Below are 71,210 nucleotides of genomic sequence, written 5' to 3'. Positions count from 1 at the left end.
TGTTTGGCTTAATTGGCAGAATTGTTTTGCGGTCTCTGCTGAGTAGCTCAAAACTCCAGCCTGCTGTTATGTGATAGCTCTCCATGAGCCAAGGGGCTTCTGAACGCAGGGGTGCCTGTTCCTGTCTGCAGCACCTCCTCTGTCACGAACACTTTCCTTGTGCCCAGCTTCTTGGGTATCCGCTTGTCCCTGTCATGAATGAGGGCAGCAGTATGCAGTGACCCTAACTGTCAGCTCTCTGCTGCAGCTTCGTGGGTTGGAATCTCTTCTCCACCGGTTGTTAGTTGGGTGACCGTGGGTTCCTTAACCTCTTGGTGCTACAGTTTCCTTATCCTTAAAGTACCTGACTCTAGGATTGACATAAAAATCAAGTGAGAAGGGCTTCCCTGGTGGTCCAGTGGTTAAGACGCCACACCTTCAATGCAGGGAGCATGGGTTCGATCCCTAGTCAGGGAATTAAGATCCTACACGCTGCATGGTGCAGCCAAAAAAATTAAATAGTTAATTTTAAAAAATCAAGTGAGCATATATGCGAGCATATATTTGAGTCCTTTAGCAGAAAGCCAGAGACAGATGTTAGATGCTCTCATTAAAAGGCCCTCTCTCCAGCCACTCTGCAAGCCTTCATTATGTATTTTCACCAACTCATCTAACAAGGCACAAAGTTCCAAGGGTCCCCAAGGAAGCACAGATAAAAGTGCTTTACCAGTTTGGAGAAGGGAGAAATTGATCTGGGTGTGAACAACATGAAGGTTTTTCAAGGGAAAGAGGTAGCATTTGTCCTGGGCCCTAATAGTCCGATAAGACTGACAGAGAGGAGATGGAGGCCGTTAGGAAGCAAGCAACGGTGGGCTGTGCACCAAGACGAAGGGCACATGTTTGTATCTGTACCTAAAATATCTCTATTTACATGGAAAATGTTTTCAATTTCACTGCAATTTACAAACAAGTTATACATTACTCACATCCTCCCCGAGTCTCTTACCCGATCCCATCGATCAGCCCTGGGCAGGGATACCAGGGGGCCTGTGTCATTCTTTCCCGTGGCAGCTCCTCTGGTCTAAGACTTTACTGCCTTGACAGTCCCATCATAGACTCTGTCCACTTTGTTGAGAATGTGGCAGCCAAGCTGGAGATACAGTTTCCTTGGCTTAATAGGGAAAGAGGGGTGTTAGATGATGGGGGCAACAGATCACTAGACTCTTCAGAGCCCCCAGCCTGCCTGCCTAGGAGAAGAACCTGGCTTTCTTTCTTAGGGAAGAAGCAATGTTTAGCCAGTTTCCAGAAACAGGAAAGATTGCTTCTGTTGCAATTGGCCCTATGGGTTCTTGGAAAGTATGTGTGAAATAAACTAAAGCATTCACGGCAGCCTCTTTTCACCCAGCATTTCAGTTAGGATGAAGGTGAAGGTGCTGTTGCAGAGTCCTGAGAGAGTGGCTTAAATAAGAGGAAAGTGTGGTTCACTCTCATATAACAGTCTAGTTGGCTCAGGCTGGTGGGACCACTGTGACGGACAGAATGTTCAGACCCAGGTTCCTTCCATCCTGCGGCTCAGCTCTCCCCTGGGCATTGTTCTCATTTGCATGGCAGGAGCTGTGAGACTGGCCCATTTGCTTTCTAACATGTGGGGACTGGAAAAAGAAGCTGAGCTTAAAGGCTCTTCCTTAGAGCAATCGACGCAGAAGTTGCACTCATCACTTCTGCACACTTTCCTTTGAAAATACAAGATCACATCGTCACACCTAACCCTACAAGGGGCTGGGAAATAGCCTCTGACTAGTACTTTGTACCCAGTGGAGCCCTGGGGAAGGGATGGGTTCTGTTAGCATAACGAATCAGTGTCAATGTTTCTGCTCTGACCGTTGAGGAAATAGAGGCAGCTGAGATTTATTTCCCATTGCTCTGGACCATCACCTCCCAATGAAACTGGAACTTAGAGCTCAATTACGCAAAATAACAGTGGACAGCTGTGGTGTGTGCTCAGTCATATCTGACTCTTTGTGCCCTCGTGGACTATAGCCTGCCAGACTCTTCTGACCGTGGAATTTTCCAGGCAAGAATACTGGAGTGGGCTGCCATTTCCGAGGGGATCTTCCCAACCTGCATCTCTTGCACCTCCTGCATTGGCAGGTGGGTTCTTCACCACTGCACCACCTGGAAAACCCAGGCAGCTGTGGAGCTGAGCACGAAAAGGAACACGTGTTGCTGTTTTCTGAGACTGCTGGGCTTTTGCTGCTCTTAAGCAGGACCTCATTTCATGAGAATGTCCACCGTCCAGCTCTTCCTGCTTCCTGCACCAGGGCCATCCCTGCTTACATGGAGGAACAGAGCCAAGGGTCAACAAAACCTCCCTTCTGGTGAACTGCCCCTTCTCTGATCTAACCTGGCACTGGTTCATATTTGCAAAGCAGTTTCTATGGTTTCTGTTCCTTGTGGTTACCCTAGGGTGAAGGCTGGCAGATTTTCTCCATATCATCAAAGAAAAGGCAGGCTCAGTGAAGTTAGATGTATTAATTAGGATAAGCTAGTTATGCTATAATAACAAGCAGCCCCCAATCTCGGTACCCGAACACAACAAAAGTTTACTTCTTACCTACACAAAGTAAAAGGGGCCTGAGAGACTCTTCAGGGCAACTGTCTTCTGTGTGGTCCTCAAAGATCCAGGATGATGACGGCTCCATCTTCTTGCACATTCATCATCTGGAACATGAAGCCAGCTCTTTGGTCCTCAAAGCAGGGCAAGAGAGAGACTAGGTAATCATGTCTGATGATGATACACAGTCTGCTCACATTCCACTGTGACGTAGTCACAGAGCTCACAGACCTGCAAGGGAGCTGAGGAGTGCTGTCTGGAAGTGGGAAAAGATGGGTATAGGTGAATGTTAGACAAGAATTTTTTGCTCAAGATCTCATGGAAAATCATGGCACAAAGCCTTTTGTTTATGGTTTCAAATTGTGGTGCTGGAGAAGACTCTTGAGAATTCCTTGGACTGCAAGGAGTACAAATCAGTGAAGCCTAAAGGAAATCAACCCTGAATATTCATTGGAAGGACTGATGCTGAAGCTGAAACTCCAATACACTGGCCACATGATGAGAAGAGCTGATTCATTGGGGAAAACCCTGATGCTGGGAAAGACTGAAGGCAGCAGGAGAAAGGGGCAGCAGAGGATGAGATGGTTGGATGGCATCACCAGCTCAACGGACATAAGTTTGAGCAAACTCCAGGAGATAATGAAGGACAGGGAAGAGTGCTGCAGTCCATGGGGTTGCAAAGAGTCGGACACAACTTTAAGACTGAACAGCAACAGCAAGCTTTTTAAAGAGTTTTCTCATTTCTGATGTAACCGTAGTCTGATAATAAGGCAAGCTCCACCTATTTTTTCCCCTAGGAATAACAACAAATAATTACCTTTGTAACTGATAAGATAGTCATTTGGGGGAGAAAAAGGCTAATCCTATAACCAGAACCTTCTTGTGAGATGCTAGGCATTCTTGCAGAGTAGGCAGCTTACTTATATTTCAAAGCCCCAAATCCACATAATTACAATCCCTTTTTTTGGATTAGAGCCGTGGGAAAGCCCTCTTAAAATGCACACTTTCTCTTGGCTTGAAGACAGGCATGTACAACCATCATTATTCATTCACACCTCCATATGGCGATGGTATTCTTAGCGGGCAGAGACTGGGAATCAGAACAGGTATGTTTCAATAGGGGAAGAGGGGGAGGAAAAAGAGGAAAGGGAGGAGAGGTGGGATGGGAGAAGGGAGAGTGTGGGATGCCCAGAGGGGAGAGACACTGACCAGTCTAATCCTTCATTGAGTGAAAAACTGAAGGGCTGTGTGGTTGACCTGTTACTGGCTAGAGAAAAGCATGCATGGGGTGAGGGGAACTCTGGAATGCTGTTTTCCCCGGGTGCCAAAATTCCTCTATGAAAGCATAAAATAGGGCTGCCTTTCAGACTTGTTCTCATGGCCTCGACCCAAGGAACAGAGCTGCTCCTTCTTCATTCTTCTCTTTTCTGTTCCTCCTTGGAGGCACCCATGAGCCTTGAGCTCTGGACAACCATTTAATAACGATGTAACCACAGAGAGGCTTTAACTTTCTGTTTTCATTTTCTTCACTTGTAAAATGAAGATGAAAATATTCTCTCTGGAGTTCTTGGAGAATCAAACGTGCAAACAAATGTACCAGGTTTTTTTTTTTTTTTTTTTTGACTATAAAGAGCTGTGCAAACTAAGAGGTTACCATTGTACTATCATCGTCGTCGTCATCATCATCCTCACCATTATTTTACTCCTGTATATGAGAGCGGAAACACGAAGACAGCAGCAATTACTAGTGTCCAGAGTTGTTATCAAGTCTGGCTATTTCTGGCTTAGGAAACAAATTTGTCAGCACACCTGGGTCTGGTTTCCCTCAGCCTCTCTTTCCTCAATCCAGTTCCCCCTCGCATGATTTCATTTCCCTCTGACTCTCTGTGCCTCGTCTTTTTAGTCTGAAAAGAATCCACACTTCTGGATATCTGGGTTAGATTTAATCACTGTACAACAGATACCCAGGGCTTCCCAGGTGGCGCTAGCGGTACAGAACCCGCCTGCCAATGCAGGAGATGAGGGTTCGATCCCTGGGTCGGGAAAATCCTCTGGAGGAGAAAACAGCAACCCATTCCAGCATTCTTGCCTGGAAAATCCCATGGACAGAGGAGCCTGGCAGGCTACACTCTATGAGGCCACAAAGAGTAGGACATGACTGAGTGACTGAGCGTGCGCACACACACACACACACACACACACGCGCGCACACACACACACACAACAAATGCTGTGGCTTAAATAACACAGATGTATTGCCTCACTGTGTCTTGTAGATCCTCTGCTCAGAATCTCACATGGCTGAGATCAAGGAATTCTTACCCAGAGGCTCAGCTAGGGAGATAACCACTCCCAAGCTCTCAGATTGTTGGCAGAATTCAGTTACCTGTGGCTGTAGGACTGAGGCCCCTACTCCCTTGTTGGCTGAATCCCTTAGCTCCTAGAGCCTGCCTGCTGCCCCCTGCCACATGGTCCTTCCACAGCGTTGCAGTTTGCACCTTCAAGGCCAGCAGGAGAAATCTCTCTGATCTTAGAAAGGGCTGAGTCCCTTTTAAGGGCTCACCTGATTAAATCAGGCCCATGCCATATAATCTCCCCTTTGATTAACTCAAAGTCAATTGATTAGGGACCTTCTTCAGTAACATCCACAAAACTCTTCTGTCATATAATGTAACATAATCATGGGACTAATATGCCAGCATATCCACAGGTCCCCATATTCCACTTCCTCACCCCGAGGAGGGAAGGAATCCTACAAGAGCTGGGCCTCTTGGAGGCCATCTGAGCATTCTTCCTACCACAGTATCCAAGAGGTTTCAGTTCAAGCTGAACTCTATTCAGCAAAGATTGGGTCTTCTCTGGTACCCTAAATATGAAAGGTGCAAAGAGGCCTAGAAACAAGTAATTGGTTCCTAGAAATGAGAGCCTGGGGCAGGGATGAAGTGCTGATGCTTACTTAGGAGGTACAGTCCCAGGGCAATGAGAGTGAGGGCAAAGGGGAGAAAGGCAGGGAAGGATGGGAGGCACGCGTGGTGACGGGGTCACTATCATTGTGATGGCTATAGCTTCACAACAGCCCACAAGGAGGCATCAGATAAACCTGCTCAGCCAGGCAAAACTTCTCTGGACAGGTTGTGTGGGAAATCCGTCCTTTGAAGGGAAGAGGCAATAGAGAAATCTGGCTGTCTGGCTTTCTCCTATCTCCTGCTTTCCATTGGCCCCTTTATAGAGCTGTTCTAGAAGCCAGATCCCATGCCCTGGGGTGTGGGCTGTGGTTCTAGGCCACCCTCGTCTGCATGGAAGTGTTCTGCCAGGGTGATGACTGAGATGCAGCTAATGATCCGGGAGGCAGGTGAGGCCAGGAGATCACGGTGTGTTTGGTAGAGTGAGACACACTAATCCCATGGTGATGCAAAGGCAGCCGCTCACAGAGGAGGGAGAGCAAGGGCAACGGAGAGCGCCTGCTGTGGTCCACGTGGAGGAAATGGCTCAAAGGCAGGAGCAATGACAATATGGTGTATGAGGGGAATCAAGATATTTATAACTACTTTTTTTATTATAGAGGTAGTACCTTTAAATTAAGAATGGACACAGTAAAAAAAAAGTATGAATGGTAAAATGAAAGTCTTTTTTATGTCCTAGATTTCCAAGTATAGTTCCCAGAGAAACCACAATTTTTTTGTGACCTTCCAGAAACTGTCTGGCTTGTAAATCAAAGATAGGTACATAGATAGACAGACAAATAGATAAAGTGTGTGTCCTTTTCTGGGTACATATAGGATCTCATGATACTTTAGGTTTTGGCAACTCAGCATTTCAGATATAGATGTGCTATAGGTGAACAGTTAAATCATATAAAGACTGTTGCAAAAATGCTGTAATGAAATCATTGTATCTACTTTGTGCAGATGTACAGGTATCTATGTAAAATTAACTTCTTAGATGTGGACTGGTGGACATCGTTAGAATTTCTGTAGGTATTGCCAAAGTGTCTTCCAGGAAATCTATCCTAATTTGCACCCCCTCTCCCCACCACCCCAACAGTGTTTGGTTGTGCTTATTTGCCTATAGCCTCACAGCACTGGATATTAACGGTCTTTATCACCCTCTCAATGGAAGATGATATTCAGATGTCTTCATTTGCATTTTCTTAATTATGGATAAGGTTGAGAACGTTAGACATTGAGGGAGTTTTAAAGTAATGAAGCTCTGACTTTTTACCTGCCCACTGGATCCGGCAGTCCGTCCTCTTGGTCTGGAGCACGCCAGCTGAACAGGGTCACTCCTAACAGGATGAGATGGAGCAGAGAGTTAGTCAAGCACAAAAGCTCGTGGGAACTAAGGGTTAACTCGAATCAGGGAGAGGCTGGTAGATGTTTGACCCCGATGAATGATGGATGGGGCTTACATGCCTATTGACTTTGAGCTCTGGCATGTCTGTGACAACCTTGACATTAGTTTGCTGTAGAGGATAGTCAGTACGAGTGACTTTCTGACCCTGGACATGAAACTTGCCCCCAGAACATCAGAGACCCTGTAAAGGATCAGTGAGTATAACTTCAAGCCCTCCTGCAAAACACCCAGTCCTGACCACACTTCCCTTGCGGAAATGCCTTTGGGGGAAAAAAGAGAGGGATTCTGAACCTAAAGGAAAGAAGCATCTGGACAGCACAGCCAGGCTCAAAGAGAGTTGTGTGTGTCTGTGTCTGGGTAGGGGAATGAGGGGGGACTTCCACTACTGGGAAGTTACGGTGGGGGAGTGGCTTTGCTAAGGGTGGTGGCTGTGGGTGCGATGGGGCAGTGCTGTTTATAAGGATGCTTCCCTCTTAGATCCCTAGAGCTAGAGGGAGCTGAGACTTCATCCATCCTCCATAGTGGGATATCTCTGAGACTATTGGGGCTGGCTAGTCACATCGCCCTTTCTCCACACCAGCGTTGCCACAGCCTCACTCTCCACCTCCCCTTTTCCCCTCTTCCTTCTCCTTCCAAGCTCCATACACAACCAGCGACTTTCCAGGGTGACAGCAGCTTACAGGACACACATAGGGAAGCACGGCTGATTGTCCGCTGGGTCCACCTGCAGTGGTGAATCACGGTGAAGCAGGGCCATGGGACCGCCCCCACGGGAAGGAAATCACTTACGGCTTCATCGCCTGTACTTGACAACAGGACATTCTGTTTCTGCATTGGTAGCTTAAGCTACAACCAGCCTCCTGCCCTTGGGAGCCAGTGTGTCTGTTTCCAAAGCTCCATGTGTTCATTTACGATCCTCTCCCTCTCTCTTCCTCTCTCTCCTTCCTTCCCCCTCAGCTTGCTTCCTCCCCTTGTTCTCTTTCTCACTCTATCCTTCTAGCTCCCTCCCTCCCTCTCTCCATATCGGTTCTTCTTCCCGTGCTATAGGGAGGTGTGGGGAAGAAGGGAGGTTCCCCAGTAGCTCAGTGGTAAAGAATCTGCCTGCCAATGCAAGAGATGTGCATTCAATCTCTGGGCCAGGAAGATTCCCTGGGGTAGGAAACGGCAGCCCACTCCAGTATTGTTGCCTGGAGAGGCTCAGGGATGGGGGAGCCTGGTGGGCTACAGTTCATGGGGTCGCAAAGAGTCGGGCATGACTGAGTGACTAAAGCAGCAGCAGCAGCCGCCAGGGAGGAAGGATCACTCCATTTGTTCACGGTTGACTGCAGGGAATCTTGCTAATGTCCTCAGTCATTTCTCTCCTGTTGGTGCCTGTGCGGCTCCATTCAGAGCCCCTGTCACCCATCTGTAAGTTCTTCTGGACCTCATGGAACGATCAGGTGTGTCTAATCCCTCAGTTTTCACTTCTGATGTAGAGGATTTGGGGCAGGTTCCCTTTACACACTACAGACCCAAAGACTAAAGAGCACCTCTCCCTACCATACCCAGGAAGCCCTGAGGTGAGAGTTCAGCTGGGCCCAGAGCTCACCAGTGTGGACAGGGCCGTTATAATCCTGACTGGTGTCACCGCTGGCTGCTGTGGCTTTGACAGCTCATGTGGTTCCTTATGGATCATGCTACTGGTCTTGCAGGAGCAGACTGATGGCATGGCGGACTCAGGATTAGGTGGCCTTGGATTTATGATGTTGAACAGCCACAACTCTGGCCTTGAGGCCAGCTGATACCATGGATGGTAAGCGGGCTGACCTAGAAGAGCTCCCAACTGCACTGTCAGGTAAGTGCGTGCATGCTAAGTCAGTTCAGTCATTTCTGACTCTTTGTAAACCTCTGGACTGTAGCCCACCAGGCTCCTCTGTCCATGGGATTCTCCAGGCAAGAATACTGGAGTGGGTTGCCATGCCTTCCTCCAGGGGATCTTCCTGACCCAGGGGTAGAACCTGCATTTCCTGTGTCTCCTGCGTCGGCAGGTGGGTTCTTTACCACTAGCGCCACCTTGGAAACCCGTGCACTGTCGCACTACACAGCAAATCTGGTGTGTCTCAGCCTTTGTTTCCAGAAGACCTTCACGGAGGAGGTAACATTGATCCCTTTAAACGTCCTTCCAGGGTTTTCCGTCAATGCCCCTGGCCTCTTTCCTGGGCCTCTGCTTCTCCTTGTGTAGCAAGGAAGATAATGGTGAACCCGATAGTGACCTGAAATGTCCATAACGTCATTTTCATCGGGAGAGGTACCCTTGGAACTGACAAGATGAAGGAGGAATGGTTCCTGGAAGACTGTCCACAAGCCACCTGTGGAGTTCTTGCTCATACCTAGTCTGGAAGGGAGAAGTGACGTGTTTCCTCATCATCTCTCAGCAGCCAGAGTGGTCCAGGCCCAAGGGCACAGCCCCGCTAGGCCTTCATGTACTTTGGAGTCCCCTACAAGGGCCTTCTTGCCTCCCCTGGTCACACAGAGCAACACGTGAGACTAGGGGATGGATGAGAGCTTGCATGTTTTGAATGAGGCAAGGCTCACAAAAGGATTGTGCTTAGGACTCTGGCTCCTTCTCTTAATTGTCAGGAAACCAGGATCAACGCAGCACCACTGAATTCTGCTAATGAAATGTCTGCTCTCCTGAACACAGGTCTCATGGCCAGTCCAGAGAGATGCTCATTAAGGGAAAGGGCGGATAATTCAATCACTGCAGGGCTGGACCTAAGCAGAGGATGCTGCTTCCTTGGAGAAGAGCTGACCCTGCCTGGACTCCCCCCCACCCTGTCCTTTGCCTCCTGCCCTCCTCCCCGAGCTGTGGCTGGGGCTGGAACTGGTTTAGTCTCTCCAAATCAGATCTCCGGAATAGTCTGTGAAGGAAGGGCTGCATTTAGAAATATCCAACCTGCTCTTCATGGAGTCAGGCATTCATGCATTTAGACAAGTCATAGTTTGAGATCCAGCAAGGTCTTACTTCTTGCCAGCTTCCAGAATAGGGGTTCAGCTTAGGGGGAGATCACCTCTACTTTGCAGAATTTGGTGGAGGCTATGCATATTCCTCCCAGAAAAGTGCTTGACTACGCAAAATTCAGCACACAATTCCAGTAAGCTCATGGACCCCAGAAACCCTTCCTTACCGGGTTACATCATGTGTGTTCAGCTCTATGAGTGTATTTCCATCCAGTCTGGGGGCAACAATGATAGTAAAGCTGATTAGCATTGTGGGTAGACGTGGCTTGTGCTATATTTGAGCTGATTGTCCCCTTAAACCCTCCTCTGTGCACATCTGAAGGTAGATCTTTCAAGCCTCACGGCAAAGCCTTTGAAATACATCCCTGATTTCTCCTTCCCTCTTTGTCTAAGGACCCAAAGAGCATTGCACCCCTGGCCAGGATGACTATTTTCTTCTTTCATTGTATGTTTAGATGCCTTCTGTCCTCTCTAAGGGAGGCCTGTTCCCAGGGGGCAGGGACCGGCCATATTTGTCTCATCATCAGTCGCCCCTCAGCCCCTCTTGTAGAGCCTTTTGCACGTAGCAAGTGCTCAGTAAATGTTCTCTGGATGAAGCGATGGATGAGGAATGCATGTCCTCCCTTGGGGACTGCGCATGTCTAACCAGACTGCCCACGGTGGGGTGAAGGTGGACTTTGACAAACACAGCCCACTCGGCCTTCCTGGGAGACTTCCAACACAGCTGCGTCGCCCACACCCACCCCCTCAGGGACACAGAGAAGGCTGTCCCCCCGTGGAGATGGTCCTCCCTCCCTCCCAGGCAGCACATTCAGGAGCCTTTGACATTTAACTCCAGTGCAATTTGTTTGTTTTCACCCGAGTTGAAAATACCAACAAATGTCACCCGCCTTCGCTTCCCTGTCCTGACATGTGACTCTGATGGGCCAGGAACCAGCAACACTAATGAGCATCTCAGGTCTCCCTGAAGTAGCAGGGGATGCAGAGCTCTGCATAGGTAAGAGCTGGGGGTGGAGGTGGATCCAGCAAGAGAAAGACGAGCAAAGATTTAAGCGTGGGGACAGGGCTGCCTGCCAAGGGCAGTGGCGGAGCAAGGAGGTGAGAGAGGACAGTTCGTTCACCAGCACCATCAAAGGGAAGATGGCGCGATAGTCCTATGCCTCCCACTGTTGAAAGGACTTCTCCACACTGCCCTGAAGGTGGTCTGGTTGTTCCCTGTATCTGGACCAGCTCCTTCTGCCTACCGTGTGCCTTTCTCAGGAGTGGAGTTTGGATGCCCTCTTACACCTTTTGGAAATTATATCAGTTAGAAATTGATTTCATTGTGAGTGATAAAAAAAAAACCAAGTAGCCTAAATAAAAAAGATGTTTATTTCTCTCTCTTATAGAAAGTGCAAGGAATAAGGTCTATATTCAAGTGAATGGCACTGTAATAAGATCAAGTTTCTGCTTTAAAAATGTAATGATACTGTGGATATGTGAGATATTATCATGGGAAGAAGTGAGGTGAAGTGTCTATGGGAACTCTTACTATTTTTGAAACTTCTTATGTCTTTAACAGTTTTTAAAGTTATAATTAAAACAAAAGCCAAACCTTCAGAGATTCCAGGACTGAATAGTGGTGCCATGATCACCAGGTGCCCAGGTTCCTTCTGTTTCATAATTTTGTATCCTCAACACTTGGCTGCCAGTTCATGGAGCAAGATAGATGCTCAAGTTCTGTACATGCATCAGATTCCAGTCTTAGGAAAGAGGGAGGGGCAAAGAAAGGTGTATCCTTTTTTAAAGTACACCACTAGGGTTCACACAGGGCTTCCCTGATAGCTCAGTTGGTAAAGAATCCACCTGCAATGCAGGAGACCGCAGTTTCATTCCTGGGTCAGGAAGATCCACTGGAGAAGGGATAGGCTACCCACTCCAGTATTCTTGGGCTTCCCTTGTGGCTCAGCCGGTAAAGAATCCACCTGCAATGTGGGAGACCTGGGTTCGATCCCTGGGTCAGGAAGATCCCCGGGAGGAGGGAAAAGCTACCCATTCCAGTATCCTGGCCTGGAGAATTCCATGGACTGTACAGTCTGTGGGGTCACAAAGAGTTGGACACGACTTTCGCTTTCAGGATATCACATACTAGTGTTTTACCTATAGATCATTGGATAAAACTTGATCATATGACCACACCTAGGTACAAGGGAGGCTGGGAAATGTCTTTATTCTGCATGGCCTTGTGGCCAAATAACACTTGGAAATTCTTACTAGAGAGGAGCAGAGAATGGATATTAGAGGACAACAAATAATAACTATAGAGCCTGGAGGCTCCATACTGTCACTGCATGGAGGAAGGGCACAATGCTGGGTGTCAAGGAAGAGCTGACTGATCTGATCGCGCTCTCAACTCTCCAACCTGACTTCCCCACTACTCCTCCACTCAACTACAGAAGGAAGTTGCCCTGTTTCCTTCCTTCAGCAAAGTAGGCTGAGTCCTCCTTTACTCATCTAAGCAGCCTCCATCCACTCTCCTTAGCTCTTCACAAGACCTTAAGCCACAGGCCTTTGTCCTTTCTGGTCCTGCTTTCTGTCAAAAGATGGGAGGCACTTATGTGATGTGAATTAGGGCCAATGATTAGACTCTCCCCACCCTTGCAGTCTCACCAAATACCACTCCCACAAGTCAGGGGATAATGCCTAAAATTTCGTTAGGGACTCAGTCCCTTGGTTAAGGCAGTGCAGAATTCTCAGTTAACCTAATCAGCCATTAATAGCTTAACCATTGATTTATTTGCTCTTTTAAAGTGTTGCAGCAGAATAGGATTAGGAAATGTTAGGTCTGGAAGAGGACTCAGAGATCGCCTTGCTCCCAAACTCCCCTCCCATGTACGCTGGAGGCAACTGAGGTTGGTAGGCTAGCTGTGGTTGGCTATGATCACACGGCACCAAGGATGACTCGCCCTTGGCTTCGAGTCCACTCTGATCCCCTTATTTATCAGAATAAGGATTTTTTTTACCTTACCTGAATTGGGATCTTGAAAGAAGCACTGGCTTGCTGAGCACTAAATCCCTGAGGTTTACAGGAGAAACATAAAACTTATTGCCTCAACCGAGCACTGATCTACTTCTCCCATTCATAGCAGGAAGGTATGAATCCTTTCCTTGTGTTGGCAGCCCCGTGAAGCCTGAGGCCAAGCGATGGTGTGATTCAAACTCCCCCATGAAGGCCAGTAAGAACGAGACCACTCCAGAACAACCAGCCCCTTGACCTCTCATGTACTTGTGCTCAAATTCTGGGAGCACTCTGACCTTTGACATGTCAGGGCAGGGAACCTCCACCCTGAAATTCTGAGATGAGCTCCCCATTCTCCTTCAGTTAAGTGATAATAAAGTGATTGTGCTGACTATTGGGCTAGAGCCTCGGTGCATTTGATTGGTTGCCTCTCCAGGAGAATGAGTGAGTCCTAGGGTCCCAAGACTGACAATATTGGCAAACCCAGAGGCACCAGCGGCCACTGACTAAGAAGAGGACTTGGCAAGTCATCTAGACACCTCCCTGAGCCTCACTTGCTTCATCTGTAAAAGAGTAAAGATTACTCTAAAGCGTTCACCATTAGATGATGATGGTGTCATGTACATTTCAAGTGCTGAAGAGTAAGAATTACTGAAGCCACATTCAAGTCTTTGGCCTTCTAAGAAATATACCAATTTAAGGACAAACTTTTTCAAGATTCTCTAAGCACAGGTCCCCAGTTAGTTCAGGTGGGAGAAGGCATCACCAGACAGTGACGGCTGTGCCTGTGGGAATGCTAAAGGGAGCCAAGTTTGGGGAAAGAAGAGACACTGAAGGTGAGGCTCACTTCTGAATCTGTAGTTAACATCATAACATCACAGCAACTTTAAAGCTAACTAATGCCCACATTTACATGGGGGAAACTGATGCACAAGCTGGGAGGATGCTGAGCTTGAGGTTAATGTAAAGGTCAGTGGGGTATTCAGTTCTTTTTCTTTGATTATTTGGCTGTGTCAGGTCTTAGTGGTGGCACTTGGGGTCTCTGATGCGTCTTGTGGAGCCTCTCGCTGTGTCTCACAGACTCGCTAGTCGTGGCATCAGGGCTCAGTAGTTGTGGCTCGTGGACCTGGTTACTTCACAGCAAGTGGGATCTTAGGTCTCCCACCAGGGACAAAACCTGCATTCCCTGCATTGCAAGGCAGACTCTTAACCACTGGACCACCAGGGAAGCCCCAGGTGTTCATTTGTTGCACGAAAGAAGCATAAACAGAGCGTTTATGAAGAATTATTATTATGATAATGAAATACAGGATTTTGGTACAAGGGAGCCCCAGTCTGAGGGGAGATACAGCCCCTGTTTCTCAGTGAGTTGCAGGGTGAGAAGGAGGCAGGGCAGATCTTGCTTCTGTCATTTGTCCACTGCCAGGTCCATCTCTCTCCCTTCTCTCAGGACTGGCTCTTCTTGTCTTGCCTTTAATAGATTGCAGTCTCCCAGAGGACAGGAAGGAACTAAGGAACTGTTTATTGAGAAATCTGTATGGTGCCCAGCACGGCAGGTGCTCAATAAATATTTATAGCTGCTTAATGATTTAGCACAATAAATATGTACACAACACCTAAAGACAGAAGCCTAATGAACAGAGCATGGAGCTGCCATTCTGGTGGGGTCACTGGTGACAAGAAACAGGCTGGGAATGGAATTACTAAGAAGCCTGGAGTGAGAAGAGAGGAGAGGCGGGGACACTTTCTCTATGGCCCCGTAGTGAGTGGCCATAAAATACCCTGAGCAGAGCTTCATTATGACTTTCATAGGTTCTAAGCACTTTTGCCTTTGAAGAGTCTTTCCTTCACTTAAGAAAAAAAAAATTACTCTCTCTTCATTTCTGGCTACATTTTCCCTGGGCTGGAGGCATCCTACATCCAAAGCAACCCTCAAGCCTAATCCTGGAATCCGAGCAGCTAGATTGGAGGAAGATTCAGTTGTTGCTCTTGGACCCCAGTTTTCCTGGTCTTAACGCCTCCCATGGAGCCTAGAATGACAAGATTTTCTAAACTAGTGGCTGAGGTCTCCTGAGGGTGCTGAGTTCTGTTTTTCCTTTTAGCTTTTGATTTTAGTAGCAATCTAAGAAACCATCCAGTTGCGACTTAAAGACCATCCCCAGAAGAAGAATTATAGGGGGTGACACAGGTTTGAGATTTCTCTCTGTGTGGCCCTGCGGAGGTGTTTGACATGGAAGGACCCAGTCAGCATTCACAACCCTGTGAGATTGGGAAGGGAAGCAACTTGCCCAAGGTGACGAGGCTTGTGAGTGGTAACCCTTTGCCCATGAAGGGGGCTGGACTCTGGAATCCACGTGCCTCCAAGTCAGGCTTCTAACCACAGTGCTTCTCAAACTGGGGTCTTCAGAAGCGCTTTCCTTTAAAAGGTTTCTGCGATTACCCAGCTTCTTTAGATCCTCCTCAGTCTACCGAGTACTGTGAATCTTTGTTCTTCTAGGATAGTCTCCATAAGAGAATCAGCCTTAGTTGTTGATATCCTATCACCCATCCTTCAAGACCACAGTTCACGCCCCTTCCTCCAAGGGGGATTCCATCACTCGAGTTAGGAGGGATGTCTTCTGAAGAATTCTGTGAGGACGGTGCCATCTGTGGTAAGGTTGGGCATATCTGGACTGGAATTACAGCTCTGCCTTTTGTCTTTTGTCTTCAGTCATTGTACAAGTTATAGAAGCTTCCCGAGCCTCAGTTTCTCCACCTGTAAAATGGGTAAATAGTATTGCGGCAGCAAATGGTTTAACTGAGATGCCATGTGTAAAGTGCCAGATGCGCTCAATACACTCCCCTCCTCTGGTGGCTCCCAGTATTCAAGTATGTGTGTGTGTAAGCTCCTCTTGAGGAGAGGGGAGATGTCCCAGCTGACTCTGTCCACCTTCATGCCCACGCCCTGCTTGCCACATAGAGCAGCTGCTCCATGGAAGCCTGATGGAACGACTGAGCCCTTGCTGCAGGATCAGGCTCATCCCCAAGTCTGTAGAGGTGGGTGGAAGGCCACAGTGGGGAGGGATTGACTGTACCATTCCAGATCTCGATTCCGATATCTCCAGAGAGGAGGCCGAGGGAGAAAGGAAGGAGAGGATGAAGCATACAGGCAGAGGGAACTTGGGGAGGATTATGAGAGGAAGAGGAGCAGGAAGAAATGGAAGGAGGTAAAGGGGAGGGAGAGATGAGTCTGCAAACAGAAAAAATAAAGGAAAAAGAGAAGCTCTTTGAGATTTTCAGACATTAGGATGGAGAGAGAGGCAGCCAAGGTCTCTCATTTCCCATATGTGAGGAAGGGACCAGGTTAGGAGTGGGCTAGGGTGCTCAGCTGGTCTGAGTCTCCTTTGCTCCCCACCCAGATCTCACCAGGCTGGGGCAGGAAATGGATTTCAGCAGATGACCCCTCACACCCCCTACCCCCCACACCATCCAGCAAAATTGCCCAGATGAGGAAACCGAGGCCTGCAGAGAAGAGGCGGCTTGCGGAAGTCCCGGGCAGAGCCAGGATTGGACCCAGGTCTCCAAACTCCTGCACCAAACTCTTCCTGCCGAATTAGTCTGCCCCTGGGAGCCAGAGTGCTCCTATTCCGACATGAAGAAAGACAACATTAGGAATGCAGAGAGCAAATCCCAGGGTAATGGAGCCTGGTGTTTGCAATAAAAATTTAAATGTGCCGTCCTGGTGGCAATAGTGACTTTTATCTGATCAGCCTGTCAGCGCTTAAGAAGGCTGGGCTGTGTAAATGGCAAAAGCAAATTGAATTCATATTTACTGCCCTTGAGTCTGTGGGGTTTATTGTTTCCAATGGATTCATGTCTCTCTCCTCTCTCCCCTTCCTCCTTTTCCTCCCTGTTCTTACACTTACAAGTGCTTTTATTATCCGACATCTCACTGGGAAAGTTGACAAGAGAGAAGGCTGTTCTATGTGTGCAGATTTTTTTTCCATCTGCTGCTCCAAGTGAACTTTCCTCCTTCATCTGCCCTGCCCTGTGCCCTGGGGAGCTGGCCTATATGAACTGCCTCCTACAGTATCCTTTGTCCTCTGGCTTCCTGCATTTGGTTGCTGGGAGGCGCAGCAGGAGGTGAGAAAGAGGATGAGAGAGAGGGGGCCTGTTTCCTTGGCTGGCTCCCTCCCAGGCCGTAGTAGGTCAGTGGGTTGTATCCATCCCTGTCTCTCTTCCGTGGCTGTAACTCTGCATGGGTTCTGGGAACTGCCCTCTGCCTTCACCCCTTCAGGCTTGTGGTGAAAGGGTTTGAAAAGCCCTCCTCTGTTGCCAGCCCCTGGGGGCCTCGTCACCCCTCTTGGGTTTCCTTAAACCTGCCCATACGTGCATGCTTCAGTCGTGTCCAACTCTTTGCAACCTCATGGACTATAGCCTGCCAGGCTCCTCTGCCCATGGGATTTTCCAGGCAAGAGTGCTGGAGGGGTTTGCCATTCTCTTCTCCAGGGGATCTTCCCAACCCAGGGATCCAACTCGCATCTAACCCTGCCCACACCTCTGTAAACAGTCCCTTCATGACACGTCCCTCAGGTACACCTACGATTCTGTTCCCCCCTGACTGATGTCTCCCTGTCCCTTCTGTTCAGAAATGGGCAGGCACAGAGGACACTGTTCACAAAGTGGGAGGAGCCTCAGGGGCTAGCGCTAGACCTGGACAGTGAGGAGGAGTTTGCGCAGAGGTGGAGAGGACACACAGGCCTGGCATCCCAGACCACCACCCCCCTGAAGGGCTGGACAGCCCTGCCTCACCGCCCCTCCTACCCCTTTAGTGCTGCTCGGCTGGGGCATGTGGCACAGGACACTCTCGCAGGCCTTTTCTCTAGTGAGACTTTTTCTCAAGACTTATGTCTGCTGAGGGAATTTGTGGGGTTAGGGTTAGCAAAGGTAGCCCCGACTGTAAAGTCCTGAAAAGTCCTCTTGCTTTTGTGTGTCACCTTGTGAGTCTAGGTTGGCCAACAGGTAATGAGGATTCTGTCCCAAGGCCAATTAAAGACCTGACATTGGAGGTGGCAACGTGGGAATCCTTGCCTGTAACTGTGTCCCCCATCGCAGCAGCCCCCTCCCTACTACCCACAAATAGCCAAATAAACTCCCATCAAGCCAATTTGATTGCCTAAATTCTTTTTATTTTAATAATCAGAGGTGTTATTAGGAGTCCAAGATTAAACATGCTATGCTCGATGTTGTACCAAAGGCACAATAACAAGGAAGGGTAATAACCACGGGCCTGAGCAATGAGACAGCGTCCTTCTCAGAGCAGCCTGTGAGCTCTCATGATATAATGCCAGCGAGCAGCCCCTGATGAGGCCCAGCTGTGGACTTGCGGGAAGAGCTGCTTCAGGGAGGTCGGGCCCTCACCTCGGCTTCCCAGGGTGGGGAGAGGAGAGGGGGCTGTGAGGAGCAGGAGGACACTGCTAATAATCCTCATCCTGAAAGAGGAACTGTAGGCAGATGCTAGACACAGCCCCGCCTCAGGGAGCCCCAGTCTGAGGGGAGACACAGCCCCGCCTCAGGGAGCCCCAGTCTGAGGGGAGACACAGCCCCGCCTCAGGGAGCCCCAGTCTGAGGGGAGACACAGCCCCGCCTCAGGGAGCCCCAGTCTGAGGGGAGACACAGCCCCGCCTCAGGGAGCCCCAGTCTGAGGGGAGACACAGCCCCGCCTCAGGGAGCCCCAGTCTGAGGGGAGACACAGCCCCGCCTCAGGGCACCCCAGTCTGAGGGGAGACACAGCCCCGCCTCAGGGAGCCCCAGTCTGCTTAGTGAAATCCAGCCCCTACTTCTATTGACCTTCAAGGCTGATATGCTGGTCAGGTGTTAGCCTGTGATTCAGTTCCCTAGCTGGACTAAACTTCAGTACTGTTCCACCATTGCCTACACTATAGCCTGGGTGGCTTGAAGAAGAAAAGCCAATTTTAATTTTAGCCAGAGCCAAACATAATGAGGAGAGTAAATCATAGAGTGAACATTCCCCAGCCAAATGGAAATGAGTTTTGGATTATCTGCCGCTTTGAATTATCCACCCCACTGCTCCCTTCATCACCAAGGTCCTAGAGGGGACCACACACTCAGTTTGCTCCCCTGAGTGTGGGGACTAGGGAGAGGCTAGGGGCACTTGAGGGTGGTGCTGGTGAGTCAGTGAACCTGGGGATGCTCTGTGATTTAGAGCAGAGAAGAATGAAAGGGCTAAAATGACAGACTGGGTCACTGGATGTGAATCTGCTGAAGTCCTTGGGAGAGAGAGCTGGGACTGAAAGGCTGGATTGACTAGAAGTGCAGCCCTGTGTATCCACATTCTCCACGCTCCACCTCTGAGCTAAGAAGGAAGCAGGCCACCCAGGTTCCGAGAGCTGAAGCCTTGCTTGAGGCTTCAGGTGACAGAATCGAAAAGATGCTTGAAATGGGGCCGGGGGTATCGCAGAGAGAGAAAGAGAGTCTTGAAAGTCATGACTGAATAAAAGCACAAAACCAGAGCCCCCACACCCTCACACCTGAGGGCCGGAGTGGACGCTGACAGGAGGATACGGGGAGGAAGGCCGGTGCCTAAACTGCTGCTGCGAGCTGCCAGCCCTGTGGGCTGTCTGCGTCCCCTAAGCAGGCCCAGATCACAGGCAACCATGGAGATTAATGCATTCGTAGTTGACAACACGCCCACAAAACAGTATTTGTCCCTATCAAAGCCGAACGAATAAGCTTGCCTCCCGTCCCTCACACACCCTCTACTCGCAGACAGCCTCATTCACATCCCGGCCTTCATTCGTAAAACCAGGCCCTCTTTCACCCACACAGCCCTCCATTCACCAAGCACACAAGTTCTCTCAGTCATCACCTCCATTCATGCGACGCCCCCTCTCTCACACACAAAGGCACATTCAGTCAGACACGCCCGCTTCTTCACACACACACACACACCTCTCCACTCATACTCCACACCCCTCCGTTCACAGGTCTTCTTCATTCACACATAAACACTCACCGCGCACAAACACTCATCTGCATATTGGCTCACAGAGGTCTCAAGACAAAAGAGGACTCGTGTTCCACAACCCCGGTTGTGACTGCATTGGGTAGAAGACATTTTTCCATTCAACTCTCAATACCAACCATTTGCATGGCAACTAAAAGTCCCTTTCCTTCAGTGAGTGGCCTGTTTGTGTTAGTCTTTGAAAGAATGTACATAGCTTTTCGATCAATTTTTTTTTTTTTTATTCCCAATGGTCCAGGCTCAATGGGTAGCTTAAATCCTGAGAGTTATAATTAAGAAGTGTCCCCTGGGCTGGATTCCCCAGAAATGGACTTGAAACAAGGATTCGAGCTTAAGTGGTTTATTCAGCCCATGATGGCAGGGCACTCAGAAAAAAGGAAGAAGATGAGATGAGGAGGGGGACACAGCCAGGACAGGCTGTGCAGGAAGCAGGTCACTGCGAAGGGCCGCCAGGGATCACTCTCACTGGGGACCTGAAGGAGACTGCGCAGAACGTGCTTTGGAGTCATCCCACCCAACCAGTGAGGAAGTTGAGGAGTTTATCCTTCATCCCCCCTGCTGGCCTTGGTTGGGGGTCTGCTCTCCAGGGCATGAATTTGCCCCAGCCTGCCTGGCCTGCCCCAGATGGGAGTGAGCACACTCCTGCAGTAAGAGGGCATGAACAGAGTGTCAAAGGTGCCAAGGTGTACGCTGGAGCACTCATCCACCCATTCATTTGGTCATTCCCTCATCCCTTCTCTCTTCAAACGTCCCTGGTACTTGCTCTGTGCTAGGTACTGGCCTTGCTACTGGGGATTCAGAACTAAACAAAATACAGTCCCTGCCAAGAAGAGGTTCCCACGTGAATGAGGTAGAAGGCAGGGAAACACATAATTACACGGCAATACAATAAAAGCTACCGGGGAAGCTTGAACACGGAGGCAGAGCGCTGTCACCCAGAACAGAGAGGAAGCAGTTCTGAGCTTAATAACTTACTTACCGTAACAACTGCTTACCTTGGACAATGGAAGTTTCCACAGACTCTAAATGGGCTCAATCCGCCCTCGGATGTTTTAGATTCCGTTTCCCCTTCGCTTTCCTGTTACCTCTGCTATCTAAGACCACTCTTTGCAGCTAGGTTATGAAGCAGTCCCGGGATTCAGGATGTGGTTTCTGTCTCTGTGGCTTTGCCTGGGGACAGCACAGGGAATGTTTTTGCCCATCCTGTGTGAGCGTCTTTCTGCAGCCATGGAACTTGGACCTTCCAAGGGCAGAGGAATCCCTTGGGGATTTGGCTTTTTCTGCCTCTCTCTCTCTGTGTCTCTCTTTCTCCTCTCTCTTCAAACTAGAAGCTGTAACTCCAATATCAAAATTGAAGCTGCCTGATGTCAAAGACTGGGCTTCCCAGGTGGCGCCAGTGGTAAAGAACCTGCTTGCCATTGCAAGAGACATAAGAGACGCAGCTTCAATCCCTGGGTCAGGAAGATCCCCTGGAGGAGGGCATGGGAACCCACTCCAGTATTCTTGCCTGGAGAATCCCAAGGACAGAGGAGCTCGTTAGGCTATAGTCCATGGGGTTGCAGAGTCAGACATAACTGAAGCAACTTAGCATGAGGTCAAAGACTATGCCTCCTCCATCAGACTGAGAGATCTCTGAAGTTAGGAGCTATCTCCCTCTCCAACACATTCATTGAACTTGCACCCTCCTTTCTTTCTCAAGGTTCTAGAAGGATTTCTGTACAAGGCAGCATCAGAGAGGGGAATGGGGAATACCAGTTCTCTGATACTAACTCATTTTTCTTACCCTTAGAAGAAGCCCCAAACTGTTACTTCTGGAGGGCCTGGAAGGTAGTGGGCCTGGAAGATGGGGCAAGGGCAGGGCTGGAAGTGTCCAAGTGGAACCACACCCCAGGCTGGGGGCAGGGTCACCACCTGGCAACTCCTAGACCAGAGAAGCAGCGTCTTCTGGAAGCCCATGTCTAGAAATCAAGTTTCCTCTTCTCGTCCCCTGGCTCCAGAGTCGATCCCTTCAGAGCTTGTCTTGAGTGGTGTGATTTATGGGGAGCAACCAGCTCTCTGTGAGGGCAAAACGCAGGCGGCTGCCTCTCCTAGCAGATTCAGACCCCTCCCACTCTTATTAATTCACACTTTCCTATCAGCCTGGAGCACCCTGGAGGGGCCATTTCTTTTTACCTGAAGCAGAGACAGGCATCTTACTTGATTTACAGGCTCCAGGGGCGGGTGGCTCCTCGGCTAGTTGCTAAGGTATCTTTTAAATGGAAATCAGGGTGGAGAGATATCACATATATCGTGCCAGCCATCTGCTAAATGTTGCCTCTTCTGTCTGGAACAGCTTGAGGTGGTTCTGACAGGGAAGCAAGGCCCAGGGGCTGGGGGAAGTGGGGGAGGGAAGTCTGTGGTCTCCACATCAAGTGAAGGAAGGGGAACTTTCATTTTACGCCACCTTGCCTGCCATGTCCCTTAGCGTTCCCCTTTCTGTCCTCATCTTTCTTTTTTCCCTTTTGTTTTAAATGTAAAATCCCATCTGGAGATTCTGTGCAAACCACCAGCCTTGTTCCACAACTCTAAATTCATTGCCAGTACATTTAATTGTGTGCATGCGCTGTGTATGTGTGTGCGTGAGTGACTCACTACCGTTGGGCCTGACAGGTGGGTCCTCCTGAGCCAATGAAGCCTCAGCTTCTGAGAACACCAGCATTCCTTCTAGGCCCCTCCCCAAGCAGGAAACACAAGTGCCCAAATTTAGCTGAACAGCTGGGCCGTCCCAGGTTACTAAGCAATCTCGTAGTAGAGGCAGCCAGTTTCTATGTACACCAGGCACGTGGAAGCCTCTGGAGTGTCTCTTCTCTATCAGGTTCTTCTCTCTCCTCTTCTACTATTAGGGCGGCCCAGAGCTAGACTCTCCTGAGTTCAAATCGTGGTTCTTCTCGGGGGAGCTGGGAGAGTTTGGGCAGGTCCAAACCTCTTTGAACCTTCCTGGTGGTTAAAATAGGGGTAGCGATACTCAGGTCGTCAGGTATGGTAGGGCAGGTTACTCACTGGACAAACCTGTTCGTCTAAGGAACTCTCCACATGCCCAGTGGGGGCTGCTGCTGCTGCTGCTAAGTCACTTCCGTCGTGTCTGACTCTGGGCGACCCTACAGACGGCAGCCCACCAGGCTGCCCCGTCCCTGGGATTCTCCAGGCAAGAACACTGGAGTGGGTTGCCATTTCCTTCTCCAATGTGTGAAAGTGAGAAGTGAAAGTGACGTCGCTCAGTCGTATCTGACTTTTAGCGACCTCATGGACTGCAGCCCACCAGGCTCCTCCACCCATGGGATTTTCCAGGCAAGAGTACTAGAGTGGGTCACCATTGCCTTCTCCACCAGTGGGGACACCTCTTTCTAATTACACAAGAGCACCGTTGGACCAGCCTTAGCACTCACCTTGCAGAGTTGTGAAAACCAAGTGCAAACTTAGGGAAGGAGAGAGGAGACGCCGTTCCTACCCTGGGTAAACTCCTAGAGACGTGCTGATTTTCTCAGGCACTGCAGGTCCAGAGGAGACTGTTTCTCTTCCTCTTCAGCTCATCGCCTCTGTTTCTCTGGCAACTTTCCCGACTCACCGCTCCCCTCCCCCAGTCTTGGCTCATAGGCATTCCGAGCAGACAAGGTCTGGCTCCCTTGCAGATGGATTCTTCCCATGAAGGCTGATTCTGACATTTGATACCAGCATCCATTTCACAGCCTCCTTCAGATCTCCACGCACCTCTCTTGGTTTTGCCCACAAATAATCCTATGGCCCCTCCTGCCTGCTTTCATCGGCTTCTTTGTTCCTGATACCAGCCTTCTACTCCTAATCTCCACCCCTCCGTGGTCCCCTCCACCACCTACATTATTCCGAGACGCTAAGAGGGACCTGGGTTGCTCCTTCTAGCATTTGCTAAAATCCCTTCTCAAAAGAGAGAGCCCTCTGCCCCCTAGGGTGTGCACTAATTGCCTGTTATTCACCCTGTTCCTCTCACCTCCCTCCCAACTTGGGGTTTAAGCTGCTTTTTGTTGGCTATGAGAGTCATATATTAAGTGACAGTTCTCAGAATACAATTTTAATTAAGATTCAATAGTCACTTCTCTGTCAGTAATCTTCCATGCTGATTACTTAAAATATATTTACCCAGCTCTATTATGTCACTGATTTGAATTCATTAGACATTTGTTAATCCTCAACAAACTTTTTCTTAAAAACTGTGGTTTGTTTAGCATAATTTGCAAGGACAAAACTGTTTGAAACCATGGGCTCCATGCATCCCAAAGCGTCCATATCTTTCCTGCTTGCTGATGCTTTGTCACGCTCCCCCAGAGGGCAGCCAATGGAGGCAGGACTGAAAGGCACAGGATGCCGTGGGACAGGGCAGTCAGTCCATGTGACACTGATGTTGCCATACTGGTCAGCCTTCCAGGACACAGGGCAGGGTTGGAGAGGGTGGAGAGAGGATCTGGAGGGGCAGTGGAAGATACCCCCCACAGGCCACCAGCAGCCTCGGCCCTGAACTCACATGTATCTGACAGTGATTATTACCATTTGCTGTGTGTGTTATGAGGGGGAGACACTGGGAAGTGCTGCTGAGCCTCCAAAAATGCAGGGTTGATGGTTGCCAGAGGGGAAGGGTGGGAGGAAGGGATAGTTAGGGAGTTTGGGATGGACATGTACACACTGCTGTATTGCAAATGGGTAACCAACAGGGTCCTACTGTATAGCACAGGGAATTCTGCTCAATGTTATGTGGTAGCCTGGATGGGAGGGGAGTTTGGGGGAGAACGGATACACATATATGTATGACTGAGTCCCTTCGCCATCCACCTGAAACTATCACAACACTGTTAATCAGCTACACTCCCAATACTAAATAAACAATTTAAAAGAAAAAGAAAATGCAGTGTGACAAGAGCTCATGAGGAGGATGCCTTTCTCAAAGTCTGCCCCCTTCCTCCATAAACATACACAGGCACATACATACATCCACGCAGGCACGCAGCCCCCTCCAGTTTAACTAGCACGGGACATCCTGGGTGTGGCTGTCGCTGTCCCTGTGCCCCCCGTGAGTATAGGGGACACCTCTCACCTCTCCTTGAGCACATGCAGTGGCCAGAGGCATATTCCATGACTGCAGTGAGCCAACCTGGAGAGCATAGCAGATGACTGGCAGAAAATGCTTCTGAAGCTTCTGTGTGACCAGGCCACCCCACAAAGATGGTCTTCTCAGCTGATTAGCCAAGTGAGTGTTGGCTCTGGCCAGTGTTGATACAGAACTCAGAACTCAGTGACAATGCCAGAAATTCACTGGGCTCAGCACCATGGTTCATTCACTCATTCATTCATTCCTGGGTGTGGCTGTCATTGTCCCTGTGTCCCCCATGAGTATAGGGGATACCTCTCGCCTCTCCTTGAGAAGATGCAGTGGCCAGGGGCATATTCCATGACTGCAGTGAGCAGTCATGATTGGGCAACTTACTATGAGGTGGGTGTGGTATTGGTGCTAAGACACAGTGACAGGTGGACATGATAGATACACTCCCTGCTTCGTGGAGTTTCCGGTCTAGGAAGGCAGACATGTAAGTGATGAAGGAACTATGTAAGGGTGGTGAGTGATACATAGGACAAGTAGAGGGTTACTGTTGTTCAGTTGCTCAGCCATGTCCGACTCTTTGTGACTGCAGCATGCCAGGCTTCCCTGTCCTTTACCATCTCCCAGAGCTTGCTCAAACTCAAGTCCATCGAGTTGGTGATGCCCTCCAACCATCTCATCCTCTGTCGTCCCCTTCTCCTCCTGCCTTCATTCTTTCCAGCATCAGGGTCTGTTCTAATGAGTCGGATCTTCGCATCAGGTGGCCATAGTGTTGGAGCTTCAGCTTCAGTATCAGTCCTTCCAATGAATACTCAGGATTGATCTCCTTTAGGATGGACGGGTGGATCTCCTTGCAATCCAAGGGACTCTCAAGAATCTTCTCCAACACCACAGTTCAAAAGCATCAATTCTTGGCACTCAGCCTTCCTTATGGTCCAACTCTCACATCCATACATGACCACTGGAAAAACCATAGCTTTAACTAGACGGACCTTTGTTGGCAAAGTAATGTCTGCTTTAAATATGCTGTCTAGGTTTTTTGAGTATAGGGTACTAAGGGGCAAATAGCAGAAGGGTCCGTTTTGGTCTAGGTTTTGGAGAGGCTTCCTGGAGCAGGAGATGTTTAAGCTGAGCCTAGAGGTGGACTAGGAGTTTGGTTAGCCAGGAGTGGAGGTGGGAGAGAAGCCAGGGAGAGACCAGAGCAAGGAGGAAGTCCCAGAGGAAGAGCAGCCTTGCATTTATAAGTGAAAGAGGTTGAATGTAGTTGGAGCAAGAAGAACAAAGGCAGAGTTGGGAGAAGTAAAGTGAAAAAATGGGCAGAACCAGCTCTTGCAAAGACTTGTTCTTATGCCAAAAAGATAAGAAGAAGGTCAATGTAGATGGAGAAGATTCCTGTTTGTGTTATTAGGACAAAGTTAAGTGTGAATCTAGATGGTCAGACATATTTGCATGTTGAGAAAGTGGCAAGCAGACACCTCTGGGGTGGATGTGCCTGGTGGTACCAGGGTCAGGGCAGGCTGGTACCTTTCCTGGAAGAGGTCAGTGAAAGCAGGGACTGGCAAGGTGGGCAGTTGCTCACGGGACTTCAGAGCAGAGTTGCATGCCATTAGGCATGTTGACAAAGACTTTCAATGAGGGTGACCATAATGAAGATGAAAAGGAGAGATATCCTGTGGAACAGAGGTAAGCAAACTTTTTCTGTAAATGGCAAGACAATAAATATTTTAGGCTTTGCTGGCCCCATTCTACCTGTTGCAACTACTTACTCCCACCATTGTAGCATGAAAAAAAGAGCCATAGACAATATGCAGATGTGTGCAAGGCCGTGTTCTAATAAAACTTTATTTACAACTACAGGTGGCAGGCTATATTTGGCCCTTGGAATACAGTTAGCTAACCCCTGCTCTAATGATGCTGTCCGGTGTGGAAGCCCATAGCCACATAAGGCTACTGAGCACTTGAAATGTTCTCTAAGTATTAAATACTCTTAGATTTTGAAGACTTAGTACAAATAAAAAAGATTTCTACACACCTCATTCATAATTGTTTGTATTGATTACACATTGAAATAATATTTTAGATACAGTAGGCTAAATTAAATACCTGATTAAAATTGATTTCACTTGTTTCTTTTCACTTTTTTAATATGGCTGTATAATTTAAATGTAATTTAATATGTATGTAATTTAAAATTACATTTATGGCTCATGGTACATTTCTATTAGACAGTGTTATTCAGGACTAATCCTACAGATGAAATGTAGAGTAAGTTTCTAGCCCTAAAGGATCTCAGGTGGTAGATTTACCTTTAAAGAGATACAATGATGGAATTCAAATCTTCACAGTAAAGTAATATTCAATTGGAATAGGTTTTTTTATTTACAAAGCATTTTTTTAGAAAAGCATAAATATTTACTGAGATGTAAAAAAAAGTCTTGCTATATAAAGAGATGTCTCATATTTCATAGAAGATAGACTCTGACAAATATGTTAATTATTCTAAATTAATTTAGAATGGGTTTTAAAATTTACTATATATCTTGGTTTTTTTTTTTTTTTTTGGTATCAGCTAGTTGTCTGCATCTGTGCTCCTCAAACAGAGCAATGGAGCTCTGCTTTCTCAAGATATTAATAGTTGTTATGCAAAAAAGGAGTATATTTAACTAAAAAAAGAAGCCACATGGAATTAAACATTAATCCAAATTTCTTTACTGCCACAGAATTTCTCAACCCTTCTGAACTTGCTAGTGCGTAGGGAGCTTTCACAAGAGTAAGAGAGGGCTGTGCTTCCCAATTCACTGGCCTTAGGAGTCTTCCTGTAGAACCCAATTCACACTCCTAGAAGGCAAATTGAGAGGTGCTGGTCTGCGTGATGCAACAAAACCAGTGTGGATAATTTTCCAAAAGTCCAGCTCTGTGGAAGTTTTTAGCACCACGTAAATAGAGCCACACTGCGTGCAACATGGAATAGTGAGAAAACTATAAGATTTGAAGGTTCAAAGACCTGAACCAAAGCCCCATCCCTTCCTTCCCTGGATAGCCATTCTTGCAAAAGCACGTTCTATGTGCCAGGCGGTGCTTTAAGCCTTTTATTCAGTGGTGAATTAAAAACAAGTCCCAACTGTTTGGAGCTTTGTTGTCATTTAAGAAGACAAACAATAACAAGACACATAGATGAAATGTACAGTAAGGTAGATAGCGATCAATTCCAAGGTGAAAGTAGAGCAAGGAAGAGGGATGTGCACAGAGGGTAAGGCCTCGGAGAGAAAGTGACTTTTTCATAAGGACCTGAAGGAGGTTCTTAGGCTGCGGACAAGTCCTCATCTATATACACTGATAAGTCCTTCCCTGTGAAGGGTGCTCCCAAAGCCCAGATGAGGTGATGTATACGAAGATCTGGGCAAGGGACCAGTACATACTGAGTGCTCAGAAGTCTGTGCCTTGGTTTCCCATCCCACCCCCTTCTTCACTCCCCTAAGCTCCCAGAGACTTACCCACTCTGTGGATTCTCCATGATAAAGAATTTATCCAAAGGCAGCTCCCCACTTACCCTGACTCCCAGGGACAGCTCTCTCCTTGTCCACCTTCTCGTTCTTAGGGAATGCTGGTCTGATCTGATTTCACAGTGAGCCTAATCCAGTTAAGAAGGCAAAACCGCTTCAAAAGGCTGCTATAATGTATGTTTCAAATCCAAAGATTACTAGACAAACCACTGGTATGGAATTATCCATCCATCCATGCATCCAACAAGTATTGAGCACCTACTGTGTTCCAAGCACTGTGCTAGACGCACTGTTGTTGTTCAGTCACCAAGTCATGTCTGACTCTTTGTGACCCCCAAGGACTGCAGCCCGCCAGGCTCCCTTGTCCATGGGATTTCCCTGGGCAAGAATATTGGAGCGGGCTGTCATTTCCATCTCAAGGGGATCTTCCCAACCCAGGGATTGAACTTGTGTCTCCTGCATTGGCAGGCAGATTCTTTACCGCTGAGCCACCTGGGAAGTGATTGGAGCAATGAACAGAACAGACAAAAGCACCTGCCCTCCTGGAACTGACATTCCAGTTGGGGAGATAGAAAATATTCCATAAACATAATTAATAAGTAAATCAAGTAGGCTGTTCCAAGGCAATAAGAGCTAAGGAGAAAGGAAACATTAGAACCGTTATCAGCAGGATTGCTAGAAGAGATCACTCCTGCATGAGCTGATGCCATTCTCCACTGCTCCCTAGGGCAGCTGGTAGGTGTGGGAGAGGGTGCTGCGGGAGAGGGCGTTAGGAAGTCGCCTCCCGACCCTGACCTCGTGTCCCTCTCTTCCAGGCACCACGGCCTGAGTGACCAGACCATGGAGACCCTGCTTGGCGGCCTGCTGGCATTTGGCATGGCGTTTGCTGTGGTCGACGCCTGTCCCAAGTACTGCGTCTGTCAGAACCTGTCTGAGTCACTGGGGACCCTGTGCCCCTCCAAGGGGCTACTCTTCGTGCCGCCAGACATCGATCGGCGGACAGTGGAGCTGCGTCTGGGCGGCAATTTCATCATCCACATCGGCCGCCAGGACTTCGCCAACATGACGGGGCTGGTGGACCTGACCCTGTCCAGGAACACCATCAGTCACATCCAGCCCTTCTCCTTCCTGGACCTGGAGAGCCTGCGCTCCCTGCACCTTGACAGCAACCGGCTGCCCAGCCTGGGGGAGGACACGCTGCGGGGCCTGGTCAACCTGCAGCATCTCATCGTGAACAACAACCAGCTGGGCGGCATCGCAGACGAGGCCTTCGAGGACTTCCTGCTGACGTTGGAGGACTTGGACCTCTCCTACAACAACCTCCACGGGCTGCCCTGGGGCTCTGTGCGGCGCATGATCAACCTGCACCAGCTGAGCCTCGACCACAACCTGCTGGACCACATCGCCGAGGGCACCTTTGCCGACCTGCAGAAGCTGGCCCGCCTGGACCTCACCTCCAACCGGCTGCAGAAGCTGCCCCCGGACCCCATCTTCGCCCGCTCCCAGGCCTCGGCTCTGACCGCCACGCCCTTCGCCCCACCCCTGTCCTTTAGTTTCGGGGGCAACCCGCTGCACTGTAACTGCGAGCTTCTCTGGCTTCGCAGGCTGGAGCGGGACGACGACCTGGAGACTTGCGGCTCACCGGGGAGCCTCAAGGGCCGCTACTTCTGGCACGTGCGCGAGGAGGAGTTTGTGTGCGAACCGCCGCTCATCACCCAGCACACGCACAAGCTGCTTGTCCTGGAGGGCCAGGCAGCCACGCTCAAGTGCAAGGCCATCGGGGACCCCAGCCCCCTCATCCACTGGGTGGCCCCCGATGACCGCCTGGTGGGGAACTCCTCCAGGACCGCCGTGTATGACAATGGCACCCTGGACATCCTCATCACCACGTCTCAGGACAGCGGCGCCTTCACCTGCATCGCCGCCAACGCCGCCGGGGAGGCCACGGCCACGGTGGAGGTCTCCATCGTCCAGCTGCCGCACCTCAGCAACAGCACCAGCCGGGCGGCGCCCCCCAAGTCCCGCCTCTCCGACATCACCGGCTCCAGCAAGACCAGCCGCGGAGGTGGAGGAAGTGGGGGCGGGGAGCCTCCCAAAAGCCCCCCGGAACGGGCTGTGCTGGTGTCCGACGTGACCACCACCTCGGCCCTGGTCAAGTGGTCGGTCAGCAAGTCTGCCCCGCGGGTGAAAATGTACCAGCTGCAGTACAACTGCTCCGACGATGAGGTACTGATTTACAGGTGAGCCGGGGCTGCCGCAATGCAGGGAAGTGTCCAGATGGGCCTGGAGGAAGTGATGGGGAGGGTTTAGAGCTGTTCCTACCTATGCCGCCCTCCACCCCCACCCCCTAGAGGTGTTTGTGCGATTCCAGGGACAAACTGTGCCATTTGTGCAGGTGAGAGGAAATAGAACGAACATTATGTACAAGTTTAAGGAGAGGGTGCCCTACAGGTGCAGCCTGAAGAGATGTGTATGTGGGAGGACGGTGCCTCCCAGAGGTCTGGCGGTGCTAGGTGGTCTCAACGACTATGAGCTCCGAGTTTTCTTCTTCTTCTTTTTCAAAATTAATTATTTTACAATATTGTGATGGTTTTGTCATACATCAACCAACATGAATCAGCCACATTTGAGCCTTAAATGGAGGACACACAATAACTATAAGCAGATCTCTTGGCCAGAGGATCTGACTCCTCCAACGAAGGATGAATCTGGCCTTCACCTAGATTCATAGGCAGTCATGGTTAAGGTCAGGAAGTGTAGAATTCAGATCATCACTCTGCCATTTGCTAATCATTTAATTCTCTTGCCCTGCCTCAGTTTTCCTCATCTGTAAAATGGGGATAATCCACACCTGAGTTAGTCTGCTGGTGAAAGTGAAACTGTTAGTTGCTCAGTTGTGTCCAGGTCTTTGCAACCCCATGGACTGTAGCCACCAGACTCGTCTGTCCTTGGAATTCTCCAAGAATACTGGAGTGGATAGCCATTCCCTTCACCAGGGGATCTTTCCAACCAAGGGATCAAACCTGAGTCTTCTGCACTGCAGGCAGGTTGTTTACTGTGTGACCCACGAGGGAAGCCCACACTGGCTGAAGAAGAAAAAGGAAGAGGTAACATGTTGGTTCCCATAACTGAAACTCAGCATCCTGCCTCAGACCCAGCTGGATCAAAGGGCCCACAAGCAACCTGCACTCAGTTTCTTTGCTTCCCTAAGTTTTGTTTTCTTCTGGGTTTGCCTTCACCGTCACACACCTCTTTCCTCTGGGCAGCCCTAGAAGAAGAGCCTCCCTGTCCCAGTTGTTCCGCCAAAGTCCTGGATGAGCTCTGATTAACCAGAGCAGGTCATGTGAGCCAGTGGATATTAGGTCATCCTGCCCAGCTGTCCTGACCTCTCCAGGTGTCAGTCTTTTCATCTGTAAAATGGAGACAATAGTGTTGACTTTGTTGATCTGCTGTGAGGATCAAAAGGTCATTTCTTAGGCTGGTAGAAGGGAGGTGAAGACTCAAAAGCTGCAACAGAACTGCTTAAGTTGTTCAGAAGGAAGGCTCCATCAGATGATGAATCCAGGCTAAAGGGTCAGGGTCTGACCACAGGTGTGTTTCCTTTGCAGCCAGATTCTGGCTTATGTTAAACATGACAGATGTGCCTTAGAGTCTTACAGCTCAAGGAATGTATGGTTTCTTTTGAAATCCTGTGTGTTTTATCATATCCATTCAAAATGATTATTCTGAAAAGGGATCCCATAGACTTTACCAGACAGCTGAAAGGTCCATGGTGCAAGAGAGCTCAAGAACCTTGATCCATTGATGAGGTTTCTTCCAGCTCTGACTTTCTCACCTGATGAATAGGTCTCTGGATGGGAAGGTGTGGATGAAGAAAGGCATTTATTCACCAAATGAAGTTCATGAGATGGAGGGTGGGAACACCGTGGACCCTGGTGGAGCCAAGGAACTTCCCTTACCTTGCGTCACATATGTGGCTTGTCTGGGGGGCAGTTTCCTTCTCAGGATATAATGAAAACAGCAGTAGAACTTAGCTGAAGTATATGCATTCATATATATATATATATATGAAATTAAATAATACATATTGTTATATATGTGACATACATGTGAAATTAAACAATATACATATGTATTTTTCTGCTTACAAAAGTAAGTCTTTGTAGAAAATTTGGAACATTGACAAAATGATAAAGAGATAGAGAAAAATTGCCTGTAATCCCACCACTCACAGTTAGCCAGAGCATTTGGTCTCTAAGTTTTATTTCAGTTTAAAACAATATTCATGATCAATCTAATATGTCCTTTTGTTTCTTAATTCTTTCACTCAACATTGTGCCTTGCTTAGATCTCATGATATTAAAATATTTTTCATTTGGCTATAACATAATTTATTTAATCAATCTTTTAATTTTGGACATTTAGGCTGTTTCTATTTTTCAGTATTAAAAGCAAAAAAAGCAGTAAAGCAGCAATGGATGTATCTTTTTACATAAATATGTTATCCAAAACTTCAGTGATTCCTTAGCCTATTTTCCTAGGGGTTGAGTCACTGGTTTCATAGGTAAATAATGATCTTTATACATTGCATATAAACACTTAGTTATCCTCTCACCAGTGAGAGGTACCCATTTTGACCACACCCTTGCCAATTATAGATATATAATTACTTTCATTTTTGCCAATCTCATGGGTGAAAAATGGAACTTGTTTTAATTTGCATTTCTTTGATAGCGTGTGAGGTTGACCTTTTGAAAATAAGTATATTGCTTCACTTGTGAATTTATTATATGGTTTTGACTTTGATATAAAGTGTAAAGGTGAAAAGCTACCAGCTCTGAGGCCTACACAGGCATAGAATGAAAGAAAATGCAGTTTGCAAGGGAAGAGATGCTGGCATCAAGGTGGCAAAAAGCCAAGACTGCCAGGATGGAGCCCCTCCCTGAGGCATCTCAGAAATCCTGGGAGGACCCCAAGAGGGGTCAGAGTTATGCTTCTGAAGTCACTCAAAGCTGAATTCAAACCACTTTTATTTGGTGATTGAGATCTTGGAGACACTAGCTTTATAAATAGAAATATAGGCAGACTTTGGAGATAATTTTGGATTGGGTTCCAGACCATGCCAATAAAGCAAATATTGCAATAAAGCCAGCCACATCAATTGTTTGGTTTCCCAGTGCATATGAAAGTTATGCTGCCACTATACTGTAGTCTATTAAATGTGCAATAACATTATGTCTCAAAAAGCAATGTACATACTTTAATTAAAAAAATACCTTAATGCTAAAAAATACCAACCATCATCTGAGCCTTCAGAGAATCATAGTAGTAACACCAAAGATCACTGGTCACGGACACCATAACAAATATAATAATAACGAAAAAATTTTGAAATTGTGAGAGAATTACCAAAGTGTGACACAGAGACATGAAGTGAGAAAATGCTGTTAGAAAAACATCAGCTATAGACTTCTTCAAGGCAACATGGCCTCAAATCTTCAATTTGTAAAAAATACAGCATTCGCCAAGTGTAATAAGCAAAGTGCAATAAAGAAAAGTAAATGGAAGCATCAGGAAGCTTAGGGAAAAAAATGCAGATAACAGTGCTGACTTCCCCTTATTGAGGTCTTGAAGATTAGAAGAGAAACATCATGGAAAGCTCTCTGAATCGTGCAGGCGTGTAATAAGTGTTCAGGCAATACAAGTGATTATTGTTGTTGTTATTAGCAATAGGGGTAGGAGTAACAGTAATGGTGAGAGTGAGACCATTATCTTGTCTGCCATCCTGGGGGGCAAAGGGAAGAGGAAGGTTAGATACACAGCTCAATCTTTAAGAGGCCAGATTTCCAAAATTTAAAGGAAAAGGCCAGTGTGCGTCTGTAGCCAGTTAATAGTAATGGCAATCACTAGACAGCATTTTTGCCAACTTACTGTGGGTTTTACATGTAGCTTTCCAAGAAGTAAGTATCTCATTTCATTCTCCTGGACATACCAGGAAATATAAAAGACCAAGAGAATTTAAACTCTCCCAAGGTCGCACCCCTGACTTCAGTTCCGAAATTCAGCCACCGTGGCCATTCTGCCTTCGTCCTTACAGTACAACTGGCTGTTAGGACAAATAGGAGACTCCAAGGAAGAGCAGTAGGTTTTTAGAAAGCAAACTGTCCCCACAGGAAAGAAGAGACACCAACCGGGCTGCACGGTGGCTCTGTGAAATGCTCAGCATTCAACAGCGACGTGTTCACAAGAGGGGCAGAAAGGTTTCTACCCGAAGATGAATATGACAGCACTCAAAAAACTATGATCATGGCATCCAGTCCCATCACTTCATGGCAAATAGATGGGGAAAAAGTGGAAACAGTGACAGATTTTATTTTCTTAGACTCCAGAATCACTGTGGATGGTGACTGCAGCCATGAATTTAAAAGACACTTGCTCCTTGGAAGAAAAGCTATGACAAACCTAGACAGCATGTTAAAAAGCAGAGACATCACTTTGCTGACAAAGGTCCGTGTAGTCAAAGCTATGGTTTTTCCAGTAATCATGTATGGATGTGAGAGTTGGACCATAAAGAAGGCTGAGCACCAAAGAATTTCAGCTTTCAAACTGTGGTGCTAAAGAAGACTCCTGAGAGTCTCTTGGACAACAAGGAGCTCAAACTAGTAATCCTAAAGGAAATCATCCCTGAATGTTCATTGGAAGGACTGATGGTAAAGCTGAAATTCCAATACTCTGGCTGCCTAATGGGAAGAGCCGAATCATTGGAAAAAACCCTGATGCTGGGTGAGGTTGAAAGCAGGAGGAGAAGGGGACGACAGAGGAGGAGATGGTTCGATGGAATCACTGACTCAATGGGCATGAGTTTGAGCAAACTTTGGGAGATGGTGAAGGACGGGAAAACCTGGCGTTCTGCAGTCCATGGGGTCGCAAAGAGTCGGACAGGACTGAGTGACTAGACAACAACAATATCCGATACAGAGATGCTCACGGCAGGGCTTTTAATCCATGTTTGTCGCAGGAAGGACAAACCTGCTGGCTGAGAAGGAGGCTGCAGGAAGACTGGACAAGAGCAGCAGGCAAAGCCACAGTTTCCAAACCGCCTCCCTTTCCCCGCAAGAACAGCCACAGCAGTAATGGTGCAAAGTTGCATCAAGAGCTTGTTTGAACCAGGCACTATTCTGAGGACTTTATACATATGAACTCAACAGTTTTTCCAAAACCCCGGGGGGTTGAGAACTACCGTTCTTTCACTTCCCATATAAGAAACTGTCTCAATGTTTCAGAGTCAGAACTTGAATCCAGGCCATGTGGAAAGGGCAAGACCAATACTCAGGGAGGGACCCAAGGTCAACAGAGACACGTCATACCGCCCTGCGTTTGTTCTGGTCCCCAGGCCCCAAGGGTCACATCCCAGGACTAGAGAGTACAAGCCAAGGTTCCAAGCCCGTGGGAGTGAGCTTGAGACAGCAGGGACAGAAAGAGGAGTGCCCAATATGGGAAAAGCGCAGATATTCTGCTTTTGAAGACTAGACTCATATAAAGCATAGGATGCTAGGCTGGGCGTGGACATTCCAAATTCCAGAAGGGATTGCTCAACAGATGGCTGTAAGCCCTTGGCAAAGAATGCCAATTGCCAGAACCCCATAAGGACTCCCAAGGGGCCAAATCATGCCTAGGTATTGAGTTGTCTTCAGGGGACACTGTGACCCAGTTCTTTTTCTTTTTCATGTTTTAATTGAAGTATAGTTGATGTACATAGTTTACAGATGTACAACATAGTGATTCACAGTTTTTAAAGGTTATATTCCATTTATAGCTCCTGCAAAATACTGGCTATATTCCCTGTGTTGTACAATGCATCGTTGTAGCCTATTTATTTTAAATGTAATAGTTTAAATTATTCTTCATCTTTAAATCTTTAATCTTCTTAATCCCCTATCCCAATCTTGCCCCTCCGCCCGACTGGTATAGCCGCTAGTTTGTTCTCTATACCTGTGAGTCTTTCTTACGTTATATTCACTATTTTCTGACCCAGTAGTTCTTTTCATCTGCCCCCCTCATCATTCACAAGGACAGCCCTTCCCAGTGACATCCCTCCTGACACGAGATTCTCTCCACGAGACGCATTCATCCCCATGCGTCTCCATGGGGGAAGGTGGGCCAGAACCTCTGGGGTGATAGATGCTGTTGGAAAGCATCCTAGCGGGTTTCCAGTGGCTGAGACTCACTGCCGTAAACAGAGTGCATCACAACTGTAAAGGACAGGTGACAAAAACCCCACCCTGAGTTTGGGCGAAAACGGAGATGCATAAACTGTGAAATGAACTTGTCAACCAGATTATTTTTTAGTTCCTTTTTTTCCAAAAATTTAGTTTTAATTGGAGAAGAATGGCTTTACAACGTTGCGTCAGTTTCTGCCATGCGACAGGGTGAGTCGCCTGTAAGTATACATATGTTCCCTCCCCCGTGAGCCTCCCTCCCACCCCACCCTCACTGACACAATATACACTAACGTGTAGACAGACAGCTAGTGGGAAGCTGCTGCGCAGCGCAGAGAGCTCAGCCCAGTGCTCTGGGACCAGATTGCTTACCAAATTGCTGTGCACATGCGAGAAAGCCTCTGGCTTGTACCTCCACACCTGCCCCATTCTGCGCTGCTCAGAATATTTTCTTATTGACATGGATAATGACACAGAAAATATGTATTCTTTTTGGTTCAAATACTCAGCTGCCATAGTTCAAGATGAAGAAAATCTGGCTTGATGGGAGTTTTGTATGGCATCAGCTCAGAGTTTTAGCTGATCTCAAGGATGTTGTGGCTGAAAAGTGATGGAGCTGCCAAAAGACTCCTGTAATTGGGGGCTGTGTTAGCAGAAGTCAAGTGCTGAGATCATGGGAGGTTGCAGTTTTAACCACTGAGTCATTTTGAGCTGGTCAAAGCAGAGCTGTACCACGTTTACTACAGGAAGACACAGTCTTCAGAGATTCTCTTCACCAGTGCCAATATATCCAGAGATCCACTGATGAGAATGGGATTCTAGAATCTTGTGAGATGGGCAGAGATTGGTGATGACAGGATTTGGGAAAGAAGTCATATATCCTTTAATTTATTCACAGAACGTAGGAGTAGAAGAGAACACACACACACACACACACACACACACACACACACACACTCTAAAGCAGGTATCGGCCCATTGCAACAAAAAAATTCCAAGAGCAGCACCTGTGCCTTCCTCTCTCGTTGCTCTCCATCTGGCTGCAGAAGACTTGGCTTGTGTCTTTCTTCCTCTCTAACGTGTGCCGCGCATGCATCCTCATCTCCGTATCCCCCGCTCCTAGTGAGACCTGGCCCGTGACAGCTAGTGGGTCAATATCTGGTGAACTGAACAGAATGGATGCGAACATCAGGGCTGCCCGACAGCACACAAAGCAAGAGCTGCCGCAAGGTAGCGAGCTGCCCATACCAGGACGATTCAAGCTGATTCCATACCAGGGATGCCCAGTGGGCAGCCTGACTGTAACATTTGGCTTAAACGGTCCCACCCTGATGGTCTGTGACTCTGTTTAAGGCTTATTATCCCATGATCAAGACAATATGGTTACCACAGTTGCTAAATCCACCTGCTTTTGCCAATTGGGGCCACATGGCATCTTGCCTCCCAGGGTTAGGGTGCCCTGTCTCATAGGGGTTGGAGCCCAGGGCCTGAGGTTGCAGATAGGGACCTTGGTGGAGGCTAAATTGTCCAGCCAGATTGGACATGTCATTGACAGGTGACCACTGACTGACACCATGGGCCTGCAGAAACCCTGGGAGCTGGGAGCTGTGTGTGAACCATCAGGTTCTAGTCTGTATACCTAGGCTTCCCTGGTGGCTCAGCAGTAAAGAATCTGCTTGCAGTTCAGGGCTCAGCAGTAAAGAATCTGCTTGCAGTTCAGGGCTCAGCAGTAAAGAATCTGCTTGCAGTTCAGGAGGTCCGGGTTTGATCCCTGGGTCAGGAAGATCTCCTGGGAAAGGAAATGGCAACCTACTCTAGTTGATTTGCCTGGGAAATCCAATGGACAATCCTGGTGGGCTGTCATCCATGGGGTTGAAAAAGAGATACGATTAGTGACTGAACTACGACAAACAACAACAATCTACACACCAGGAAGGGGAAGCAGAGGCCTGGCTAATCCCAAACCATGGATAACTCAGGATTTGAATTTGGCTGTGAAATAGTGTCTTGCTTTTTTTTAATTATCAGATGATTAGCTCTCTAATTATCTAAGGGTTTTTGCTGACCTCCCAAGGCATTTGCCTTCCCCGAGTACCCACAATGGAGCCCTGCAGGCAGCTCTGGGTCATACTAGACACAGACAGTCCACAAGTGGGACCATGTGATCGAGGAAGACTGACTCCTGCATCTGTCAGCCCCAGGGCCTGCCCTTTCAGGAAGTGACTGGTATTCATGGGGACAGTGTCAGAGGTGGGGGAGTCAATGAGGGGAAGAAGGCTGGGAGAGGGGAGTCAGAAAGAAGGGGGCCTCCCTTCCCCAAGGAGAGAGCAACAGTCCATCCCAGCTGTGCCCCATCCCTGGTATGACCTGGTAGGTTAAGTGTCCCGCATGTTATTATCAGCCCGAGTGACATTTGCAAACACTTGTCTCTAAGAGTCATCAAGAACATCTGTCACCAGGCGTGATGTTGGAACAGTCCCCAGGGGAACAGCCAGCGTACTTCTAAAGCACAGCATGGAATTAGCCAGAATGCAGCCTTGTCTTCGTGAGGCTTATTCTGCTGTCATCATCTCCACATAGCAAAAGTGAGGGCTTATGAGGCAAGAGACCCTGAAGGTGGTGGAAGATAGTAGCCATTCTATGACCTGCTGCAACCTTATCTTTAACCGATGGATGTGAGAGTTGGACTGTGAAGAAGGCTGAGCACCAAAGAATTGGTGCTTTTGAACTGTGGTGTTGGAGAAGACTCTTGGGAGTCCCTTGGACTGCAAGGAGATCTAACCAGTCCATTCTGAAGGAGATCAACCTTGGGATTTCTTTGGAAGGGATGATGCTAAAGCTGAAACTCCAGTACTTTGGCCACCTCATGCGAAGAGTTGACTCATTGGAAAAGATTCTGATGCTGGGAGGGATTGGGGAGGCGAAGGGGACGACCGAGGATGAGATGGCTGGATGGCATCACTGACTCGATGGACATGAATCTGAGTGAACTCCGGGAGTTGGTGATGGACAGGGAGGCCTGGCATGCTGCGATTCATGGGGTCGCAAAGAGTCGGACACGACTGAGTGACTGAACTGAACTGAACTTCCCATACCATATTCCTCCATGACATAATCCCCACCTTGAACTCACCTTATTGAGTTTTGCAGGGCTAGAGTGGGGCATTTTATTATTACTATTATTATTACTGTTGGTCTGTCTCCCATCTAGGGAAAAAATAAGGCAGATTCAATCTGCCTATTCCATCATTTTGAATCAATACCCCAGTGGAGATTGCCCCTGCTCCCTACCCCATGAAAATGCAGCAAATTGGAACTCCACAAAAGGGTAGAGGGAAATTTCCTAATGAACCTACGATCCTGTGGATATGGGGAGAAACTTCTGGGGAGGATGCTCCCTATAGTATAAGTCACTCAGTCGTGTCCAGCTTTTTGTGACCCCATGGTCTATAGCCCACCGGGTGTCTCTGTCCGTGGAATTCTCTAGGTAAGAATACTGGAGTGCATAGTCATTCCCTTCTCCAGGGGATCTTCCCAACCCAGGGACTGAACCCGGTCTCCTGCATTGCAGGCAGATTCTTTACCATCTGAGCCACCAAGGAAGCCAGGGAGGGCCATACCAGATATAAGAGCTCCCATCTATGCAGGGGGAGGGTTCTTTGATTCAGCTGCCTCCACAGACATCTCAGCTTCTACTGAAAGGTTGGATTGGACCCCACTGTCAGGGAAAAAATGTATAAAGGAGAAAGTTGGGGTGACTGGGGCAGAAAGATTCCCGGAAACTCCCTGGTTAGAGCCAAAATCAGCCTGCCTTGGATTTGATATTTTTTTACACTGTTTGACTATTGAAATCTGACATCAACAAGCAGGGATGGCCAAGACAAATATTATACCCATTTTATAGCTCAGGAAACTGAGTCTTTAATGAATTGAGGAAATTTCCCAGTGTTCCACAAAGCAAAGACTAGAAATATCATGCCCACATCCAATGCCAGGTACATACTGTGTGAAACTTCTCACTAATATCCCAAGGAGTTTTTTTAAGGCTGGAGACTTGGGCTGAGGGACAGCAACTGTGACTTCTTTTTCTCAGAAGGATGGGGTAATTCACTGGGAGGCTGCTGAGATTTTCTCTTCCAGTTTTAGTTGCTTTCCTCACATTTCTAAGGCCTAGCCGTAGCAATTAGGATGAACAGAAAACTCAACCAAAAGAGATTTAAATTCATAAGGGTTTATGTCTCTTGTGTAAAAGAAGTCAGTGGAAGGGAGTTTAGTCTGGGTTTCTGGGCAGCCTGGCCACCAAGAACCCAGCTCCCACCTTTCTGCTCAGCCATCCTCAGCACACAGGTTCTGTCTTTAAGGTTTCCTCATGGTGAGAAATAGCTGCTGGCGTGCCAGCTATCACATCTCCTTTCTATACAGTGGGAAAGATGAAAAGCAGAAGGATAAGAGGGCAACGGAGGGGAGGTTCTCCCTCCAGTAACTTCTGCTTCTATCTCTTTTGGCCATATCTGTCTGCAAGGAAGGCTGGGAAATGTAGTTTTTTAAAGCTAGGCCAAATGCACTGCCAGTAATATAGCACTTCTAGAACCTGAGTTTGCACCCCAACTTTACCATTTACTAGTGCTGGGATCATGGGCAAATCACTAAGCCACTCTCATATTTATACCACTAGTGGCATGAACTGAATGAGATCACATATTTGGAAGTGCATTTACATGGTCAACTATGAAGTATCAGAAACATGTCAGTACTTACTGTTATTAGGAGCCTGACAACTTTCCCTACTTAGCCCCCTCTTCCTGTCCTTGTTCTCCAGGCTTCTTCTTGTGGCTCCATTCTTCAAAACTTACTCCAAGAGAGCTGTAAACTGGGAAAACAACCTGATAATGTTTTAAGAGATCAAGATGTAAGACATAGTCCCTTTCAGAAATCTTTGTAGTTTAACTGGAAGCTCTGAAAGACCCAAAACAGTGAATCTCTAAGGGTGTAATTTCAAAGCCCAGAGCAGGTTTCAGCATAGGAGAGATATCTTTCAGGGGTGCCTTCCAGGAGCATCTCAAATCAGATCACTACTTTCTCATCCTGCCCCTCTTGCTCCACACAAGATGAACACCACTCAGATGCAAAACCTTCAGGGCATCAGTTCAGAGGTGACTAAATACTCTACATGTCATTCCCTCTATTCTCAAAAAGTTCTGTCTGAAGACATATCTGAAGAGAGAAAATTAACAGGAGTAAAATTATTACAGTGTGTATTCAGCCTGCTTTTCTTCTGGAATGTGGCTTTTCCCCCTTGTAGTGAAGGGAGAACCAGAGAGTCAGCTCCTTTTAGCCTCCTAACAGCTCCAGGAGAGCCGGGAGTCAGGCAGGTGTGAAACCTAGGCATTCTGACACCGAACCTGAGGTTTCCCATCATCCTGGTGTTCCCCAAGCCTGGTTTGTGCTGGAATCCATGGGGAGCTACATCCTGTCTCCAGGAGATCCCAAGCCAGCTTCAGGTGGGACCCAAGCATCCGTGTTTTCAAAACTCCTCCAGCGACTCTGATGTGTGTTCCACATGGGGCCCTTGTGCCTGGGGAGTGGACATTGCTGGGAGGTGAGCTGCTATAAATCCCACAGCTGGGGCTTTGGTATCTGAACTTCTGGTGGTAGAAGTCAAAAGACCAGGGTTCCCATCCCGACTCTCCCATGCCTTTATCATCTCACCTCTCTTAGACTTTGTTTCATCTATAACACTGAAATATAAACTCTTTCAAACAGGGTCATCTCCAAAGAGATGAAGTATGTGAAACATTTAGGAAACAAAAGCACTTTGTGCATTTTAGGTGCTGGAGTCATTTTTCTTGCCCTTTGGCTGAGGCTGAGTGATAAATACCAGGAGGCTAGAATCAGGGACTCCAGATGTGGGCTCTCATCTCCCCTCCCTTTCCTTCTCTGAGCCTCAGGCTTCTCGTCTGCAGAATGGGGATGCTAGTGACTCCCAAAGGTGTTGTGAAATGGGAAGAGATGTAAGGCGTGAAGAAAAGCAGTTTCAGATAGTGCGAAGTGCTTCTTATCGCAAAGATCTGACTATAGCAGTTTGACCAAACTGGGGATTTGTTTCTGTCATGTAATGGAATTCCAGAGGGTTGGTGCTCAGGGCTGGCATGGGAGTTCCATGGACCTCAGGAACTGAGGCTCCTTCTCAAGTTGCACAACCTTTAACATGTGGCTCTCTGCCTCTGTGCTCACTGACCCTTCCCCCCAGAACTTCCTCCTGCATGCCCAGCCCACAGAGAGGACTGCTGAAGTGGAGGAGAGCTGATGTCCCCAGAAGCAGCCCCAGTCTATGCCAGGAAGGGTTAACACCCCAGCTTCCTCCCCTAGGTGGGGAAGAAAGATAGCTGAAGCGTAATCTATGCACTCCCCCAGAGGGTCCCGATACGACTGAACCCAGATTGCTCATGATGGTAACTTGCTTAGCGACATACCTACCCTGTATGGACCTTCTTCCCCAAAAGAAGAGAGTCCTGGTCCCAGATAAACTATTGGCACTCAAATCTTTGTCTTAGAGTCTGCTCCCTGGAAAGCCAGATGAAGGAAGACAGGCACCAACCTTTCAGATGAGTCAGCCCCTTTATTTATTTAGTTTTTGAAAGTCTTTTTTGAATTTGTTATAATACTGCTTCTGTTTTATGTTAGTTTTTTTTTGGCTGGGAAGCATGTGGGATCTTAGCTCTGCAACCAGGGATTGAACCCACAAGCCCTGCATTGAAAGGTGAAGTCTTAACCATCGGACTGCCAGAGAAGTCCCTGAGTCAGCCCACTGAAAGAGTCCCCCAGGAATCCCACCCCACGACTCCCACTTCTGTCCATTGTATTTCCTCACTCTGCATCAGAGGCTGAGACAGTTGGCTGTTTGTTCAGGCATGTTGCTTTCCCAAATAAAGTCAGGGATCTGCTGGGGAGTCAGGGGAGGAGGACGGATGCCCGGCCGGTGTGCAGCCCCAGAGAGCTCTATGGCTGGAAACATCAGTGTCATACACATCTCTTGGCATCTACCTGCCCACACCATCCCAGGAGCCAGCAGCCTGCACATGTAGCTGAATCCAGCCTGGGGAAGGGAGATGATCTGGGCTGCTTTTCTCCTCTGTGTGAGCAAGCGCTCTTTTCTCATCTCTAGAGACGCTGAGACAGAGAAAGAAGCCGAGGGGGATGTCTGAGTCTTTGCCAATTAGACCTATGATCTGGCAAGTGTGTGTGTGAGGAGAGTGGGCACCCTGTGGGTGACAGAAGGGCTCCAGACATGAAGTCAAATTAACGCCCATCATCTTCAGAGCCTCAGAGGTGGTGGAGGGTGGTGAGTGAGCAGGATCACACAGAACCACAGACTGTGATGTGCCAGCCCAGGGTGAGAGCGGGGCCACGGAGACGTGCAACGCGGATGAATAAGCTCATTAACTATTTACAAAGGAGAGCTATTTCTAGCTGGGGTGGGCTCCAGAGAGGGCCTCCCACTAGAGCTGTGGCTGCAGTGCTGATGCTGTGAGGGGGTGGGTATGGGTCCAGATGTGGGAACTCAACTTCTACTGCCTTATCAAGAAGGTACCTGTTCAGAAATTAAATGTCACTCGGAACTATTAAACACTCAACCTTCTAACCAGGTAATTCATTAGTGATGATACTAAGTTAGGGGGCTGTTCAGTTTAGTAATTGACCACCTAAAAGATGAAAATGTAAATGAATTGCTTGGTGAAGTTGATCTACTTGAGCTTTTTCATGAGCTAATGGAAGTGCATTCACAAGCCTGGGTGGGGAGGGGTGTATTCTGTGGCTGGGTGGGCAGAGCTTCTGGAAGTAGGTGGAGTGGGCTATAGGCTATGTCCTGGGGAGTAGGTGGGATTTGGAAGGAAGAACGGAGGGGTTAGCTGTTTTAGGTGGAACCAATAAGAAAGAGGCCAAGGCAGGAATGATCAGGCCTGGTCAAGACCCCTGAAAACCCTGGTGTATTAGTCAGTGCTGCAACAATAATAATGCTGCATGACAAACAAGTCCAAAACTCTCAGTAGCTTACAGCCTATTGAATCTTCTTCCTTGTGGGTGTATAGGTTGGTTGGAATTCGCTGGGTCTCAGGCTGGGCTGGGCTCCAGGCTCCAAGTCTGGTTTAAATCTTCTCCATGTGTTTTGTTCTGAAGCTCAGGTATGGGGGCAGTGGTCATCCAGAGTATATTTTTCTCATGGTGATAGCATAAATGAAGAGGGGAGGTGAAGAAGCAAACATCAAGCCTCTGCCGGCAAAACAAGTTACAAGGCCAAGCCCAAAGTCAAGGGGCAGGGCGTGCCCATCACCCACGGTCAGGCCATGGCAAGACTGTGGAGATTTCATTTTATTGGTATTTAGTTGCTCAGTCATATCTGACTCTTGTGACCCCATGGACCGTAACCCACCAGGCTCCTCTGTCCATGGGATTCTCCAGGCAAGAAGACTGGAGTGGGTTGCCATTTCCTTTACCCAGGGGATCTTCCTGACCCAGGGATCAGACCTGCATCTCCTGCATTGCAAGTGGATTCTTTACCACTGAACAACTGAGAAAGCCCAGTTAAAGAGAAGTGAAGGAATAGGTTCAACAGCTCAGTCCACCACACCTGGCTTATTTGGTGGAAACGCTCTCTCTAGTGCTGCTGCTGCTGCTGCTAAGGTGCTTCAGTCGTGTCCGACTCTGTGCGACCCTATAGACGGCAGCCCACTAGGCTCCTCTGTCCCTGGGATTCTCCAGGCAAGAACACTGGAATGGGTTGCCATTTCCTTCTCCAGTCCATGAAAGTGAAAAGTAAAAGTGAAGTTGCTCAGTCGTACCTGACTCTTAGCGACCCCATGGACTGGAGCCTACCAGGCTCCTCTGTCCATGGGATTTTCCAGGCAAGAGTACTGGAGTGGGGTGCCATTGCCTTCTCCAATCTCTAGTGCAGTGGGTCTCAAACTTGAGCACACATCAGAATCACCCACCAAACTTAGCACTGTTAGCACAGCGATGCAGGGCCCTACCCCCCTGGGTTTCTGACCCATTCGGTCTGGAGTGGGGTCTGAGAATCTACAATTCTAACATATTCTCCCAGTGGTGCTGATGCTGTCCATCCGGGGCCACTTTTTGATACCCTCTGGTCTATGGAAACAATAGGAGGTTTGTTCAGAGAGAATGGAAGAGAGTAGACTGTGGGTGGCCTGGAGTGTCACACACAGTAGCTGTATTTACTGAGCCCTAACTACATTCCGTGCAGTGATAAATGGGGTCGCAAAGAGACACGACTGAGCAACTGAACTGAGCTGAACTACATTCCAGGTATTGTTTTAAAGATGGGCTGTGTCTTTCATTCTCTTACGTGGTACTTTAAGCCTGTGGCATTGCCATTTGACGGGTGAAGACTCTGAAGGATAGGAAACATCGTGACTTACGAGAGTTCCCAGCTTGGAGGTGGTGAAGCTAGATTTTGTAGCTGTCCTGACTTCAGGCTTTCTCCTTTTGGCCGTGGGGAGCCAGTGTCAAGCTCTGAGGGGAGAAACGACCTGTGATGGAAAAACTGATTTGGAACCGGATGGTCTAGGCACAAACTGCACTTTGACTCTCGGTATCTAGGTTTTTTATTTATTCAACCAGTAAATACTTGTTGAGTGCCGGCTTTGGGGTAGAATCCACTCAAGACCATAGGGTTAGAACAAAATAGGCAAAGCCTTGGTCTACAAGGAGCTTACGTTCTTATGGAGGAGAGGGATGAAAAATTTTAAATGTGCACTAGGAAAAGAAATAAGTAGTGTTAGGATGCACAGGGGAGCGCTGTTTTATATGGGTGGCCAGAGATGGCCTTTCTAAAGAGTGATATTGGGAGCGGAGACCGGAATGCGGTGAGAGAAAGAGCAACGACAAAGGCCCTGGGGTAGGATGTCCTTGTCCTGTTGGGAGACGCAGCCAGACTCCCCTGCGTCTGGAGGGAGAGTGACAGTGAGTGAGGTCAGAGGATTGGATGCGGCTGGATCGGGTAGGGCCTCACAGGCCATGGTGAGGCCTTGGGCTTTATGTGGGATGAGACGAGAGTCATTGAGGGGATGAGCACAGGAGAGTGGCATGATGCAATTAAGAAAGACAATTCTGGCTGACTACAGAACCTGGAGACCACAGCGGGCAGGGGCGGAAGCAGGGAGACCAGGTACACCGTGGTTGTCGGGCCCTCCTGCTCCTTAATGCCTATATCCATAAAATGGGAGAAGGACCCCTTCCACCGAAATTTCCCCTCCTGGGCTTGTTATGATAGTGGGAGGGAGGTCAGGGTGTGGGGATGTGAGTGAGCAGGAAATACTCAGGAAGGGAACAAAACGGCATCTTGCGATGATTTTTCTGGCAGAATCCTTGGAGCTGCGTCTGCCTGGCCCGGGAACCTCCCCGAGGCCCAGCCCACAGGCACGGCGGAGAGAGGAGTTTCCCATCTCCCCCTCCAGAGCATCACAGCTCACCCATCTCTCCCGCAACTCCTCCAGCCAGCATCCCGCCCTCTCCCCCCAAGTCCTCTCGCTCTGATAGGGGAGTAATTATTTATGTTCCTGTTTAATTAGCTCATTAGGCATGTGCTGCAGTATTTCTGAGACTAAATCTCCCTCTCTAGTGGCTTTTAAGAGCGTTTTTGCTGGTGCCTGGCCGCAGCGATTGGGGCGGCCCTTGTGGGTTTGAGGGTGGCCGGTGGTCAGAGGCTGGGTGACCTGTGTTCTGGCTCCTGGGGTGTGTGTGTGGACAGGTGGGGAGGCTGCTGAGGCCCTGGGCATGGAGGCAGGATCTTGGAAACTGCGACGGTGGCAACAGCCGGCACTGAACACCAGAGAGATATTTTTACCACCCGTCAGAATGCCACTGCGTGTGAGCCATTGCCAAGGGCTGCTTCCAAAGGCTGCTTTTCCCTCAAGCTTTGATTGTCGATCAAAGAAAGGTCTGTGTGGAACAGGGAGGCTTTGAAAATTCCCAGATTGGCTAGGCCGGTGCTCCGCAGTCCTTTCCCTCTGGCAGAGAGGCTGGAAAGAAGCTTCGGTCCTGCGGCAAAAGTGATGGGTGGAGCCTGCCCTCCTGAGGTCAGGAAAGGAGTCCCCCCATTGTCCTTCATCTTTCCTAGAGGGGGCCTAGGAATAGAATCCCACCCAGAAATACTGCCTTCATGTAAGATCAGGAGGTCTGACAGTGCACCGTTAGAGGTGTGTTTCTTTCCATCTGTCATGGGAGACACTCTCACTCAGGCGGTTTCCTCTGGGACTGACAGAGAGGATACAGACATAACAGGCCAGGTGGAGGGTCTAACAGGAGGCAGCAGGGAGAGTCAGGAAGGGGTCGTTAGGAAACCTCGAGGCCCAGTTGCCTTGTGTGGACATATTGCTAAGGGCTTGAGAGAGTTCAGGGAGAGGGAAGGAAGTCAAGGTCTTGGGACTAATTTGGTTATTCATTCTTTAAAACTCTTTTGTGACTCTGTTCTTCTGTCTTTAAAATGGGCATAGTTCTTGCTACTCCCATAGACTGACAAAAGTCCAGAGTGAAAAGGGGACAGTTCAAGGTCATCCAGGCCTGCCTTCTCATTTCTTCACCAATCCTTACAATGCCCACCACCCTTCCTACCCATCACCCCCACCCCTACCACCTTCTTGGAATGCTGACTGGCCCCACATGGGGGATAACTTCCAGACACAAGAACCCGCCCTCCTTTTTATTCAAGAGCCCAGACCACCGCTGGGTGCCTTTAAGTTGAGAGTTTTTTTTTTTTTTTTTCTCCCTTACAGGCCCCAAACTTCACCTTTCTCTGCCACCTAGCCTTAGACTCTGTCTTCATCCTCATCAGGCATAAAACTCATTCTTCTTCCACAATATTTAATTTTTGCATATAATTCTCCTGGTTCACCTAGTACTATTTGTTTTTTCAAATTCAAGATCCTCCCTCCCTGCTGCCTTCCACTTTTAGTCATTCTAGAGGTTTTCATCTGCTGCTTATGATGCCAGGTCTGAGCCACTCGTGGGGAAGACAGCTGGGCACAGGACACCTTCACCCTTCTGCAGCCCATATTTCCCAGGGAGGGAGGCATTAAAGGACAGTGTACTTGTGTAGTCACTGATTCAGACACCATAGCTGTGATAAGCTGTGTGAGGCTTGGCAAGAGCAGATCCTGGGGAGGTCAGAGAAGGCTTCCTGGAGGAGGTGACCCAGAAGGTCAAGCAGGAGCTCAATCAGTGAAGAAATGTGGGCGGGACTGCAGGTAAAGGATGCCGTGTTTGTCCCTGGAGCAAGGACGGACATGGGGTGGGTCCCCTGCTTCAGATGCATGTCAGGTCGTGCCCTCCTGCATGTGTGGGATCCAGCAACTGGATGCAGCCTGACCAGAGCAGAGTGGACTGGGGGAGTTCCTCATGGGCCAGGGCCCCCCGCATCTGAAGGCAGCCTCAGGCCCCCTGGTCTCCTCTGATCCAACTCCCACACAGACAAGGTGGCCTACAAAGCCACTCCTGTCACATGTTCTGAAGCCCCCACACCCCCTCCTCCCTGGGTTCTTCCCAGGATGAAGTGGCCCCAGGGATGTGTGGCCACCTGGTTGGTATGTGGGCATTATAAGTGAGGTCAGTGTTTGGACATCACGACAAACATCCTGGGGTCCTCGAGTTCAAGCCTTCTTAATGACTTTTGATCACCATAAAACTTTCAAAATTTACTCCTCTTGTTTTACATACGTTTTTCTGTTGCAAGTCCTTGTATGGGCTTGGTTGAGGGTCATATGTGTGTGTGTGCTTGGTCACTCAGACATGTCCAACTCTGCAACCCCATGGACTGTAGCCCGCCAGGCTCCTCTGTCCATGGGATTCTCCAGGCAAGAATACTGGAGTGGGGAGCCATGTCCTTCTGCAGGGGATCTTCCTGACCCGGGATGGAACCCGTGTCTCCTGTATTGCAGGCGGATTTTTTACCATCTGAGCCACCAGGATAGCCCTGGTTGCTCTGGTCAGTGGTGAGTGGAATTACAAGTCACAAAGTCAGTTGGTGGGGGTTAGGTCAAAAGTACCGAGTGGTTGTGGACGGTCTCTTCTCCAGCCATGACAGTGAGAGTGAGAACCTACCTTTCTGAGAATCGGTTACGTGCCAGGTACTCATCTAAGTTCATTCATTAACTCATTTAATTCTTGCAACGTCCCAATGAAGAAGGTGCTGTCATGATCCTGATGAGAAAACTGAGGCCCGAAGAGGTCAAGGTGTCCCACCTGGAATTTGACTCCGGAGCCTACACCTCGAGGCCTTGATAATATGTACTTAGCATCTGAGTGCTTGCTGTGTGCTTCTCAGGACACCGAGCATGCGCACCACCCCTGGGAGGCAGCTGTTACACCTAAGACGGCTTAACAGGGTAGGAATCTCTGGGATCAGAGAGGGTAAGTAAGCCGCCTAAGGTCTCCCAGCTTGAAAGTGGCAGAGCCAGAATTCAAGTCTAGGTTGGCTGTGCTCCAGAGAGCTCCTGATCCTTCCTTCCCTTCCCAGGACATGAGTTAGGATGGAGAAGAGCAAGGCAAGTGTCTCGGGGTCACAGGCGGTGTGTTCAGAATAGTGGTTGGTGACCACATTTCCTTTCCAGACAGTCTAGCTTCTCCTTCCCAGCCACCTGGTCTATTAGCAAACCCAGGTCACTCAGAAGCACCAGGAGGAAACAGGGGGAGTCTGAACCAGACCAGACCACCCCCCAACCCCCAGGCACACATAAGGAGAAACCTAGAGGAGAGGCAGGAGCGGGGGCTGCTTCAGGGAGGCGTCTCAGTTAAGACACGGGGAAGAACTTCCAGGCAGTCCTGGTGGTGTCTGGCGAGCAAAGCCAGGCTTCTTTGAGAGCAAGAGGCCTCGGCTGCCTGAAGGGCCTGGAGGGTTCCATCTGAGGCAGGCAGGCTTTTTACTCCTTTATGCTAAAAAAAAAAACTGATGACCATACCCTGGGCGTTCTAATGTGTGACTTGCCCTTTGAACCACGGCTGCCTCCTCCCAGGGCTGAAATGAAACCCAAGTCGTGAGTCCAGCCCTGCTGACTGGGGTGCTCCAGGGAGAGAAGGGAGACTTATGGCTCGGTCTCTGCCCTGTGTGAGCTGTCATCCCCCGGAGCCAACGTGGCTGCTGCCTCCTCGGCCAAGAAAGGCCCAGGCCTAGCGCCGAGGGCCGGGGGTTGCGGGGCGGGGCGGGGGCGCCGTGAGTCTCTGACAGCCCTGGGGCTCCCTGGCTCACAGAAGGCAGTGGAGGGAGCAGCCAATAGATCACAGCTGGGCTGTTGACCTTGAGTCTTAAGCAAAGTGAAGAATAAAAGGTCATATTTATTCCGGCAGAGCCACGGGAGCTGTGAAATATCAGAGTGTGAATAAAGACGGTGCTAAATCACTCACCGCAGCCGGGGACCTGGCTGATCTGTCTTCTGGCCCCATCATCACCCACTGGATGAGCTGGGGCTCAGTATACTCAGAGAAGGACGGGAAAGAAGAGATGGGGACTCCAGGGGACCCTAACGGAATAGAGTGGTGCCAAGACCCCTGCGATTCATAGGCTTGTGGAGTGTAAGATGTCCCTTGCCTGAAGTGCCACCTCTAAATACCCCTGACCAGCCCACGTGGAGCTGAGTCTACCCTCCCTACCAGCCCCCAGCCCTTTCACCTTCTTTTAACCTGCTATGCTTTTTCTTTTTCCCATAGCGCACTCCACTTTGTAACATATTATGTGATTTACCAGTTGGGTTCATCACTTCCTGTCTGCCTTCTCCCTGCCCGGAGGTCAGCTCCATGGGGTGGGGACTTGTGTCTCATGCCTATGGCTGGACCCCCGGCAGCGGCACTGGCACCACTGGCACACAACAGATAGATGCCCCATGAAAGTCAGATGAACAGATGAGTCTGGGAAGACTTCACCAAAAGTCTAATCGCAACGTCTCACCAGGGAATAGCGGTGACTCAGATCCGGGATGGGGCTTGCCCCAGGCCATGCAGCCTAGTGGGGGCTGCAGAGCTGGGAGGTGAACCTGGGCACCTGCCTCCGGGGGGCTCAGGTGCTGTGCGGTCCAGGCTGCTCTCACGCCCATCAGAGGACGCGCTTGCTGGTCACATGCTATTAAATACTGGTAGGACCCCAGAGCCGTGCAGCCTGGGGTGGGGTGGGCTGGGGTCTGGCTCGCTTCCTCCCTTGATTAAAACAAAAAAACAAACAAACAATGACAACCAAAAAAAACCCAAACAGATAGTAAATTTACTGATAATTAGGTTCCTAACCCCTAAGGGGTCCAAAACTATGGGTTCCATGACTGGAGGATGTCAGGGAATTTTCCTTCCTGGGAGTTTTCCAGGGGTGGAGGGGGAGTGAGGCGATAAGTGTGCATCAAGCACCCTCACCCTCGTGCGGATCATTCACTCGATTCCATCTCCCAGGCTGTGACGGAGTGTAGTGGTCACAGCCAGCCTGAGCTCTGTGCCAAGCACTGTTATCGGTGCTTTTAGGCAGTTCATTCATTTCCCTTGCCCAACAGCTCTTCAGAGTGCATAGCTTCTGTTACGGTCCTCCTGTTACAGATGAGGAACGGAGGCAAATACGCCATGAAATAAATGTTACTGTTCTGGGTGCTCTGGATGCAGTCAGCGAACAGAACACCCGGAGATCCTCAGCCTCATGGGGAAACCGGCAACAAGCAGGATGAATGGGCAGATTATAGACGTGCGGGGAGCAGTCAGTGCTCTGCCCAGAAGAATGCATCCACAGAGCAGGGTAAGGGGCACGGGGCTGGGGAGGGGTGTGGGCAGATGGCGATATTAAATAGGGGGGCTGGGCTGGCCTCCCTGAGAAGGTGACATGTGTCAACGACTTGAAGGAGGTGAGTCAAGCAGGGGTCTGCAGGAAGGGCATTTCAGGCAGAGGGAACAGCCAGCGTGAGGCCTCAAGGGTGGAGCAGGTCTGGGGAGCCAGGGTGGCTGCCACAGAGGGAGCTAGGGAGGGGCAGGGTCGGGGAGGCGGGGCAGGGAGGTCATGGGGCCAGACCAGGTGGAGCCTTGCAGGCGCTTGGAGCATGTTTTCCCCATGCTGTGGCTTGTTCAAATGCTCGTCTCATTGAAATGTTCACGTTCCCTGACAGCCTAAAGCCAGCACTCTCATCTCCTCATGCACTAATGAGGCTTCAACCCTAGTCAGTAGACATGCACACCCAACACACCCATGCACCTGTGCACCAGTCAGTGGACACACAGGCAGCTGCCCCGCCAGGCTTCACCCTCCATCCCGCCTGTGTGGCTGGGAGAGTAGCAGGCGGCTCACCAGCCTTGCCCCCGCTGCAGCTGCAGCAGGGCCCCTCCCCGGCCCGACCAGGAGAGGGAGAAAGTGAGCCTGGGGCCTCGGACCTGTGCACCGCCAATAAACAGCGCTGGAGAGACTCCCAGGAAGCTCCAGACCTGTCTGTGCTGTGCTCATAGGATTACTTCCCTGTTGAGATCAGAGACCCAGGCTGGGGAAGGGGGTGAGGGAGGGAAGATACGAATACCGCTTTTAGTTGTTCCCAGTTAAAACCATGAGAATGCATGGCTAGGCCCAGGCCAGCCTCACCTGAAAACTCCCAGCTCGTGTGGAAGTCCCACAACGAAGTTGATCTTCCCACTCAGTGCAGGGGCACCAACCCCCAGACACCCCCCCAGTGACCCCAGGCAGTTCACCTTCACCACTGCAAGAGGTCCTACTGGGAGGTGGGTGGGTTGGATGGTGTTCGTGCTCTCTATAGAAACTATGATGATAGTTAGTTGGGTGATAGGTAGAAGACAAATAGATAGATATGATAGATAAACAGATGATGAATGGATAGATGATAAAGTAAGCATTCACTAGAGACGTACATGATCTATTGAGTATATATCACATGTCAGCGCCTTCCTTACTTTATTTCTAATTCTCATACAACTCTGCAGATTAGCTTTGCAGACTGCTTTTACAATCAAGACGACTAAGCTCTGGGAAGTTAAACACTGGGTAAAGATTATGCAGCCAGTAAGATGTGAGTCAGGACTGAAGCCCAGAGCCCGGACCTCTCTGATGTCAAATCCCATTCAGAACTGGGGACCCGGTGCCCGAACTCCCACAGCCCTTTGATGGCTGTGCCCGGCCTTCCCTCCTCCTGCCTCTCCCTCACTCCCATCACCCCTCTCCCAGTGATATTCTTGTGGAGTTCTAGATGTCAGAATTGGACACTGGGACACAGAGAAGGAAGGTGACTTGCCCAAGGTCACACAGCAAGTCCATGAGAGAGCCAGGGTTAGAGCCTGTCCCTCCAGCTGGACTGGAGAATATTTGGTGGGTGTGGACGGTTCTGCTTCTCCATCCACTGGACAGAGTGGCCTCCCCATTGCCCACAGAGGTTTTCTGCCTACCCTGAGTCATGCCTTCCCGGTCAGCCTGCTTGTTAGAGGCAGAGATGTCCAGGGCAGGATCAGCAGAAGTGCAGGCTGGAGAAGTGCTGAGCAGGCTCCACGAGACCACCAGCTGAAAGGACCTCTCTCTGTGGGGTAAGGCGGCGAGCGTGATGGCCCTGCAGCTCAGTGAGCCAGAAGTCGAGCAGTCCCCTTGGTTGTGGGGTCCAGCCTCAGGCCTATAACTTGGAGAACCTGTCAGTTTCTCAGTTCCTCATCCATGCAGAGCTGTTGAGGGTCCTCATTTAAAAAAAAAAATGACACCTCACCTTTGCAAGCACTTTACCACATGCAGATAGGAGCTTGGTAGGTTTTCCCAACAATCTCTTAGTCTCACTCAGCTAGTAGCTGTCAGGGCCAGGGTTTGAACTCGATCTTCAGGCACCAAATCCAAGTATCATCATGACTGCTTTTTCTTCCCCAGTAAACTCTGAGACCTCTAAGAAACAGCACAGAGAAACATTTATTGCTAAGTTACTAAAGGTAATACTGATTACTGCTTTTTAAAAAAAATTGTTGAAGCATTAATTTAAAATGTGTGAATTCCTACTGATGGCTGCTTTTTATTGCACAAACATATCTTGAGCACTGCACTCAGTACTTAACAAATACTATTGTGTTTAAGTTTCAAAAAGATACTGTAGGATCCATGCTATTAACCCATTTTGTAGGCAAGAAAACTGAGGGAGACTTAGAGATGTGAAGTGACTTACCTACATTGCATGGTCAATAAGCTTTTTTCACCCTAGCACAGACTTAACCTGGGGAGTGATACAGTTCCCTTTTTCAAGAAGCTTCTGATCTGATAGAGGGAGGGGATTACAATGGCAATGGCACCCTACTCCAGCACTCTTGCCTGGAAAATCCCATGGACAGAGGAGCCTGGTGGGCTGCAGTCCATGGGGTCACTAAGAGTCGGACACGACTTAACTTTTCACTTTTCACTTTTCACTTTCATGCATTGGAGAAGGAAGTGGCAACCCACTCCAGTATTCTTGCCCGGAGAATCCCAGGGACGGGGGAGCCTAGTGGGCTGCCATCTATGGGGTCACACAGAGTCGGACAGGACTGAAGCAACTTAGCAAGTAAGCAAGCAAAAGGCAGCAAGCATCTTTTTGGCCACTTTGTTACTGTGCTAAAATATACATAACATAAAAATGTACCATTGTAACCATTTTTAAGTCTGTAGTGCAAGAACCTTAAGTATATTTGCATTGTTGTAGAAGCATCACTATCATCCGTCTTCACTTTTCCATCGTCCTAAACTGAAACTCTGTACCCATCTGATGCTAACTCCCCATTCCCTCCTCCCCCAGCCCCTAGCAAACATTCTTCTACTGTCAGTCTATGAATTTGACCATTCTAGGTACCTCCTGTAAGGGGAGACACGCAATATTTGTCTTCTGTGTCTGGCTTATTTCACTCAGCATTATGTCCTCAAGATTCGCCCAAGCTGTAACACGTGTCAACATTTCATAGAAATACGGAATGTGTCATGAATTTGCGTGTCATCCTTGTGCAAGGATCATCCTAATCTCTTCTGCATCGTTCCAATTCAAGTATATGTGTAGCTGAAGCAAGCACCGTCATGACATTTTTAAGGAGTTGGTGCCACAGGAGACTTTGCCTCTGCGCAGTGCCCCTGGGAAATCACAGATCTGCTGGCTGGGCAGGGTTGTCTGATCAGGTGCATCCCTGGGTGGCACTGACTTGGCATCTGCTGGCTGTTCTAGTGCGTTTGGAGGCGGCTGGTGGGGAATCTTCATTTTGTTCACTCCTGTGTTTACAACGAGGTATAATTGGTCTGACACCTTCTGTGTTTCTTCTGTAAGTGATGAATTGTTACCGAGCAAGTTTTTCTCAGCTCCTTGAGGAGATAAATGGCAATGATCATCGCTGTCGTCATCGTCATTGGGGTACCAAGTGGCCCTGGGAAGGAGAGGAGGGGCAGTAGTGTTTTCCCCAGCACACATCATGTCTCACACTCACTGCGGGAGGTTGGTACTGCTGTCCCCATTTCTCATTGAGCAAACTGAGGTTCAGAAAGAGGGAAAAAGTGACTCTGAGTTACACTGTCGGTCGGGGGCAGAACTAGCCTTCAAGGAGAGATTTATGCCAGGTTCCAAAGCCCACAGTTTTTTTTTCCCTGCGATGTGCTGACCTGGTGACTCAGACGATAAGGAATCTACCTGCGAGCAGGTGACCTGGGTTCAATTCCTGGGTCGGGAAGATCCCCTGGAGAAAGGAATGGCTACCCGCTCCAGTATTCTTGCCTGGAGAATCCCATGGACAGAGGAGCCTGGTGGGCTGCAGTCCATGAGGTCGCAAAGGGTCAGACACGACAGAGTGACTAGCGCTTTGCATTTTGTATTGTGCTGACCCAATCCTTGGGGGCTGGAAGCTAAGGACAGTTAAATGCAGAGAAAAGTCCCACATCCACAGAAACTCGGATGAGGAGAGACAGAGAGAGAGAAGGATAGAGAGAGAGAGGCCTGGTGTGGGCAGGGGGCCTTGCCTGGGTGGGCTCAGCCAACAGTGGTAGAGACGTGACTTCAGGGAGCAGGATGGGAGCAGTATGGCTTAAATGTGGGGAATCTCAGGGCATTTCCATTAGCCGCCTGCTCCGGGTGAGCTGTGGGTGCGATGCCGCTTTCTGAACAGAGTGTTGTCTTGGGGTCGGGAGGGCCTCAGGAAAAGTAGGGTCTACCTAGGGGAAAGTGACACTTTTCTCAGAGTTCAAACCCACCCCCAACACTCATACATGCAGAGAGAAGGGCCAAAGATAGATGGGTGTGTGATCAGAGGGGCACAGCTGGGGTGCAAGCTGGAGAGCGAGTCCCGAGGAGATGGTGGGGAGGGATGGAAATGTTCATTCCGGAGAAGTGGAAACACAAGGCGGGGTGAGAGAGAGGCTGCACAACTTGGGAAGTGCCAACATATGTTCAAGAAAGAAACGCCTTGTCCCGTGGGTGTCCCCATGGGGTTGAGCTGGGGCCGGTGGGACCAAGCAGCAACTGTCAGACCTCAGCAGCGAGAGCAGGAATTCTGAGCTGCTCAGAGTTGTGTGAAGCTGGAGGCGGGGCTGTCTGGTGTGTCCGTGGAAGTGTGTGAGTGGAGGGCCAACAGCCAGCGGGGTTGACGGCCCCCTCGGCCCACCCTTCCTGTGATCTCTGAGTGGAGGTGGCAGAGGGAGGACCAGAAGGAGCTGCAGCATCGTGGCGGGTCAACCGGAGATGGGCTGGGCTGGAGGGCTGGGCCGGAGGGCTGGCTGGGCCAGTGCAGAGTCCGGCCGTCAGAGCTCGGCCAGCGGGCCTAGAGTGGGACTGTGTGCCTGCTCCCCAGCTAGTATTTAATCTAACCTCAGGCTGTGGATTCATCCCTGGCCTCGTTGGGACCGGATGACCCCCCTCAGTCAGAACTGTTAGCATCCTCTAAGCTCGTGATGGACCAGGGACACAGTTTCAATTGTAGACACTGGCTCATTTCATCCTGATAGCAATCCAGTGAGGGAGGCTCTATTCTCTTTCCCACTTTACAAAGAGGTTAAGTGGCTTGCCCAAGGTCACAGAGCAGGTGAGTGGTGGCACTGGGCTTGGAACTCTGGGGGTCCAGCCCCAGGCTCACACACTGACCTCTCGGCTTTACCCTCTTGATGAAGGGATGCCATGGAATGGGGAGGAATTCCTGCCCTGACACTGTGGTCTCAGCCGAACGCGGAGGCTGGTGGTTTCCCAAACCCTTGGCAGGTAGCTGGGTCTGTCACAAGTGCCGGGTCAGGAAGCAAAGGCAGGGCCTCCCCAGGTCAGATCCTCACCTGCCATCAGGTAAGTCCTGACTCTGGGGAGGTGGGTGAAGAGGCAGTGTGCTGGGACTTGGCTCCCTTTGGTTTACTTTCCAGTAATCTCTGCAATCACTCGGCCAGGGCTGAGCGAACGCTGTCACCACGTGTCATCTGAAAAAGACTTTTGGAGTCACATGCGGCCAGAGCAGGGGGAACGGGGTCGGGGGAGACATGCTGCTGAAGCCACAACGCCTCCTGTCGGCCCAGCCAGGATCCAGGCACCTCCCACATCTCCCATGAGATGCTTGCAAGAGATTTGCCAGCCACGAATCCTTGAGGCCTGGATTTCCATGTCAGAGATAAACGCTACTTTTAGCTCAGCATCACCCAGTCTTTTATATAACAAACCCTCCAGTGGCTCTTACTGTGTGCCAGACACTGATCCAGGTTCCTCATGAATCATGACTCACTTAAACTTTATAACATCCCCATAGAGCGGAGGTTATAAATGCCTCATTTTACAGAAATAGGATATTTCTAGGAAAATAGGCCCAGAAAGGTAAAGAACCAGTAGGTGATTTCAGCTACGAAGGGGCAGAAGCAGTGTGTGCGCCCAGCACCTGTCTATCTCCAGGGTCACCATGGCCCTCGACCACCTCTTTTCTAAAGGTGTCTACTCCTGAGAAGGGTGACAGTCATAATAGTGACTGGATTCATCAGGGACTTTTCTTAACAGAGACACAGCAGAAGTCTAAGGATAGCTAGTAGATGAAAAGTGGGAATGCAGGCACGCGCTATAGCAATGGGGACCAGAGGGCCCAAAGCCTCTCTGGTTTGGCCTGGGGCTGGCCCAGCCTGTGGACTGTGGGTAAAGGGAGGCTGCTTGGAAAGGGGCTGGACCACAGGCTGAGTGACAGGCAAAGAGTCAGAGCACTGTGGGGGAGGGGCGACAAGCTTGAGTCAGGCCTGGGGGAGCCCCAGGGAGACCCCAGGGAACCTAGAAGTCCCAGGATCCAAGGGAAGCTGGAAGAGCTGAAAAGAAGGGCTGAAACTCTCCAGAGTCACGGAGAGAAGGCCTCAGTTCAGTTCAGTTCAGTCGCTGAGTGGTGTCCGACTCTTTGCGACCCCATGAATCGCAGCACGCCAGGCCTCCCTGCTCATCACCATCTCCCAGAGTTCACTCAGACTCATGTGAGACTCTGACTAGGTGAGACAGGCCTCACTGGGGGCATTGGGCAGAGGAAGGACTTGATCTGACCTGGGCTTTAACAGAATGCACTGGCTGTTTGTAGAGGAGAGGTGGGGGTGGGGAGCCAGGGAGGTCATCTGAGGCCGCTGCGATCGGGAGTTTTGATCCCCAGCCCCACCTGCTGTCCTCAGGGGTGTGGGAATGGATATTGGGGTTCTCTGCCTCAGAATCTCACTCCTGTTGAATGCGGCTCCTTTACTTCCTGATGGGCAAAATCATCGCCAATAAGACAGAGTGCCTCAGGCACCCAGGTGAGCCCCCATGTTCTCAGGAGGGGCAGGGGCTGTGGGGCAGTGACTGAGCCTGGCCCCTGGCCCTTCTCAGAAGCTAACAAGAGGCTCTTGATTCTCGGAGCCCTCACTGAGTCGAGCCGCCTCTACGGGAATCCTGTTCTGAGGAGGAGCCACAGGCCTGCCCCTGTTATCACTCAGAGAAGGCGAGCACCAGAAGAGGGGGCTCTGTGATACATACTGGTAATTACAGTCCTTCTCTCTAATTGCTCTCTGATCCCGAGACCAGAAACGACAAATACAAAAGACAGGTCCTTCCAGACCCACAGCAGTCTGTCCTGCTGAGTTTGAACACAGCCTCAGGATTCTTCTCAACACCAGCGCTTGTCTGATCGTTGGAGCTGGCACACGAGACAAGGCCTCCAGAACCCAGCTCCTGGCTGCTGATTTGGTGACTTCATTTCCCACCACTCTCCCTTTCCTTCACTCTGTTTTGGCCAAATCAGTCTTCTCACTGTCCCTGCCTCGGGGCCTTTGCACTGGCGGCAGCTCCCTCTATGGGAAAACTGCCCACAGAGAACCAGGCAGCCCCCTCATTTCCTTCAGGCCTCCCAGAAGCTTTCAGAAGCAGTAGGACAACACTTACCACTCAAGGAATGCTCGTCTCTAATTAGCTCTGTGGCTTCAGGTCGATTCAGTTAATTCTCATCTCTAAAATGGGGAGCATTATTATGAAAGGTACTTCAGGGTTCTCAAGAACATTGATTGAGAGTGCTGGGTTCAAATCTCGGCCAGGCACAAATATTTTCTCGGTTGAGTGGATCATTTAACTCCTCTGAGCCTTGATTTCTTCTTCTGTAAAATGAGGGTAATAATAGTACCTCCCTCATAGAGTTGCTGTGGGGATTAAATCAGTTAATATAGGTAGAGTGCTCAGAACACTGGTTGGCATATAGTAAGTGTTCGATAAATGTCAGCCACCATTGTAGTAATATACGTTTGTGTTTTTGTGTTTTACTTGCTGTCAAACAGTTAGCTAGACACTGAGATTTGCTTCTGCTATGAGCTGATTCTGCCCAGTTCAATTCAAGGTAATAATGCGGTACTGGGAAGATCATGCTGGGTGGCCTTGGCAGCCCTGGCTTACAAAGCTGGCTCAGCAGCCTTCCGGCTATGTGAACTTGAGCAGGTGACTGATCTGCCTGAGCCTCAGTTTCTTCATCTGTAGTGTGGGGATAATTATTCCTACTCACAGAGTCAGTGTGCAGAAACAGAGAGACCTTGCCTATCACGTGCTGGGTGCATAGTATGTACTCAATAAATCATATGCCAGATAGACCCAGCTGCAGGGGTTCTGCTCCCTTGCAGCTGTGCAGGGAAGCCAAGCAGCTCCTTTGGGAATGGCAGCTAGAGGGAGAGGCTGGGGAGCCAGGCTGCTTGCCTTGGTTTAATGAGGCCCTTTTATGTGCCCTGAGATGTCATGGCCGGCCAGGGAGCTTGGCAGGCTGGTGATTCTGTGAAGAGCCAGTAATGAGGGGGCAGAGCCAGTGAAGTGGAGTGGGGGCAGCTTGACGTGGTCTCCAAATTAGTGCCGGGGCTCAGCGGGAGGCCGGTGCATCGCTGATGGGGGAGGGGAGGGGGGGGAGAGAGAAGGGGGAGCACCTCAACGTGCTGGGAGCTGAGGGGATGGAGGCTGGGGTGAAAGACGTGGTGTCTGCGCCCAACTCCAGGAAGGCAAGAATTGCATTTCTTGTGTAGACACCAGCACCGACTGCTTCCTCTTACACAAACACACACGTTCCCCTTCAGTCACCCGCCCCCCCATACACACTCACCCCCTCTCTTTTTCTCTGTCACACGCCTACACATAATGACCTCCTCAGGGTCACCTCATCATATCTGCAGGGGGCTGGATTAGTCAGGAGAGGCCAGCTCCTGGGGCGAATGAAGGCAAACGCAAAAGGCTCAAGCACGGGGGAGTTTGTTGTTTCAGGGTGGTCTCCCGGGTTTGTCAGGAGGCCTTCCTCCCATGCAGATTTGGGCACCAGGTTTCCAGCGCCCCTCGGGTGGGCCAAGGCTGGTCACTGCACCCAGGTCCAGGGAGAATGGAGCAGAGACTCCCCTTCTTTCCCGGCCTGGCCCAGAGGTACACACACTGCTGCTGCCGTGTCCCCTTCGCCAGAACTCACCACCTGGACAGCGCCCAGGGCACAGGTGTCTGGGGAGTGTGGCCTGGAGTGAGCCCACGAAAGGGGGGCAGTCGTCGTCGGTGGTCCGCTCACAGGCTTTGCCCCCAGGCTCAGGTGGCCTCTAAGAGCCTCTCTCACCCCCATTCCCAGATGCTCCAGGAATGGCATAGCTTTAATGGTAGTAGAGCTGCTAGCAGCTTTAAAGGCCACAGCTGGGGGAGAGTGGACTTGGCCTGCAGCGTCTCTGGGAGAGGCCATGTCGGGGGGCCCCCTCAGAAGTACTGGGGGACATGTGGAGTCTCTGGGGCACTGAGGAAGCTGGGTAGAAGAGGGACATAGCAGGGACCAACACTGTATGGAACCAGAACCTTTGTGTACCATTTGTATGTGAACACCTACACACACACACACACACACATACTCACAAATACTCAGGCAGTCAACTCTCAAATGATAGACACACAGTCATGTCCCCCACACATCTTTTCACACACACACACACACACTCACTTACACTCACACCATCCAACACGTATCTACATGCAAGTTCATAAAGATTGTCAGGGGGGCCCTTCAAAGATGTAGAAAAATGCCTTTCCAGGAAGATTTCCTTAAGACCAGCCAGTGTCTGAGAGTCACCAGCCATCGTATTATATTTAACTAAGAATCCCTCAAATTTGTACAGGCCTTAACATTTAGCAAAGCACTCTTTCATTCACTGCTCAACCACAGGGTAAATATTTACTCAGCAGGGACTCAAGGCCAGATACTATGATTGGCAGCAGAGATACAAAGATGAAGACACAGCCCATGTCCTCCAGGGATTCACAGGCCTCCGAGGAGAAGGGCTCTATTGGAGGAAGGCAGGAGGGGCTGTAGGAGCAGAGAGCAGAGATGGGGTCGGAGGTGACGCTGAGTCGGGCCTCAAAAGATGAGGTCACCAGGTGGGAAAACCCAAGTGATTTCCAGGATGGTGGTCCGCTCTGTGCAAAGTGCCAGGTGATAGATTTGGGGAGTGATGAGTGATTCCGAGAAGGTGGCAAAATGCTTCCTTCAGCTGGAGTTCTACTAGATAGATGTGATGCTACTGACATGAAGTAATGACAGTTTTCTCCAGAAATGCAAGGAAAAAACAATCTTTTCCTTCTTGTCCTGTAAAGTGTATGTTCTTGTGTCACCTAGGATTCAGTCAGGGGAGAAAATGAACACTCTAGATCTAAGAAGGAATCTGGTACTGGGGTTGGGTTCCAGGTGATGGAATTGCTGAGGGGTCAGCATCACAGAGATTAGCTACAGCCGGAAGCCACTGCCACCACCCACCCCACCCCAGGACTTCAGGTACATGGAGGAGATGGTTTGATCAGAGCTTAATATCCAGGTCTATCTGGCAGGAGCTAGAACCCCTGAAGGTGGGATCACAGAGGAGGCTCAGGAGCCGACAAGCAGATATCACTTGAAGCAGAAAAAGAGGAAGAAATACCTGGCTCTCCCCTCCTCCTACCTGCTAGGGCCTCCATTGGCCAACTCTACCTGGGAGGCAAAGGAGCTTGGGAACAGCCAAGGGAGTCTGGGAAATGTAGTTCCTCGTCGTTCAGGAGCGGGCAGGTGAAGGGAAGACAGAGAATAACCAGGATGAGAAGGATAGCCACTATGAGAGAGTGACCAGTATGCTCCTGTGTGATTTCTTCTGAAGCCTCTGCTATCAGCTGTAGAAATCAGCTATAGATTTATTTCCTACTGTTAAACCGAATAAACAAATACCAGAAGAATATTAATAGGGGGAAACAAAAAGGAGGAAAAACAGCTCAGAAGCAGCCACTTAAGGCTTGTTTTGTTTTTCCTGGGTAAGCGCTTGGGGTGGCAGTTTTAAATTGCGCTTTAGAGCGTATGAGCTTAATTAAATTTAACACTTTGGAGCAACTTAAAATAGCAATTCATGTTTTCAACTAAAAGAGATGTCGCCAGTTTATGTGACGGAAAGAAATCTATCAGGATTTCAGGATGAGTCTTTCATAAAGAGGGCTGTGACCCAATCGTTGTGCCAGACATCTTTTTTTTTCCCCTTTTCTTGCCTCTCCAGATCCATTTGCCCGTCCTGCCCACTGCTGCGTGCCCTGAAGGGCTGACCAGTGTGCGCCCGTGAACTCTGGCTTTCAGCTGGGTTCGGTCCTGGGGAGCAGTAGCAGAAGCCTGGGAAGAGGGAGGAGACTTGAGGCGGGGGCACCTGTTTGTCTGGTCCTCAACCTGTACAGTTCCCACTGGTTGTCTCTGTCCCTCAACCGAGTTTTCCAGACTGATGTGTCTCAGCAGGCGGTGATTTTGTCCCCACATGGTGATGTCTGGAGACATCTTTGGTTGCCATAAATGGGGACGGGGGCTACTGGCATCCAGCGGGTGGAGCCCAGGGATGCTGCTAATAAACACATACAGTACATAGGACAGACCCACCACCAGGGCTCATCGCCCAAGTGTCAGCAGGGCCAAGGCAGAGGCACCCTGCTCTGCCCAGGTCAGTGCTTCTCAAGGTATTTGTGGTGAACGGCCAGCTTTCTTTTTTGCAGACCAGTGCTTTTGTAAGACTATCATAGAAACACTTTATCAGAAAAAAAATGATCACTCATTTAGGAGTCACAACCAGTGCTAAATGGCTGTAAAACGTTCTTAAAGCTTACTCTCAATGTCTGTGCTGTCTGATCATGGGCCAGGAGCAAACAGCTCGTGAACGACCACCCACCTGTGGGCCACCCTCTGAGTAGTGCCGACCTGTGCGAGTCTGCTTCCTGAATCTGGAAACAACTTGGCTGCAACTAGCCCTGGGTCACTGCCTGTGCACTGTGGGCCCCCATCCTATGTCCACGTCTTTGTAATGAGCCCCTTTACAAGTGGTCCTTTATCACCCCATTGCTCTGTGAGTGTGCCCTCTGCACCGCAAGGCCTGACTGATTCTGGGTTGTTTTAAGAACGTGGGCTAGGATGAGGGTGTGTGAGTGGAAGGACAAGGATGGGATGGGAAGTCTGGATTGGGAGCCCAGCTCAGGACCCTGGACATCCCTTGTAGGTCATGATTAGCCCTTGAAGACTGTTTCAGCGGCCAGGGGACACGTCCAGAGTTGTGCTTTAGCTGGAGCACTCTGGAGATGATGGTGCTGAGCACAGACTTCAAGGAAGCACAACCAGAGGCGGAGAGGCCAGTTTGGAGAACACTCTGCATCCATCCAGACCAGAAATGGCGAGGCCCAAGCAAAAGCATGAGTGTGGTGATGGAACGAGGGAGAGGTTCGGAAGGTACAGCCTCCCAGCCAGAGTGCTAGTAGGGTGTGGGTAGGAGTGAAGTTGTTAATAACCTGGGTTCTTGGACTCTTTAATCAATAGAAATTGCTAAGGGCCAGATGAGAAATTCAGGCAAGGCTTTACTGGGGCTCCTGCTGCAGCATGAGAAAGCAGAAACAAGTACCGGTGCCCTTATTCAACCCCTGTGGGGGGAGGGGGGTTGAGTTGGTCCCTTAAATGGGACGAGCATGGGACAGATTGGTGGGTCAGGCTCAAGGGGTGGCTTGGGTGGTCTGCCCACCCCTGTGTTGGTGCTGCGTGCAGAGATCATGCACAGGACCCTGATTTTGCTTCCAGCACCTCAGAAGTGGCAGTTGGGTTTTGGCCTTTTTGTAGCTTGTTGTTCATCATTTGCCCCAACTGCGCATGCACGCAGTTACTTTCAGTCCCTTGTAGCTTCTTTGTTGGAGAAGGCAATGGCAACCCACTCCAGCACTCTTGCCTGGAAAATCCCATGGACGGAGGAGCCTGGTGGGCTTCAGTCCATGGGGTAACTAGGAGTCAGACACGACTGAGTGACATCACTTTCACTTTTCACTTTCATGCATTGGAGAAGGAAATGGCAACCCACTCCAGTGTTCTTGCCTGAAAACTCTCAGGGATGGGGGAGCCTGGTGGGCTGCCATCTATGGGGTCACACAGAGTCAGACACGACTGAAGCGACTTAGCAGCAGCAGCAGCTTCTTTGTAGGGCTTCCCTGGTGGCTCAGATGATAAAGAATCTGCCTGCAATGTGGGAGATCCCAGTTCGATCCCTGGGTCAGGAAGATCCCCTGGAGGAGGGAATCTTCTTTGTATTCCGTTGCTGGAGGAGACGTTTGTCCAGGTGCAAGCACTGCAGTGAAGGGCACCAGGTCCCAGTCTGTCTCAAAGAGGGATCCAGGCTCCCCAGATCTAGCCTGGGGGCAGCCAGTAGTCAGGAACAAAATGGGGCGAACATGGCCACATGGGCAGGAGATGAGGTTGGTTTTGTCACTAGAGTTTGAATAGTGCCTGATTCACACGACTTTCTCATGCAGGCCGTCCTTTCGCTGCCTGGAGTGGGGAGCAGTCTTGCTTGTGATTAAGAACTGGGCTCTGAATCCCGGATCCAAATCTGGTCTCAGCTCCATTCCCCCAAGGGAAAGTGAAAACTGTTTAGCATCCTCCTTTCCTAAGTGGGAATGATAGCTTATCATTGTCAGGAGGCTGAATGAGGTACTGCATGTAAACTGCCCAGCACAAGGTTAGCACTTGGTGAACGCTGGTTATTACTGTCAGCAAAGGAAAGCTTGACTTCCAAGGCGGTTTGAGCCAGCTGGTTCTAGTCCTCCTGTTAAGTCCACACACACACACACACACACACACACACACACACACACACACGCACGCACACACCCCCCCCCACCCCCCAACCCCCCAGAGAAAACAAGAGCTGCTTTTCTGCTCTTAATCCTGGGAAGCAGGCTTTTCTATCTGGCCTTGCTTCTGATGGACCATTTACAGTGCAAGGATTTCCCCAGCCTGACCCTTCATCCCCGGTGCCAGCTGCTTGCTAAGGATCAGCCTTACCCTATAACACTTCCCTTAACAGCAGCCCAGTTGCAGCTTCATCTCATCATGATCTTCCCTGACTCAGGAAGCAAGGGGGATGGGGAAAGGCCAGGCAGGATCCACACAATGTCATTCCAGGGAGGGCAGGAAGACAGGGCTGTGAGGCAGCAAGGTATAGCGATTAGGAGCGGAGGCTCTGGGGCCAGACTGTCTGGTTCGGATCCCAGCTCTGCCACTTACTAGCTGGGCACTCTCAGGCAGGCAGCTTAACCTTTCTGTGCCTCAGGTTCTTACATGTAAAACAGTAATAATAATGACCTCCCAACAATTGTTGGATTAAATGAGTTAATCCTCTTAGTGATCCTGGCACAGAGGAAGCCCTCAATGTTGGCTACTCTTCCTTGTCATAGTAGTAGTAGTAGTAATAGCCGGGTCTGCTTCCAGGATAAGACGCCTAAATACTGAGATGATGTCTAGGCTATGAGTCCCTCTCCTGTGTCCTGGGATTGTGGTGAGGTTTAAACACAATACTGAGTGTGAAAACCCTTGTCACATACCAGAGGTTCAATAAACCAGCCAACCCATCCCCTCCCTGAAGGGATATGTTCGTTTATTGCTCATGACCCAGAGAGGTGGCCGAATGAGGTGGGTCAGAGTGGACAGGAGCTGGGCTGCCTGGGTTTGAATGCCGACCCTGCCACGTTACGTTTGCCTAACACCTCTGCAGAAAAAAGACCACGACAGCAGCTGCTTCAGAGAGTCGCCGTAGGGCTAAGCGAGTTGATAGACATGGGGTTGCTAAAGCAGAGCCTGAACACACTTGCCTTGGAGCATTTGCTCCACCTTCGTCGGGTTTCCCGGGGCGCTAGTGGTAAAGCACCTGCCTGCCAGTGCGTGAGACAGAGACACGGGTTCAACCCCTGGGTGAGGAAGACCCCTGGAGGAGGGCATGGCAACCCACTCCAGTCTTCTTGCCTGGAGAAACCTCAAGGACAGAGGAGCCTGGCAAGCTACAGTCCATAGGGTTGCAAAGAGCTGGACACAACTGAAGCGACTAAGCACACACCCTACTATTGCACCATTCTGGGTGTGCGTAGCTCCTGCCGCTCCAACTCACGACGCTCACATCGCTACCCTGAGGTGGAAGGAAGTGGACTCTGCACAGCAGTGGGCCCAGCAGAACCGAGGTTCTGTTTGTGGAGGAGCGTGAGCCTCAGTGAGCTGAGCTGCTCCAAGAAAGGGGCTGGCTGATCTGCAACAGGCCGGGGCAGGGTTTTCACTCAGATGAGGAAAATCATCCTCATTTGTGGAAAGGAATAAGGCCAGGCTGTGGATCTAGAAGCTAGTGTCAAAGCCCCAACTACCTCATCCTGGCAGTCCCAGCTGCGTGACCTCAGGCAAATCACTTAACCTCTCTGAGCCTTGGCCAGTCCTCTGTGATCTGAGGGCCCAGGACTGCCGTGATGCACAGGTGGAACAGACAGACCTAAGGGGCCGGGTGCAGTGGCTTTGCTGGATCCAGGCCCCCAACTCCTCCACTCACCTCTCCTGCCCCAAGCACTGTAGCTATAGGATGGAAGTGGGCATGGGGCAGAGGACTCAATTTCCTCGTGTGGCTGCCCTAGCAGCCTAGAGGGGCCGAGAGTGAGGCGGGAGGCAGGAGCCTCCAAGGCTGGCCACTGACGGGACGTCAATACCTGCCTGTCAGTCCCAGCCTCCGTGCGCGGTTCCCAGGTGGAAGTCTTCAGGCTCCAGTATTTCATGTTTGAGGTCTCAATTACGCTGCTGGGCCCTGGGTGTGAGCCGTTGACGGGCACAGATGGCACTGGAGTAGCAGGGGACAGAAGCACACTGGGCTCTTTGGGAGTTGGGGGGGCTGGGGTGGGTGGGGGAGGCTGCAGGGAAATGTGGCTCCTTTCGGCCGAGGTGAGTATTTCTGCAAGAGTGTATGTGGGATGAGACAGGTGTCGTTTCTAGGAACTCCCATCAGAAGGCATGCTGGAAGGGCCGAGGCTAGGGTGGACTGGCCCCAGTGTGGGGAGATTGCTGCCCGCTCTGACCCTACCTTAAGGTGGAGGGAGCCGTCGAGGCCTCCCCAACCAGTGATACTACCCGGGGTGTCTTCGGATGCCCCTGGCCTGCTATGGCAGTGACGGAGGACCGCTCCCTTCCCTCTGGGAAGCAGAGTTCCTCCCAGTCTTCAACGTTGCACCCTGCCCTTCCCCTCCAAGCAACACCCCTCTTCGCACCTCCAGTTTCCTTCTGCCTAGACCCCCACCCACCCCAACCAGTCTGCAGCAGTGAAGTTGTCCCTCCTGAGACGTGAGAAAGCCATCTGGAGAGGAGAATGGCCTTGGCCCCTGAGGACAGGACCTTGTCCGGGACTAAGCTCAGCTCAGGCTCGGAACGGGGCTCAGTCAGTGCTGGGGAATCTCCCAGGACAGACAGCGGGTGGAGGCAGCCGTCGGGCTGGGCGGCCACGGCTGACCTGACTCACCCCCACGGCCCAGAGACTGAGGGGCTGTTGGAAGCGCTCCAGGCAGAAGCGGGGAGGCGGGGAGTCCCTTTTCTTTAACTGCTGCTGCTTCACATCTTTAATCTCTCTGCCTCCCCCCGCCCCTCCCCCACGCCTCCTCTCTCTGCTCTCCCTTGAATCTCTCCCCTCTGGTCTCCGAATCTCCAACTCTAACCGCTTTCCACCGTCAACTACCTGCTGTTCCACTCCCTTCTCGGTCACTCTCATCATCGATTTATTTCCACATCTTCCGGGGTGTTTTCCACGCCCGGTTGCCGACGACTCTTTCTCTGTGTACCTGGCTCTGACACTTCCACCCCCTGGCCCGGAATCTTCCTCTCTCTTCCCCCCACCTCTGTTCTCTTGCCTGGGCCCCCTCCTCTCTGTCTCGCCCTCGCTCCCTTTTCCTGCCTCTCCACCTAAACCTCTCCTCGCTGCCTCGTTCTCTGCGCCTGCGGCTCTCTCCCTCTCCATGGCTCCTCTCTGTCACCCTCGCTCTTCTGCTTCTGCCCCTGTCCCCTCATCACCCTACTGTTCCCCACCATCCCTCCCGCTCTTGACCTATCCCCTCCACCTCCCAGGATGATCCCAGCCTCCAACAAGGCCTTTGTGGTCAACAACCTTGTGTCCGGGACTGGCTACGACCTGTGCGTGCTGGCCATGTGGGACGACACGGCCACCACGCTCACGGCCACCAACATCGTGGGCTGCGCCCAGTTCTTCACCAAGGCCGACTACCCGCAGTGCCAGTCCATGCACAGCCAGATCCTGGGCGGCACCATGATCCTGGTCATCGGCGGCATCATCGTGGCCACACTGCTGGTCTTCATCGTCATCCTCATGGTGCGCTACAAGGTCTGCAACCAGGAGGGCGCGGGGAAGCCCACAGCTGCCGTCACCAACGTGCACTCTCAGACCAACGGGGCCCAGCCGCCCGCTCTGGGCAGTGTGCCCAGTGGGGCCCCCGTGCCCGGACCACCCAAGGTGGTGGTGCGCAACGAGCTCATGGACTTCAGTGCCAGCTTGGCCCGAGGCAGCGACTCCTCTTCCTCCAGCTCCCTGGGCATCGGGGAGGGGCTGGGACGGGGCCCCTGGAGGCTCCCACCCCCCGCCCCCCGCCCCAAGCCCAACCTTGACCGCCTCATGGGGGCCTTCGCCTCCTTGGACCTCAAAAGTCAGAGAAAGGAGGAGCTGCTGGACTCCAGGACTCCAGGCGGGAGGGGGTCTGGGACGTCGGCCAAGGGCCACCCCTCAGACCGAGAGCCACTGCTGGGGCCGCCCGCAGCCAGGGCCAGGAGCCTGCTCCCCTTGCCCCTGGAGGGCAAGGCCAAACGCAGCCACTCCTTCGACATGGGGGACTTTGCAGCCGCGGCTGCGGGCGGGGTCGCCCCCAGTGGCTACAGCCCCCCACGGAGGGTCTCGAACATCTGGACAAAGCGCAGCCTCTCTGTAAACGGCATGCTCTTGCCCTTCGAGGAGAGTGGCCTGGTGGGGGCCCGAGGAACTTTTGGCAGCTCTGAGTGGGTGATGGAGAGCACGGTGTAGGCCTGGGGGTGGGCCTCCTCCCTCCCACCCTGCCAGGGTAGGAGAAGGGGTAGCATCTTTACCCACAAGTCTTTGTGGAGTTTCCATGGTGATGTTTACATCCAGGGACCATTTTGTCTCCCTGTCAACGGCCTCCCCCCGCCCCACTACGCCACCCACACACACCTTCCCAGGCCCGTCCCCCACCACCCGTTGGGGTGTGCTCAGGGAAAGCGGACTCGATCGCTCACATGTCAGACTGAGCCCTGAGTGTTTGGAAAGGCAGGGCTCCTGCCCTTCTAATCACAAATGTAGCCTATAAGCAAGCGGCTTTGGATTGCGGATGGTTCCGGTGTTGTTTTTGTTTCTTAATTTATTTCTTCCATGTCCCAGACTCCTCCTCTTCAGTGACACAGATAATGGAGAATTTATGCCACACACAAAAGCAGGTCCCAGCAGGTGGTGGGCAATCGCTGCCAGCTGAGCAAAGCAGGGAATGATTTGGGTGGCACATTTGTTTGGGGGAAGATTGAAGTCCTCCGCCTAGACCCCCTCATTACTCCCAAGTCCCCACACTCGGGGAGGGTGAGTGAACCCCTCATCAC

General features: G+C 50.1%; 1 protein-coding gene and 1 non-coding gene across 2 annotated transcripts; one reads left to right on the top strand and one right to left on the bottom strand.

Moving 5' to 3' along the window:
* The first annotated feature begins 29,415 nt into the window (after nucleotides 1-29,415).
* LRFN2 (leucine rich repeat and fibronectin type III domain containing 2) lies at nucleotides 29,416-70,626 on the top strand. Its single transcript, XM_068961065.1, has 2 exons — nucleotides 29,416-30,815; nucleotides 69,663-70,626. Exons 1-2 carry the CDS (start codon nucleotides 29,416-29,418, stop codon nucleotides 70,624-70,626), a joined length of 2,364 nt encoding a protein of 787 aa, XP_068817166.1.
* Nucleotides 55,732-55,838, bottom strand: LOC138069872 (U6 spliceosomal RNA). Its single transcript, XR_011144136.1, has one exon. It is a non-coding gene; the product is annotated as a U6 spliceosomal RNA (small nuclear RNA).
* Nucleotides 70,627-71,210: the final 584 nt, after the last annotated feature.

This window comes from Capricornis sumatraensis, chromosome 22 (assembly GCF_032405125.1).
Source record: "Capricornis sumatraensis isolate serow.1 chromosome 22, serow.2, whole genome shotgun sequence".
Lineage (NCBI taxonomy): Eukaryota > Metazoa > Chordata > Mammalia > Artiodactyla > Bovidae > Capricornis > Capricornis sumatraensis.
This window is presented reverse-complemented; position numbering and strand designations above follow the sequence as displayed.

Bases quoted from the DNA above. Each gene is read 5' to 3' on its own strand.
- LRFN2 (XM_068961065.1), top strand. From the start codon at position 29,416: ATGGAGACCCTGCTTGGCGGCCTGCTGGCATTTGGCATGGCGTTTGCT. The intron at 30,816-69,662 runs GTGAGCCGGGGC...TCCACCTCCCAG, and splicing joins GATGAGGTACTGATTTACAG to GATGATCCCAGCCTCCAACA.